We start from the raw sequence: 72,089 nt of genomic DNA on the forward strand, positions 1-72,089 counted from the left end.
GGGAACCCAATGGGTCTATAGATCATTAGCTTCAATGATCCCAAATGATTCGAGATTAACTGGCTAAACCCTTTTAGACTGAGCTAATCAACATTTATTAACTAATAGGTCATTCCATTAAAGTCTCGTAGTTGCACTCCCCCACTATAGATATATTTGTGTCCATTTAATATAACCATGATTAGTAAGTTAATCATTCGCAGGTTGTTCGTAACCTTAACTGAGTCAAAATACCTTTTTACCTCCGAGACTACATCTTACTTCTTAAGTCCCACTGATCCATTATTGAACAATTATTTTAAAGTTCAACCTATAAGCCAAATCCTTCTTGGGCAAATTTGGATTCCATCCTTAAGGGAACAACCTATCTACTAACTCTAAAGTAGGTAGGAGTGAGTTTCGTCTTGCACCCTATATCCTTAGCCATCCACCCGATCTTACCTCTGAAATGGGAGGCTTATTGGGCCAGCATTATTGAGTTACACTCATCTTTGCAAATCTTAGGGTAATTCCATTTGAACAAAAGTTAATAGTTAGCTCAAAATTAAGATTAAGTTACCTAAGTTATCAATAATCGAAATAATTAGCTTTATACAGGCAATAATGTTATAACTTAAAAGTGATTATTTCATTGTTCTAGTCTTATATAAACTTTTTACATAGGATGCCCCCCACTTCCATGTCTTCCTGTAAACGATTTAGGATTTGTACTAACTACGAAATGAGTTGTATCCATAGTGTCTCAAGAATAAGGCGCCCAACCTTATTCATAAATTATAGACAATTTAGGCTATATACTCGAATTTGATCTACATTTATGTCTCTACATAAAATTCAAGTTACACTAGGTAACCTCGAAACTTTAGTTAATTGGATTCAAGATTAAAGTATTCAATTTTATATTATTATATTATCATTTTTAAAAAAAAACCTAACATTTTCTCCTCATCCTTCGTACAGCTGCAACACCCCCCCCCCCTTTTCTTTTCTTCTTCTTCTTCTTCAGCCTGACAGCAGCTGCCCAACCTCCATCTCTTCTGTTCTTCCCCGTTCAAGCACGCCAACAACCACCATGCGCCACCCATCCTAGATCTACCCAACTGCCAATCGCCTCTGCCTTCAACCGAACGCCGCCAGCATCCTCCGTGTTGTGCGTCTAGATTTGAAGCGTCCACACAACTCTGATGTTGTCGCTCTCTGTCAGTCGAGCGACCACCTTCAATCTCGTTGTCGTTGCATCTCAGGTAACCGCCTAATTCCTTTCTTCTTCTCCAATCCATTGAATCACAGCTAACTCTATCCTCTCTTCGTGCGTCGCCGCGCTTGGTCAGTTGTGTTCGAAGTCCAGTCGTGTTCGTCGTCGAGTTCCGTTCGTGCGTCGCTGCTTCCTTTTTATGAATCACTGCAGGTGTTGGTAAGGGTAAATTTGTGAATTTTGGTAGTTGTTTTCATAGCCATTCTAAATGAAATTGGTTGGGTATTTAGTGTAAATGTTGGATCTAATTGGTTGATTATCTTTTTGTGCTACTAGAGGAGTAACGTTTGAATTCTTTGAATTTCCAACAAGTTTGGTTAGAGTTCGACTCTTCACTACTTGCGTGAGTTTGTAAATGTCGCTTCAGAGTGTTTTAGATAAAGGGAATTGTTTGTGAAAGTAATTGATCTTTTTCTATCTGATTATGTTTAGTTTGGATCGTTTGGATTTTTAACTATCTCGAGGTAAGGGTTCTTACTACTGGACTCAAATTTGAGATTTAAAGGTAGTAAATAATACGAAAGGTATGTTTTAGAGGCTACATTAGATTGATGGTTATGTGCTCATATAGAAGGTAGTAATGATATACTCTTGACTGGTTTTAGACGACATGTCTGTTAAGTGTAGTTTGTATACATTGATGGGTCGTGCTGTTGACTGAATATAGATGATGAGGATTTGACTGCTATATGTAACTTAGAAATGTTGTTGGTTTGCGCTGTTGATAGACTAAGGGTTCAGGATCGTCATGTGTAGGTTGTATATTTACTAATGGACTGTGCTGCAGACTAAATATAGACGTTATGCATAGTATAGGTCACTTTTAGTTTGTGCTATTGTTTGGGCTAAGACGATGTGATTGTCAGGTGTAATTACATAGTGATGATTTGATTTGTTGACTGAATTCAGGTAGTGTGGTTGTATTGTGTGGATTGGATATATGTATAATGACAGATGATACTGTTGACTGAACCTAGACTGTCTGACTGATTATACTTAGAGATTGGACTGTTAGTTTGAGCTATATTGTGATGTGACTGTTGTAGACTGTTTAGAATGAACTGAGGGGTAACAGTTAGATTTATTTATGGGGTAGTGTACCTTGCAAGCACAGTGTCCTACGCGATCATCACATGTTATGTATCCTTCGGGATCACTAGACTGATTGATGTGTGCGTCCTACGGGACCACTATACTGTTATGTTACAGGGTACCCCTTAGTAGGAAGCTAATTGTTAATACCCTAACGAGATCAGTAGTGGGCCTCTTACTGGATATATTTTATACTCACCCTTTTATATTTAACTTTTTCAAGTAAAGGTAAAGTACGAGGCAGACAGGCGAGGGGCAAGAAGGATGCGTGAAGGCCATATGGAAATGTCTAGTTTTAATGCTTCTGCTCAATGTCTTTATTGTTTTCGTTTTGAGGATTTTAATTTGAATTCTGGATAGAACATTTGTTCGTACTTTAGAAATTGATTTGAAATAGGGCCCAAAGATGATTTTATTACATCTTGAATTTTTAAACGAATTTTAAATAGGTTCTTTATTGAGTTTTTATGTTTGGATGTCGTGTCTTAGCAGTAAGTAATGATCCCAATTTAGATTGAAAAGTTGAGTTGTCACAGAGACCTTCGACTTAGTAGCGAGATTATGTAAGAGAAGATGAAAATGAAAATTATTGGCCTCATCATCATGAGAATCTTTAATTTATAAAATATGTAAAAGGGCAGGATGTTGGAAAAACATTTTAGGACAACTTTACCCTTTAATTTTTTTCAAAATTCCATCTATACCCTTATGAATGGAATGTAATTATTTCAATTTAATTAAAATTTCGTTTTACTTATTATCAATATAATTAATAATAGTTGTTACAAATGTATTTACTACCCAAAATTCAATGCAATAAATCAAATAATAGTGGTTACAAATTTACTTATGACTAAATAATATTAAAATGAAACTTACATATTCATCTTTTGAAATTCTATCGAAATATATATGTATATATATTTGAGGGTTTAGCATGCTTTCGAAGTGTACAAGCTCTTAAACTAACTGAGAAAATAGAAATACAAGTAGGTTTTCGTCATTTGAAGGGTTTTTATTTATATTTTTTATATATATAACTTGAAGATTGATTTTTCATAACAAAATGAACTTTGGTAGAACCCTCATCTCTTACCAAATGATGGATTTTGACAACTAATTAGGCAAAATCAATTATTGAAGTCTCAAAAGTCTAGCGTGTGAGTAACATTTCTCTCTATTTTGGAGCTGAATTAATATTATCTTTTTGTGGCTTGTGAATTATGTATTGATTAATTGTGAATCCTAGTTTGTTTCTTTTTATAATTTTGTGAGTTTTTTAATGAGAAATACTGAAAATGAGGGAGAGGTAATGTCATGAATATGTCAATATATGGTATGACAAAGAAGAGAGGTAAAAGTGAAAAGAATTTGGAGAATATCGTATGATCGAACTTTTCAAAACATATTAGTTTCATTTACATTGTCCTCAAATGTTAACTTTTGTCAAAATCACTGCATTGGAACTTCAATAACTAAATTTCTTTATATATATTTCGTAATTATTATAATATAATAAATAATTTTCTTTTAATTAAAATACTATTTTGGTGGTTGTAGTTTGGAGTTAGTTCAATTAAAATTATTTTATTGCGATTTAGCCAATGTTGATGAAAATTTCTTATTAAAGTTATTATTGCCATTAAATAATTTCATCCAACATTAACATTATGTGAGTATACACATATAAATACACATGTATACATACATAGACATATAAATACACACGTGTGCATACGTATACATATAAATACACACGTGTGCATACGTATACATATAAATACACACGTGTGCATACCTATACATATAAATACACACGTGTGCATACGTATACCTATAAATACACACGTGTGCATACGTATACATATAAATACACACGTGTGCATACCTATACATATAAATACACACGTGTGCATACGTATACCTATAAATACACACGTGTGCATACGTATACATATAAATACACATACATATACACATGTGTGCATACACACATACATATACACATGTGTGCATACACACATACATCTACACATGTGTGCATACACACATACATGTACACATGTGTACATATACACACATGTGTACACATGCGCGCACACACATGTGTACATACACATCTACACATGTCTACATCTACACATACATGTATATGTATGCATATGCCTACATATGTATATATATATATATATATATATATATATATATATATATATATATATATAGGGTCTTTTAAAAAATATAATAAAGTGGTAAAATATTTACACTATATAGAACAATTCTAAAAACGGAAAAAGCTCACAAGCCTACAATGGGAAATACCAAAAGTACCTCGTCAATCACGCTGTCAATAATGCGCAATATATTTGGTACGTGATCGTTTAGATTTGGCTATTGTTTGATACACGATCGTTGCCAAATCTAAACGGTTTATTTTTTCAATTCTATCGTTTAATTTGGTTATACGATCGTTTAGATTTGTGTAACCACCAAATCTAAACGATTTTTTTCTTCAAAATTTGGTACACGATCGTTTAGATTTGGGTAAATGAATTTTTTCAAGATTCTTTTATACACGATCATTTATATTTGTTTACACGATTGTTGATTTTTTCAAGATTTTTTGTATAAGATCGTTTAGATTTAGCTAAACAAAATTTTTTAATTTTTTTGAGACACGATCGTTTAGATTTGTCTACACCATCATTTATTTTTTTACACGATCGTTTAGATTGGTTACCCCAATATAAGTGATTTTATTCAAGATTTTTTATACACGATCTTTTAGATTTGTCTATTTTTTGTACACGATCGTTTAGATTTGGTTACCCAAACCTAAACAATGTAAAAAAAGAAAAGAAAAACAAGAAAGACGATAGAAAGAAATCGCCGAAAAAGAAGACAAAAAGAAGAAAATCAATAGAAAGAAATCGCAGCGAAGAGGAGAAGAAAGACAGAAGTGCAAACCTTGAAAATTAATTGTAAAAGGATAATTGATGACAACTTTTTTTTTTCAAAAACCAGTAATAACTTTCAATAAAAACAAATTTTAATATTTATTAAAATTAGATGAATAAAAACTAAAAAAATGGAAACCGCAACCTCACTTTTTATATGGAAAAAAATAGAAAAAGAAATATCAATCCAAAGTAATATTTTTTTTTTTTGCTTTTAACATGTTTTCACAATTTTTTTTATAAATAACAAAGAGACCAATTAAACCCTAAAACATTTTAAAACACTATTTAAAATTTGTGTATCTCTAAAAAAAATATCTAAAAAATATAATTTTATTTAAAAATAAATGTTAAACAATATAAGAAAGAAAAATTACTCTAAATGATAAAAATGTTAAAAAAATATTTACAAAATATAGCAAAGTTTCTATATTTTATATATACTTTGGTTCATTTTACTATTTTAGAAAATATTGAAATATGTAACTATTAAAATCATAGACAGAAAACAAATTCAAAATTTTTGACAAATCATTTGAATTAAATTTTAAAGTACCTTTGGCACTTTCCAACTATATTGTTTGAATATTCGTTATACAGTGTATATACACATTTTAATCCCTAAAAAAATGGCTAGAATTGAATTTAAAAAAAATAGAGAACTATGTTAATAAATAAGCATAATGTTTTAAAACACAACAGGAAAATTGAAATGTTTAGAATCATTTTATAAGAATTTTGGTGTAATACATTCACTAAAAACAAAGAAACAAAACAAAATATGTTAGATAGATAAATTGCATTCCTCTAAAGTAAAACTAAACTAAAGGGGAAAAACGTATAAATGTCAAACAATAATTGGAACTTATAAAATGAGTATTTTAGTTCAATTGTAACTAAAAATTGAAATATAAGTCAATATTTTATTGTGCAATATATATTTTAGTGTACTAACATTAACAAATTTACAAACTCCACGAAAATTTATTTCATTAACCAAAATTTTATAAGAAGGAAAAAGTTTGTATAAAAACATATAAAAAAACTCATCTCAGTCGGTAAAAATTATGAATCATCATCATACAACTATTATACTACATTATATTTAATTAAATTTAAAGAATAAAATTAAGTTTATTGGAAATAAATTATGTGATATAAAAATATTCAAATCAACTTAATAAAATAATAGTATAAGAAAATATTAAAATGTAGAGGATGCACGTACATTTTACGTGGTATTACACTAGTAACAAAAAGAATACAATTTCTAAACATAATAATGTTATATATCCACCTTCTTTTCATCGATTTTTTGGGGAAAGTATGAAATGTGAGTGTGAAGGAGGAACTAAACACTTGTAAAAATGTTATTGGGAGTTGTTATGAAACTTTTTCATCAAACCAATAGTCTTTCACATTATACATATAAATAATATAATATTATTTTTAGAATTGAGGGCATTTTCGTCACAACAAACAAATAATCTCAAGGTAGATTTTGCTATATTTACCTACACTTGGACGAATCTCGAGCTATCTGAACTATATAACAAATCTCAGGGATGAATTCAGCCGAGACGGATCTTCAAGTAACATTGTGACGACTTCTAAAACTATGTTTAATTTTTAAATGTGAAATCCAAAGCGCACCATTTCAAACAGTCTCTCATATCAATACAACAAATCAACACTCTGTTTCTGTCAACCAATTGCAATGATCATTCATCTCACCTTAGAGTTCCCCTGAGTACAACAATGGTGAGGGTAGTCCCAACGATAGCAAAAGAGGCAACGAAAGAGGAGAAGGTTGAGAAAAGAATTGGAGTGGCGATGTTTGTGAGTTTTAGCCGTCGTTGAAGTCTTTGCACCACTCTGCCTTTGCATGTTTGTTGGTGTGTCATCGTTGGTTCAAGCTTCACCTTACTGGTGTTTGAAGAAGTCGACCATTTGTTCGACTTAATTGGTTCAAGGAGAAGCTCGCGCTAGTTATGTGTTCAACATGATATAGAAATTAAGGGTTTTTTTTAGTAAGGACAAATTTGACATTTCACAAATTATTTATCTCAAAACTCTACATTTTAAAAAATGGTCCTAAAACTCTTAAAATCCTTCAAAATTATCTTATTTTTGCAATTTCCTATTTAGGAAAGTGATGAGAGTAGGGAAAATGGTGAGGGTAGAAAGTAATAAGGGGCCACTTGCATCATTAGCGAAAAAAAAATTTAACTAAACTACACGTTATGTCATTTAAATTTTTAAATTGTAAAAATGACAAATTCAATCGGTCCAATCCAAATTTACTAATGTAATGGACTTGAAGTAAAATATCGAAAATAGCCCTTATTTTTCAAATAATGTGATTGTTATTTGATTGTCACGTTACTTTCTATATTTTTTTTTATTATTAATTAGTCTTATGAGATTAGTCATTTGATTACCGTTTGATTGTCGTCTTACCTTCTATTGTTTTTATTTTCAATTTTAGTTATTACTATGAGATAGTCGTTTAATTACCTTTTAATTGTCATCTGATTAAGCTTCTATTTAGTCAGCATTTTGTGATAGTCATCTAATTACTTTTGAATTGTCATTTGATTACTATTTTTTGTCACAACAATTTTTTTATATTACTTGATTGTCTTTTGATTGACATTTGATTAGTTTATATTTTTTAGCATGTCTAATATTATTGGCTATTGATTGTTATCTGATTGCTATCTAATTTGTTGTTTAATTAATACTTTATATTGATAATTATTTGACTGTCAATAACCGTTGTCTAATTACTCTATAATATTATTATTCACGTTGTTATATAAGTATGTCATATGAAAGATAAGTTATGTCATAGAATTGAAGCCATAACATAATCAACGTAAAATTTTAAACAAAATCAATATAACAAAACATATTTGAATTCCAACAATCTCATAAGAATCCAATGGTCATAATAAGGATAGCAATAAGACAATAACCTCATAACACTCGGATGGTAATGAGATAGTAATCACAAGCTAAATAAATTACACGGTACTCAATCTCCAACTAAAATATGAACTAAGAAAAATCAAACAATCTTCTAGCATCCTCAATCCTCTACTTTTTTTATTGCTGCTTGATTACAATCTAATATTGATTGTCAATGATATAAATTGCTATATGATAATAATTGTGAAATTGTGATAATCATCGTCAACTAATTGTTATCTAATTACTTTCTAATAATTAAAATTTAAACAAATTGCTATTAAAAAAATACCATCCTAACCAAATCCAAAAATTATATCACTTTGGATAAAACAGAAAACATAGCTTTAGAAATCAAATACAGAAAGAAGTAAAAAATGAAGTACAATGTCATTAGTAATTTACTGAAATAGAATGTTATTTAAGTAAATTATTTAATAAAAAAAGAAGTGATTTATTAAGTTTAGTTTAAATGTTTTTTTTTTAAAACTCTCTAGTTAATTTGAAGTTCCACCCCCACATCTCTCTCTCTTTCATCAACCAACTCCATGAACTGGAGTATTTTTTTGTTTGTTTGAAAAACAAACTGTCGCTTGCTCCATTGCTTTAGCTTCCCGTCGACCACTATTGCACATCCACTCACTTCTCTCTCTATTCATATTTTCTCTCTATCACTTGTCGTCGCCCACACTCCTAAACGATTTGTTTCTCTCTAAGAATGTGAATGTGAGAGGGAGAGGACGGATGGGGTTTGGGCGTGAGGGGGTGTGCAAGGAGAAATTAAATTTGAAGGTAAAATGGGAATACAGAAAACATTAAAATGAAAACTAAATTTTTTTTCTATATTTACAAAAATTGAAAAAAATTCATGCTACATTTTTAATTTCCTTAAATAATTTTGCTACCCATTATAATTTTCCCAAGTAATTAAACAAATTTTCAATACTTACATTATCGCCTAAATTAACATAATTCCTGTATTTGGGTTATCTAACTCCCCTCTTGCACTGTTCAATTCCCCCTCTCTCTACCTTCAATCTTAGCCGAACTCGACCCTAAAATTGCCTGAGATTTGTAATGACCCAACTCTTTATACTAAGTTGAGATCATTACTACTTAAAGGAAAATAAAACTTCTTAAATCAAAATGAAAAATGAAACAAATGTTCATAATCAAAACCTTAAATACTCATTAAAATCATAAATAAACAAATGTAAGTAGAAATAAATATTAAAAATATAAAATCCTAGCTCGGGCCCTAACTAGTTTTAAAAGAGTAAAAAATGAAAATGCATAAATACTGAAATCAAAACTAATAACATAAAGGCGGAAGCAAAAATGTTTCCTTATGGCACGCCATAGTCACTTCTTATCATTTGCCAGCTTTCTTCTGCCCTTACCTCTACCTCTTGCTAAAAAAATTAAATATTAAAGAGCGAGTATAAAATATACACAATAAGGGACCTACTACTAGTCCCGCTAGGTGTCTGTTAACTTTCTATTAGAGTCTTGTAAAGTAGTATCTCTAAACTTGCATGTTCTCAAACAATCTATGACCTCGTAGGAACATCGCTAGTCTTCAGTGAACCCAAAGGAATACCTAGGACAAAATTGGTCTTCAGTGAACACAAGGAACACCTAGGACAAAATTGGTCTTTAGTGAACTCGAAAGAAACACCAAGACAATCAGGCTGTGAGTGACCCCGTTGAGTCACTTGTAAACATATCATTTCATACTGGACTGGTGATCCCGTCGGACTACATAGTCATAACAAGGTGGTGATCCCCAGGGACACCCATGTGGGTATGACTCTAATAGATAAAGCTAACAGTACTCTCTATCCATAGCATGTAGCATAACGTAACATCATAAGCATGACATGAATATTAATCATAAGATTCTTAATCATGAGATTAATATTTCATGCATAAACATCAACATCATCAATATCATCATCATAACTCAGTCATAACTATCGGTCATCATAAACATAGACTCTGTCATGACTATCAGTCATCATAAACATAAACTCTGTTAGTGTCATGACTAACAGTCATCATAAACATAAACTCATTATGCGTTTTAGCTACATTAACGCATAATGGAAAATTATATGCAAGCTCTTACTTCAGTTCGAAGGTCTAGTAGGAGAATCTCTTACCTAGAGATTAGCTTAACCAAGTTCTAACAGCAATAACCAAGGTTCCCAAGAAAAATCCTAAACAGTAAGAGTAAAATACTAAGATAATAAATTTAATGGTTGCTTAAAGATCCCAAATCCATTTAATTCAACTTACCCAAAGTTTAGGTCGAATCCAAATTACCATTGGTTGGGAAAATTCCACAATTCAAACTTCCAATTAAAATATAACCAAATTAATCCAAAGTTAAATTATTTAGGGTCCAAAAATTAATATTTGTTGCGGATTAACCAAACCCAAAGAGATACTCACAAAAACTTACCAAAATAGGTGGAAAAAGCAAAAAAACTAGGCTTGGCTAGAAGAGGAGATCGACTCGGGTTGGCTGAAGGCATGTGGCTGAAAGGATGGTTGACGACTCGGGTTAGCTTGCTAAAGCATGCACGAAATTGGTGATCGATGAAGCTTCGTCGATGGCTGCTAGACGGGACAATGTGCAGAAAGACAGACGACACGCAACAAAGAACCGATACAATCAATGGACGACGGAGGAGACGAAACGAAAATGGGGATGGGTGGTCGTGAGCGTCACGCGACAATTGGCTTGCGGCGATCGACGACGAAAAACGACGGCTGACGAGGAAATGGCGAAATGACACGACGATCAATGGACAAACATCGAACACGCGACCGACAGAGAAGGCACAATCAGGCGGTTTGGATGAAGACGAAAAAGGCAAAAACGGACGACGTGTGGCGGAGATGAGCGACGGTGGCAGCTAGGGTTTTGTTGGAGGTGAATTTAGGGTTTCTTGGATGGGGAAGATGAATAGTTCCCATGCACATCCCGAGGCCCTTTTTAAAGAAAAATAATAAAAATATAATTATTATTACTTTTTCTTTTAATTTTTCTTATTCTAACCCCAAATAAAATCTCGTACCCCTTCTCTTCATTTAAAACCCATAAAATCTCCTTTTTTAGATCTTCTCTCTCTTCAATAACTCCTCCCACCAAATCTTCTTTTTATTTTTCCAAAACAATATACATTCTTAAATAATTATACTATATTCATAATATAATTATTTTAACTTTAAATTCAATTAATTATATAATCACATATATAATTAATCATAATTTCTTCAAATACAATTCCCCCAGCCATAATTAACTTAAAACAACCAATCTTAATCAAAATTTTCGAATTTTAATTAGTTAGATATTTTTCCAAAATATCTAATAAATTCTAATTTCTACAAATCAAAGATTTCAACAATTAAATCAACAAACATCCAAAATAATTTTAACAATTGTCAAAATTAAACTTAAGATAATTAAGAATAAGATTACCTTAATTTGGGGCGTTACAAGATCCCTCAATACTTCCTATTTTTTTCTTCCAATCTCAATCAGACGAGGTCCCGAGATTGCTTGAGAATTCTTTAATATCCTTCTTTATTCCCAATCTCGCTCCGGAACTTCCCGAGTTTTCCTGATTGAGTTTAAAAAAAGATCAACAATTTTTTGGACCAACAGTGGTAATTCATTCGATCAAGTGGCTCAAGTTTGGACAAGTCAGGTAGAATTCTGTTGGAGGTCTTGATCGACATACTTGCTTTCAGATTGTTGGAGAAATTTGAGACTATCGCCCAAGATAATTGTTGTGCCATGATGAACCACTACTCTGAAAGCAAGTTCGGTTGATCATGGTGCTAATCATTATGTTGGTTGCTCCCCAAGGTTAACACAGCTTCCCAATATTAACGTGCACTCGTCGTAACAGGAAATAGAAACAAAAGTTTTATGTAAATGCTCATAACGTAGAGAGGAAAGAAAGATGAGAGGAGGAATTGGAAGAACTTATTTTTGGTGTGTTTAAAACCAAAGGAGTTCTGTCCAATTTATAGAGAGGTGATGAAGGCAGAGTGTGGAGGAGAGTAATTGTCGGCAAAGAGAGGACGTGAATGATGATCGTAAAATTATGGTAGAGAGCAGACGTCAAACGAACACGTTGCACGTTGAACGACGCACGACACGTTGAACAAAGAAGTCGGGCTGGCTTGACTGTGTAAATGAATGACACGTGTCCTTGTAGTTGCCAAAAAGTAAAAGGTATAGGAAATAAAAATATATCATTTTGTCCTCGCGCAAGCGCAGTTACCCAAGCCCGCCCGTCCGAGCAGATGGATGGTGGCGACGACGCGCGTGTGAGACAGGGTTATACTATCACAACTTGTTAGTTTGATATCCCCTTTGAATATTTGAGATTATATATCCTCTTCCCACTTTAAGGATTAGCAATGTGATACAAATTTCTTTTACTTTGCTATTTGGGCCAAAGCCCATAAGTCATTTCCAACAATTCCCTACAAATGACTGTAGCAGCAAAGTTACTGGGTAGGCGAAGAAGAATGAAATTTGTTCTGAGCATATAAGAGATATTAAGCTTAGACACCAATATCCAAAGATTTGAATTGATGTGTAGTGAAGTAAGGCAACAACCTTGTTAGAGGGAGTGAATTGTATCTTGAACTCCTTGTATCCTTACGACACACTCTATCTTTAGTTAAAGCTTCTGTTTCTGCAAAGTAGAATTGTGCCTTTATGGCCATGCATATAGACCGAACCTCGGGTCGACGTGAGAGCTTTAGAAATAGACCTTTAAACTCTTTCATAGAAGGCGACCCCACCTTCACTGTCACGTTATATGCTCCATCAAGTTTGCCAAATCAAACCACTCAAAAAGAGCTATGGAGACTTCAATATTGTCCCTACCAACTGTGGACCCAACAAAGGTTTTGTATCATCCATCTAGTCCATTTAAGGACTGTCCATACAATGGGCTATGGACCATCAAGTCTATCGCAACAAACCACCCAATAAAGGGCTATGGACCATCAAGTCTATCGCAATAGGCCACCCAATTATCAAGTGCTATGGATTTTCGAAGGGCTTTAGGCCCATGTTCACAGAGGATTCTAGAACCACTTTTCTTATTAGTCCTTTGGTTAAAGGATCAACCAAGTTCTTCTCAGATCGAACAAATTCCAAGGAAATGGTTCCTTCCTTTAGCAGTTGTTTTACAATTGCATGCCTAAGACGTATATGTCTACTTTTACCATTATAAACACTATTCTTGGTAGTACATATCACAGCTTGTGAATCACACTGTATGGACATAGGCACAGATGTCCCCCCCAATGGTACATCTCATAGTAGATTTTTGATCCACTCAGCCTTTTGTCCTGCCAACTCTAATGGTATAAACTCGGATTCCATCGTGGATCTAGCTATACAAGTTTGTTTTGCAGACTTCCAAGATATTGCTCCCTCTCCGAGCAAAAATACATATCCACTAGTAAAGTTAACCTCATCATTGTTTGTGACCCGATTTGCATCACAATATCCTTTTAATACGACATAAAATTTGTTGAAGTGCAAACAGTAATTTATCGTCCCTTTAAGATATCTCAATGGATGGCGTAAAACATCCCAATGGTATCTATCAGGATTATGTGTATATCTACTCAATCTACTGACAGCATATGCAAGACAATTTTTACGTCCATTTAGAAAGACAGTTTTTACGTCCATTTGGTGAATAAGAAGGCTGTATATGGCAGCTAATGCAATCAAGTCCCTAATTGTGGTTATCTTAGTTACAGGGGAATATGTGTCAAAGTAATCAATACCTTGTTTTTGGGTATACCCTACAACCACTAATCTAGCTATTATCTTTCTATTGACCCATTTGGTTTTGTTTTTCTTTTCAAGATCGATTTACACCTAATTGGCTTGCTTCGCATGGAAAGGTCCACTAAGTCTGATTCATAACCAGTGAATCCAATTCACTTTCAATGGCCTCTTTCCACATACTTGACTCTACAGAGTTCAGGGCTTCTTAGTAAGTTTTAGAATCTTCATCTATTAAAAATAAGTTTATGAAGTTACAGTCAATTTCATCGCGCCTTTCCACTATGAAGGTGTTTAGGAAATTTAGACAAAAACTTTTCTCAGTTATCTGTCTTTTACTTCTCCTAAGTTCTAATTCACATCCTAAGTTCGAAGTATTAGTAGTTTCATAAACAAGTGTTTTACTAACAATTGAGGGGTTTTTAGGATCCTGCATTCTTCCAGATAGGCTAGGAATAAACAGTGATTGCTTTAATGAAAGTACATGCTCAAAGAATTCTAGATCCCTAAATTCGTTTATAGTTTTATCATTTAAACACATAAACCTATATACGACACTATTTTGAGCATACCCAATAAATATACAGTCAAAGGTTTTAGATCCTACTGTAGATTTCTTCAATGCAGAAAATGGTACCTTAGCCAAGCATCCCCAGACCTTCAAATAGGAAAGATTTGGTGCATGTCCTTTCCAGAGTTCGTAGGGAGTTTTGTCTAGCCTTTTGTGGGGAACTCTGTTAAGAACAAAACATGCAGACAATACAGCTTCCCCCTATATATTATTAGATAGACCAGAGCTTAATAACATGACATTCATCATTTTTTTAAGAGTTCTATTTTTTCGTTCTGCTATGCCATTTTGCTGTGGTGAGTAAGAAGCGGTAAATTCATGGACAATACCGTTTGACTCACAAAAGTCCTTACGAGTTTTATCAGAATACTCACCACCTCTATATGATCTTAATATTTTTATCTTTTTCCCAAATTGATTTTCAGATTCTGCTTTAAATTTTAAAAACATACTACCAGTTTCATTTTTTGTTTTTATTAAGTATATCTTAGTAAATCTAGAGAAATCATCAACAAAGATACATAAAATTTTTTGCCACCTCTACTAGCAGTATTTTTAAAATTGGCTAGATCTAAGTGAATTAATTCTAACAGATCAGTACTCCTAGATTTAATTGGTTTGAAAGGTTTCTTATAGAACTTACTTTCTACATAAACAGGGCATTTACCAGTTTCATGCGACTCAGAAGTATTAATAAGTCTCAAGTCTTTACGCTTCCTAATTGGTGCAAAGTTCACATGTCCTAGTCTACCGTGCCATAAATTATCAGATTCAATCATGTAGGCAGAATTAAAAGCATTTGCATCCATGGAAACTGTGTTAAGTACAAACAGGCCATTAGACAGATACCCCTTACCGAAAAATTCTCCATTTTTGGTGAGGACAACTTTGTCACCTTCCAGTACAATTTTAAGTCCTGCTCGATTCAATAGACTCCCAAACATCAGGTTCCTACGTAGGGAAGAAACATACAGAACATTACTAAGAGATAAAGTTTTACCAAAAGTTAACTTTAAAATAACCTTCCCTTTCCCGATTACTCTCGCAGTGGCTGAGTTTTCCATGAATACACGTTCTCCATCTGCAGTATCTTCGTAGTCATAGAGAAGTTCTCGGTTGGTGTAGAAGTGTCTTAAGGCTTCAGTATTGAGAATCCAATTAGTCTTATTTTCTATCAGGTTAGCCTCTACTATGGTTGCTATGACCACATTGTCTTGTTCTGCTAGATTGGCTTGAGGTGTTGGTTTCTGGTTTGGTCTCCCTTTCCTTTGGTTACATTGGTATGATTTGTATCCTTCCTTTCTACACACATAAAAGACTAGCTTTTTCTTTTTAATTTGTCCCCTAGAAGCCTTGAACTGTCTTTTCTCTGAGTTTTTTCCCTTATGTCCTTTATCCTACTTGGTTCTGTCTCTATTGACAACAGAAGACTCAACTAAGTTAACATTAACTGAATTTAAAGTTTTAGAGGCTAACTTATCTTTCAGTTTGTTGGCTTCTTCCGTGCGCATGTGACTGATGAGTTCTTGAAGTTTCAGATCCTTCTTCTTGTGCTTAAGGTGATTATGGTAGTCATTCCATGATGGAGGAAACTTTTTGAACAGGACATTTACTTGAAGTATTTCAAACATCTTCATGCCTTCAGATAGAACATTCGCCACCAGGTTCTCGTACTCATGTATTTGTTCTACAATTGTCTTATCATCAGTCATTTGGAACTGCAGCCACTTTCCATCAACATATTTCTTTGTCCAGCAACATCTCCTCCATACTGAGATTCTAGGGTGCTTTAGATGTCCTTCGCAGATTTTTGAGCTACAAACAGATCGAACATCGGGTCTGACATGTGGTTCAATAGATGTCGACGAATAGTCTTGTTATCATTTACATACTTTTCAAGATCGATCACTTGGTCCTTCTTACTTGGTCAGCGGCAGTAGCAGAAGGTCCTGTGGATGATTCTGGATCAGAAGATGCTGGAGTGGTAGCTGGAGGATCAGAAGACAGCAAATCGGTGGTGAGGACATAGTCAACTTCTAGTTGTTCAAATAAGATCAACAACTTTTGGGACCAACGGTGGTAGTTCGTTTTGTTAAGTGGCTCAAGTTTGGACATGTCGGGTAGAATTTTGTTAGAGGTCTTGATCGACATACTTAATTTTAGATTGTTGGAGAAATTTGAAACTATTGACCAAGATAATTGTTGTGTCGTGACGAACCACTATCCTGAAAGCAAGTTTGGCTGATCGTGATGCTAATCGTTATGCCGGTTGCTCCCCAAGGTTAACATAGCTTCCCTATACTAACGTGCACTCGTCGGAACAGGGAATAGAAACAAAAGCTTTATGTAAATGCTCAGAACGTGGAGAGGAAAGAAAGATGAGAGGAGGAATTGGAAGAAGTTATTTTTTCTGTGTTTAAAACCAAAGGAGTTCTGTCCAATTTATAGAGAGGTGATGAAGGCAGAGTGTGGAGGAGAGTAATTGTCAGCAAGGAGAGGACGTGAGTGATGATCGTAAAATTACGGTAGAAAGCAACATTGGACGAACACATTGCACGTTAAACGTTGAATGAAGCAAACGTACGCCATGTTGAACAAAGAAGTCGGGCTGGCTTGACTGTGTAAATGAATGACATGTGTCCTTGTAGTTACCAAAAAGAAAAAGGTATAGATAATAAAAATATATCATTGTTTTTCTCGTGCAAGCGCGATTACCTGAGCTTGTCCAACAACGGTGACTCGCATGTGGGACATGGTTATACTATCACCACTTGCTTAGTTTGATATCCCCTTTAAATCTTTGAGATTATATATCCTCTTCCCACTTCAAGGATTAGCAATGTGGGACAATTTTCTTTTACTTTGCTATTTGAGCCAAAGCCTATAAGTCATTTCTAACACTTCTTAAATCTCGACCAATCATTATCTGGATAATATATTTACTAAAGTTTGGATACACTTAATTTTTAATTGAGATCGAGTGTCAAAAGAAAATATATATTTATATATAGTATTTATGTAAATTTAACTAATATATATATGGTGAAGACAAAAATAGTGAATATGTATTTATATATAGTTTTTTTGTCTTGCTCTCTTACTAACTATGTAGCCAAATTGTAGTCATGTATGCTTAAACTAATTTCAAACATAATAGTCTAAAGGTATGAGGAAATTGTTGGGCCTAAGATTTATAAGGAGTGGAGTTGGCTACAAATCGAAAATAACCCACTTCACGTTTGGGCCCTATATTCCCTAGCATGCAAAAAAAGAATAGTTAGAAATCAAGATTGAGGCTAACTTTATTAAAGAGCTTTCAATTAGAATAGCCTAAATTACTATAAGATTTTACATAATGGGCTTTTCTTTCTAATATATTTATTTCATCAAAGTCCTAAATAGGCTATAAATTTTCACAAAAGACTGGACCAATTTACCTTATTACCCAAATTTCATTAATGTAAACGAAAAAAAAAATTAAAATTGAAAAAGGAATATGCAGAGACGTTGAACGCGTGAAAAGGGGTGAGTATATGTACGTTTATGGAAACTTCACAATATCCGACGAAATAAACCTGTATTTTTCAAAAACGCTCCTAGTTGTTCACTGTCTTCAATTTCGAGCAAACATTAAGGTTTGCCTTCATTGTCTCCAGCAGGACCTTTGCTCTACGCTGGGTGTAAGAAAACCACTTGTTGTGAAGCCATTTTCCATTACGGTTAGTCTATTTTTAAACTTCGTATATCAAATATGGTATATTTGCTAGAGATCATATTTCTTTTCAGTCTAAAACCGTCTTCTTCAGACTATTTTATTTATAAAATGAGACTGAAGAAGCATTTAAGGTTTATTAACAATATTGATTTCTACTGTGAAACCAATAGATGTAAAGTGTTATTTTACTCTTAAAACCATAAATGAAGTAATGCATGTTGTATATATTTTTTTTATGAACTTTATAATCTTAAAATGCAACTTCGAAAAGAAAAAGGAAGTGTTTGGCTATGTTGTTTTTGAAGTTCGGCTCTGTTTCCACTTAAACATGGATGTTGTTTCTATAAAAATCATAATATCGTAAACGGTAGTTTATATTGTATATTAATCTCTATATGTAGTTGAAAAAAATGGTGCATAGAAGAGAGAGATGTCTAGGATCAAGGATGAAACATATTAAATTCAACAAGGATGATCCAATTATGATTGACGATACATAGATATATTTTAAAGTTTTTGAAGGTGTATTTGAAATGGTATAAATCGTTAAACAAGATATAATATGTATATATATCGTATGATGAAGAAAGATATGAAGAAGAAATTTAGTACGAAGCACTGCAAACTGTTTATCCAGACGACGATGAACAAGAATTAAGAGGACCTATTGTGCTATACCAAGATAAAAAATATGTGAAACCGGATGTTGTATTTGAAACACCGAAGGTAAAGATGCTAAACACATGACAAAGGGGAACAGTTAGAACCAGTGAGTATATTAGAAAATTACTGTAGTATATATTTTATCTGATATTTGCTGATGCTTGTATTATATTTATTTAAAGATGAATGAAAGAGAAAGATCATATGACGTACCACTTAACAAATCATCAGAGTTTGATGAGGTATACTTATGTTTAGTATGGATTGAAAATGGTTATACTAATGATGAATTCTTAAATTGTACGTTAATGATATTTTGTATTCTGTAAGACAATCTACCCATTGCAAAAATGAGATTGTTCAAAGATGTGTTGAAGGGGAAAAGGAAGGCAAGTGAAACTGAAAATGTACATGTGATATCAAATTAAGTTGTATTTCTTTTTAAGAAACAAAAGTTACATTAATATAACGTTTAAATTGTTTATATGAAATGTAGGTATCTAAGAAGAGAAAGAGAGTGAGAGTCGTTAAAGGAAGGAAAGAGAAGAAGGATCATACTAAGAAGGATAAAAAAAAGTGATAAGAAACCAGACATGGAAAAAGAAGGAACAAAAAATGTGAAGAAAGGAGGAAGAACGTTAAACAAAAAGATATATAAAATATATGTATATAATATTTCTAAACATTAAATTGCATTTATTTTTCATTGAAAAATGTTATTATTATTTTAAAACTATATTATTAATATGGTTTCAGAAATCTACTGAAGAGGAAAAAAGGGGAAAAAAGCGCTGATATAAAGGATGTTTATGAGATAGTGATTATGTTATTGAAATATACTTAGTGTCATATAATATAATAGTATATATTAAGTATACATAGAATGATATTCTCCTATAACTTATGTTTGCAGGGTGCACCATTGATCTTGCAAAGGAGTAAATGGGAAGAGGGTACTAAACTTAAACATTTATGCAAGAATAGAGGTCATTAGAAATATTAAAAGGAAACTAAATACTGCAAAAGCATTTAGAAAATTGTCATTTTGTAGTTTCCTAGACATTAAATTTTATAAATTCTAGAGCCAACTACTATACCATATTATAAGACATCAATGTACATTGATGAAGGAGGATGAACTGTGGTTTAACTAAGAAGGAACTATAGCCAAATTTGGTATTAAGGAATTCGAGGCAATAACTGGTATAAATTGCGGTCCCTTGCCCCTAGTAGATATTTCAAAGGTAAAGAGAAAATTTTTGTCTAAGTACTTCAAGAGTGAAGATCCTATCTCGAAGTCAAGTGTCTCATTTTTATTTAATGAGTCTAAAAAATTGAAGAAGGATGATAAAGTGAAAATGACAAAAATATACTTCATCGAGAATTTTCTATTGGGTAAACAGTTCACCACAAGTATGGATATGGACCACATCAAATTGGTGGATGATGAAAACCAATTTGATGTGTATCCATGGGGTAGGATAAGGTATAATGTTCTATTAGATTTTATCAAGAAGTCAATAAAAAACCCTTCTGCCCTAGCTGTTGGCATTTCTGGATTTGTCTTCTCTCTTTTAGTATCGGTGTATGAATGTATTCCACTGTTGATGGGATCTTCAATATTTTGTGTGTAAAGAATAGATGAGAAAAAGATCACTACTAGAAAAAGAGTCTTTCTTGACGGTTGCAATTTTAATTTCATGATGGTTTTTGAAAAGAACGTCAAGAAATGGGTGATCTAAAAGAAAAATCGTCAAGAATTTTATTGAAAAGGCAGAGGGTAGTCAATTTTCAGCTTTCTTGACGGTTTTGAAACGTCAAGTAATATGCATTTTTCTTGATGTTTTAAAACTATCAAGTATTATCTATTAAATTCTTGACGTTTTTAAAACGTCAAGAATATTTATAAATTTGACATTCTTGACGTTTTTTAAACGTCAATAATATGTGTTTTCCTCAACGTTTTAAAAACATCAAGAAATATCAATTAAATTCTTGACGTTTTAAAACGTCAAGAATTTTTAAAAAGGCGGAGGAAAGTCATTTTCCAAAATTCTTGACATTTAAAAAACGTTAAGTAATGCACTTTTCTACGTCAAGGATTATTAAAAAAAAAGTGTCTTTCCTTCTTCCGCAAAATCGTCAAACTTCAAGGTCGAAAAATCCCTAACTTTCCTCTTAATTCCCTTCGAAAATCAAGATCATTGTCCGCTTCCCTTCTTCCGCGCGTCTTCTTGTTCGCAAAATCGAAGCACCCAAAATCGTTCTTCCGTTCAAAAACCCAAGATCATCTGTGTTCAAAAAGTAGACGTCCCTTGCATTTTCGCTGTCCGTTGTCCACTATACAAGTCTAAACCATCGTTCGAAAAGAAGAAGACAGAAAACTTGAAGTTTCTTCACCGAAAATCTCAGTTCTTTGGCCGAGTAGAACAATGTATTTGTGATGTCAAACAAGAAGTCAAAGTATCCGGATCTTCAAGTAGATTTGAGGTTAGATTTTATCTTTCTCATTTTGAATTTGTTGCACTTAAAATTTTATGACAAAGTTGTTTAGATATGTTTCATCCTCCATTTATCCCATTCTTGCAAATTTATCTCAAACTTGGTAGTGGTTATTGTTTCTGCCGCAACTGGAGGAATTATCTTTTCTTATTTAGAGCAACCTGTTAGTACCGAAATATTTTTCTATTACTTCATTGCCTTTTGTCTACAACGCAATATAACAAACTTATTGGTATTCTTTTGCTCGTCTTGGAGATTTTGAATCTTGGGACATTTTTCTTCCTTCCTATAAATCAATTGAAGTTTATTTCTGGTTCAAAAAGTTTGCTGACCGAGAGTTTTCTTTTAACTTCTAGGGGTATGTATTTGTGTCGCACACTTAGCTACCGAGGAGCAGAATTTAACATTGTGGAAGCACCGTTGGAAGCTGAGATGATGGTATAGTGTATTGGTTCCTCTAATTTTAGTAAGGAGAAGTTGAACTCAATTTTTTCTGTTTAACACGCGCCTAAATATTTGTATTATGAAAATGAAATATAACTATTACATGAAGTTAACCTGACTGTCTTCTCTGTTAGATAGGAATCCAATGATTCCAACGCTTGCTATCTCTTTTTCTTTACAAATATGATTAATTATCATTCTTTTATGCAGTTTACTATGGTCTCTTGAAACTCTGTCGTTCTATATCCTACTTAGGAAATGTATGCATTAACTGCTGAATTTTGGGCAAAGCTGCAATTAGAATGGATGACAGCAAGTGCTTATGTTACTAGTTACAAGCCTAGCACCAATCAACTTTGGCGATTATTTTGGGCAAGTCATCAGGAATATATATTTGGGATTTTTCTTAAAAGTTGAGTTTCTCTTTAAGTTGGACTTTTAAATATTTCTTTATTTTAATTTAATTGAAGTGTGTTACAAAGGTTTATATGTTCTATACCATTTCTCTTACTTCAAAACTTCGTCCTTTTGTAGTGTCTCTTCAGGCATATCTGTATGTCTGCAAAGGTTCCTGCTAGTGTTAGACTAGCTAGCTAAGCAATCATTATTGGAAGATAAATGTGTATTATTGAGATTGAAAATCCTAACTTGGTCAAGCTAAAAACCTTGAAGCTAGAGATATTGATGTAAGCTAATATTCATCCTTACACACGGTTTTACAATTCGAACATTGATATACAGTTGATGTGTGTAATTTCGCTTCATGTTACAGATCGGGAAAACAACTGAACTTTCAAGGCGTGAATGGTTGTTATAAGTTCTATATTGTTTGTTTTAACAGATATTCAACATTTATTTAATTTCTATGATTATTGTTCTAGAAACAAATATGCCATTGTATAGATTTAGGGATGCTTTTCTTACAGTTTACAAACTTGTATTTATTCTTTTTACCAGGGAAGAGATAGAGAAACAAAAGGCTCACGAGCAATTCATGAGGCTCCAAAAACAAGGAAAAACTGAACAAGCTAGGAAAGATTTAGGTAATCCTTTTTCAATGATCAATTGTTTAAGTGTATCTTTTCTGTTTATGAGAATGCAATCTTTTTATGATTTTTCTGTCATCCAAGAATGAAATTCTTTTCAATTTTTCTCTAAAATTTTTTAGCCTATCTTTTGTTTAGGAAAGATAACGATTCTGTGCAAATGTTACTAAATTTTAGTAGTTGGCTCCAAAGTTGATGCAATTTGTATGAACTGTTGATCTAGATTAATAGTTTTATGGAGTGGAGATGAATATTTTGGTTTTCATAAATTGTAATCAAATATAGGTAGTTGCTTTTGACCTTTATATAAAGTTTCATAAAATTTCAAGAATGTCACTCCTCCAGAGAAGTTAAAGTTCGTCCAATGGCTTATTATTATTTAAGCGACCTCCCACAACGTTGTACATCTATTTTGTATGATTGATATAGGACATACGATGAACTATGATACCTTAGAGGAACTATGCATATAAAATTTTTTGTAGATATTTGAGCTTCAATAATTTAAAGGGAGAAATTCTAAGGGAGCTTGCTAGTCTTCTAGAGCTTCAATACCTACATCTACAACAAAATTGTTTCATTGGACGAATTCCTCCTGAATTGGGCACCCTGCAACATCTTCGCCACTTGTAAATTTCACTTACTTTCTTATATTGTTGACAAAACTCATATTTAGTTATATACCTAATATCAATTTGATAACTGTGATTGCTCAATACTTATGAATTGTTATATAGTATATTGCTCTTCTGTTATTACTCTTCGAATATATACCATTTAGAAAATTGTATATTGCCTTAATCTTGCTTCCTTTCATGTTGTACTGACATGTGCATGTTCGTGAGACCCCACTATATTATTGTGATTTTATCTACTTCTTGTAGATTGGCTCTACTGTTGATGATACTTATTTTAGCTCATGAATTGGAGATAGAGGATGCGTAATGCAAGTTTATTTGAAGCCAAGTTTCTGTTTCTTCTTCCTTTTGTAAATGCTTCTAAGCATTGTGCCACTGTTTGTCGCTCATGCATGTTTGAGTTGTGAATTATATTCTACTCATGTTAATTTTTTGTATGAGGTTATTTGTGATATGTTGGGTCTTTGTCTGAGAGCTTAGCTATCGCTTAAGCAGCAAAGACTAACCAATATTATTTTCCTTCACTCTGAATATGTGTAGATATTTTATATTATTCATGGTCGCCTGCGATGACTATAAGTTCTATCTGTATCATCATTCTCTCCATGCTATCGAGTTCCACAACAAAGGTACGATTCACTTCCTTCCATTTTGATTCTAAATGTATAGAGTTAATATATTGTTATGGAGGTGCTGGAAGTAGCAAAATTCTTACATTCTTTGAAATTGTTAAGATTCAAGTAACGTGTGTCCCTCTCTTGATGGCCGCTTGCTTTTCTGTTTGCTTTTCTGTGGTTGGAGCTTGTTTGGCTAATTGATTGATGGGCAGGTGTTCAAGTGCATCATACTAATCCCCGTATCATGTCATTTTAGTTTTGATTACCTTTTATTTTAATTCCACGCACAGAGGTTAGAGTTTGTTGAAAACAATTTTTCATGAAAATTTTCATTCTTACTACATTTAGATGTTCTTTTACTTGTTTTAGCTTGTACCCCTTTTTTGAACTCCTTGATGACTGCAAAAGCAATACAGTTGTAAACATAAGATACCCAAAAATCAACTCAGTTTCCTTTATTCGCTGCTCTCCCTCCTGTGTCTCTTTCAATTTGTTCTATGTTATAAATTGTGTGATTTAACTACCACTTTTGTTCTTTTAAATATTATTTACGAATTATGAACACTTTGATTTGAGTAATATGTCTTTTACATGGAATATATTTACATACACGTGTTAAAACACCATGGCACTCCGATACATATTAACACACATATTTAAGTGACACTAATCTCTGAGATAAGTTGACAATTATGTTAAGTGACCTTGTCGAAGTTCTATCATTATCCTCAAGTAGTACAAGGATTTATCCTTTTACAATTCTAAAGTATGTTGATTGGTTTGTTTGAATTGTGAGCTAATTCATTTATTTTGCATGTTTATAGGTTGATACACAAAGATCATACTCACAGGCCGAGTTAGACGAGATGCAGGTTGAGTTAGCTGACTTTCTGGGTTTGTACGTATGATTTCGACTTATTTGGGATTCTGAAGTAGGAAATTTTTTTTGTGGTTGTCATACTAAAACTTTATGTACATAGATAATATAGATGAATTGTTTGAATTATTCATATGGAGGTGGGTGGAGTTGATGGGTACAATTAAGAACACTACCATATTGTTTATTGGTGGGCTAAGTTAGTTCATTAGAGGATGTTGAGTTGAATTCTTGGCAATCTGATGGAATTATTTATTTTGGGCTTGTAAATGATCTACAATATTCATGTATAGTTTTTGAAATGATATGGTGAAAGGTTTTATTTATATATGTTTGAGATTTGAAACTATATTTAATGAATATTGTCATTTATATGTATTTATGGAACAATTGTTGCACTACTATATAGGACCAATGAGAGCATAATACAGGAACAAAAATATAATTGAATTATAATTTAAAAAAAAAATCGAAAAATGCTTGACGGTTTTAAAATGTCATAAACAAATGCATTCTTGATGGTTTTTCAATGTCATAAACAACCACTTTCTTGACGGTTTTTAAATGTCATGAAAACTCATACTCTTGACGGTTATCAAATGTCATAAATATTCTTATTCTTGACGATTTTTGTCATGGATACTCATATTCTTGACGGTTCTAAACTGTCATGAACATATGTACTATTGACGGTTTTAAACTATCATGAAAATTTATATACTTTACGGTTTAAAACTGTCAACATTTACTAACTTTGACAGTCTTGACACTGGCTTTAATGACGGTTTTAAAACCGTCAAGAATAATAATTCTTGATAGTTTAAAACTGTCAAGAGAGTCTATTTTTGTACTAGTGGATATGCATGCTTAATTGGGTAGTTGACAACCACCCAGAATGGAAGGACCTTGCAGAGAGGGTCTTTGACAATGAACAGGTTTATTGACATAACTGTATATTATATAATTACTGTGAATATTATATAAATCTACGTACATTTAGTAGAAACTGATTTTTCCATGTCATTTTTGCGACAGTTTCAATTCAAGGTCATGTTTCCTGACGAAGATTTCGTGGAACGAAGCACGTTCTATAAAAGGCAAAGTACAGAGGAAACTCAAAAAAGATTTGAGAAAGGAGAATGCTCATGACAAGCTGAGCATACAAATGTGGAAGTTCCTAAATACTTCCTAAAATTTCAAGAATTAATTATGGCTAGCAATGAAGCTTTGAACGTGAAAATGGACAAACTGCTTCTAGAGGTCAAAGGACTCAAAAAACTGTTGAAAGAGAAAGAAAGTGCAACAGTGGAACAAACTAAAAACATACAGAGGGATGACAATGATGTGATGGAGGTCACAGTCTGAGAAATAATAGTGAAGAAAGTGGAACAGGAGATAAAGATAGGAAAAAAGGATACTATGTATTTTACACATATACATATTTGTGATTATACTTCTATTCATGACTGTATATTTTACATACTCACTTTAATGATGATCATGATAGAAAAAATGCAAATGAAAATGAAGAACATTAGGTAGATTATCAATTGAAGTTTATGTGATAATACTTTGATAATTATGTATTGCTCTATATATTATACATATACATATCTGTGGTTATACTTCTATTCATAACTGTATATTTTACATACTCACTTTAATAATGATCGGGATGGAAAAAATGCAAATGAAAATGAAGGACAACAAGTAGATTATCAATTGAAGTATATGTGATAATACTTTTGATAATTCGGTATTGCTTTATATATTACATACTAACTATCATGATGATTAGGATGGCCAAAATGATTGTGTTAATGATGTAGTATATAACACAACTCTACTGAATGAAGTAGATAAGATTGAAAAGAAAGCAATCAAAATGAAGGTAAGTATGGTTGTAAATATAGTTATTATTTTTTGAATTTAAATGTAGTTTGAAACGATTATAAATTACGTTTAATGTGCTTTATGTAGAAGAAAAAATCGAAAAAGCACATGTTCAGAAAAATGTAGCTGTTAAGAGTGCTACAATGAGTGTATGCATATTTTATATGTTTTGAATATGTATGGCATAATATGAGAAATGTACAAATTTAATTCTTGTTTGGAATAGATATATTTGCTTATCAGCATGCTGTGAGGAGGAGCACGAGGAGAGACCTTTAAGGATAATGAGATCTCCGTTCACAACAAAATTTGGATCGGCGGAGCCAAAAAAGAAAAAAATTAGAGTTCCAAGTGAAGGATTTGACGGACCAACTTTTAAATTACTATTCCAAGGACTTTAGTATATTAATAGACAAAGTGACGAAGATTGAATGTAGAAACATGTGTTATTATGATTTTATTATGTTTTGGTTAGTTATGTTTGAATATGTCTTGGTTTGATAATTTCTTTCTAATTTGGTTAGTTTTATACAATGTTTATTTTGTTTTGTAACAGCTACACAAATGTACGTTGTTCAAATAATTTTATAAATTGAATGATTAATTTCTCTAAAGGAACATGACTGAGTGGCATAGTGGAAAATATAGTATATATGTAATGTATGTTTGGGATGTAGCAACATTTATCTGATTTTGGAAGATGAAAGGAATTTGATGAGAAGCTTGTTGAATGGGAAGAATACGCTACATTGGATTTACTATTGTATATATGTAATAATATTATGTATATGATGGATATTATACATTAGAACTGGATATATATTAAAATGGAAAAAAGATAATCTGGTTCAATAAAGTGAAAAAGCGATAAAGTATTTGTGTTAAATATATTTGCAATAATATTACGTATATAATAATGCAATGTAAATTTTTGGCTATAAAACTAAGGAAAATAATGTAAACATCATCGGTAAATATAGAAAATCCAGAAAATTTGAGCGTAATTGTAGAATTGAATTTGAAAGTCTAACAAATAAATATCGTATATATGTAATAATATTATGTATATAACAGATATTAAGCATTAGAATTGGATATATATTAAAATGGAAAAAAGATAATCTGGTTCAATAAATGGAAGATATTAAAGCGTGTATATGCAAAAGGATATTTTCAATAATATTATGTATATAACAATTGAATTCATATTTTTAAATAGAAAACTAAGAAAAATAATGTAAACATCATTGATAGATATGGAAACTTCAGGGAATTTGAGGATAATTTTAGAATTGAAATTTAAAGTTTAACAACATTACAACATAAAAATTTAAATTAAAAGTAAAAAACATAATAAATAAAGAATAATTAGTTTAATAAGAAAAGCTTGCATCTCTTACTATTATGACTAACACGACCACAACGGTCACATTTTGTTGGGTTTTATGACCTAAAACTCGTAGATAGTAAATATAATCAATTTACCATTATTAATAAAGTGTTGTATTATTATAATTTCGATAAGTGTTATTAATTATATTATTAATTTTGTCTTAATAACCTAAATCCAATAAACTAACATTCTAAGCTGTTTGATGAGTCTTAAACAGTATGTAGAGACATATGGGGATTAATGTTCAAGATCAGCTTAAACAGTCTATAGTATAGGGTTTAGGTTGGGTACTTTATCCTGTTAACACTATGGATACGACTCACTTTGTATTTGATACAAACACATTGATCTAATACGTTCATGTATGCGACATGCGAGTGAGGGTATCCTATGCAATGAGTTTGCATAAGACCGGACCACGAAATAGTAATCACCAGATGTAACTCCATTAACTAGTTGGGTTTTTATTTCATTAGGATAACCTAGGTAACTTAGTCTTAATCCTGAGTGTATTATGAACTCTTGTTTGTGAGGGATTGTCCTTTGATTTGTATGGGTGAGAGTGGCCAGATTGCCGACTCAATATGCTTATCATTTTTGGGACAAGACCGAGTGGGGAGCTGGGAACATAATGACACAAGATGAAATTCACTCATTCCCACCTTTAGGGTAAGTAGATTAGTGTTCCCTTAAATGGTGTCTCCAAGACTTGAACAAATGGCCCTACCCTCTCTATGGCACGAGAGGGGTTTCTGTTTAGTGGTTGGACCATAAACAGATTGTTCATTAGAGGAGCACTGGTATTTAAGGACTAGAAGTAACCTAGAGGTAAAACGGTAATTTGACCCAGCTGGTTTTACAAACACTTGTGAAGGACTGACTTACTGGTATTGGTCTATATCCGTGGACACAGAAATATATCTACAGTGAGAAGAGTTCAGTTGTGAGTCTTTAGTGGAGTGTACACACAGTTAACGAATATTGATTAATGAGGTTAATGAGTTTAGCCAATTAATCTCATATCGTTGTAGCTTCTGATTTATAGGTCCAATAGGTCCTCTTCTTAGCTCATAAAGAGTAATGAGATTTATTTATATTAGTTGTAATTTGAAATATTCAAATTTACTTTGGGAATTAACATAATGTATGTTGATACATTATAATATAAAGTTTATATTTTAATTAGACTTTATTATATAAATTTAATTTTGGATATGATTCAAAATTATATTATGAGAGAATAAAATATTTGAATGAGTTCAAATATTAATTTAATGTGAATTAGATTCATATTAAAACTACAGGTTAAAATTTAATTTGTATGTGATACATATTAAAACGAGAGAAATTTATATTTGAATATGATTCAAATTTTAGATTAAATTAAATATAAGATATTTAATTTAGAAATTAATTAATTGAAGAATTAATTAATAGTTTAGTTTAATTTGATTTAATTAAATTAATTAAATTAAAACTGTAGATTATGTGAGAGATATTCATTTAAATATGATTTAAATGAAAATATTAATTAAATATGATTTAATTAATTATTAAATTAATTAATTAGTTTAATATATATTAAGTTAATAGGGAACGTGGGTGGTTTTCCCACGTTCCTATTTATTCTCCCAACTTCCCACTTCTTCCGTCTGACTAAGAAAGAATTCTTTGCGTAACAAAACAGGAATTCTATGATTTTGTTTTTTATCATCGCATTCTCTCTAAAAAAACATTTCTCTGAAAAAATTCCCTCAATCCAATTTTGGTTCCCACAAACCATCTTAATTGAGAATAGGAAGGTTTCCAAGTGGTGGTGCCCAAATTGGTGTTTGGTAGATTTAGAGTCGTCAACAAGAGTAAGTTCTTCTTCTCTGTATTTTCTTTAGAGCATATTTAGTCATATAAATTATTTTTATAATTTTACCAATTTATTGGTATTTTTTAAGATTCCAATTAAAATTGAGTCTATGTAATCCTTTCACTGTAAAGGGCTTTTTATCCATTCACATTTAACGCGCCTCTTGAATTCCATTTTAGAAGGAATTCTAATCTTCTTGGGTCGACCAATTGCACGTTTTACATTCAGTGGGATGATGACAATCGACATAACATCATCAGGTATTTGCCATTGTTGATGATCGCCTAAGGGACTTATTAGTCCTCTATATATTGAACTCAAAGTGTTGTTCAAGTAAAGAGGTGACACATATGACTTAATTGACAAATGTTTCATGGTGAAAACAACACATGAATGCGCACAAGGTATTTCCAATATATCCCACATTCTGCAACTACAAACCTTCGAAAGTAAGTAAACCTCATATTGGGAGGTTCCATCGATGACCTGGCATGTCATATTGTTAATTGGATTAACCTAAAATGCAAATATACAAAACAATTATATAATGTATATATTCAATATGTTGATGTATGCAGAATATGTAAGTATATATAAATGGAGCATACATTCATTGATTGACTACGTTCAATATGTTCTCTTAATATACCTTCAATTCTTTTTGTAAAATCTATAACTTGATAATCAGTTTCATTTTTTCGTTCAAAAAACCATCTCTACAACATCATTCGCAAAACCTCAAGCATAGAACATATTGGTGGTCATGGCAAAATTCAAACTTAGCCTTGATCATGGCAGAATTCAAACTCTCAGATTTATTAGTGGTCATAACATTATATCTCCTACGTGGTGAGTACGTACGAGACCATTTAGAAAAACCAATGGATTTAAGCTCCTCACGTATATTAGGGGCAGAAGATTCCAACAATTGTGCATCTCATGTTCAAAGTCTACAACATTATAAGCCTTCCCACATGCATGAAATACGTTATCGACTATTCTTTTGTACTTCAACTTCAGGTTCCTAAGTAAATGAACAAAGCACATGCAATGTAGAACGTTGGGAAATACTACCTCTACGGCTTCGCATATACTTTATGTCTGTCATATACTATTACAACGTCATTCCGTCCACCTATAATTCTCTTCAATTGGTTGCAAAACTAGGTCCAAGAGGAATCATTCTCAGAATCGATCACACAAAAGGCTAGTGAAAATATTTGATCATTGGCATCAGGTGTTGGAGCAGATAAGTATCATCGTACTTATTCTTCAAACTTGTTTCATCGATAGAAATTACTGGACGATAATGTTGCCAACCAGAAATGGAAGTAGATAATGCCATGAAGAAGTATAGAAATCTACCATCGTCCTTGATAACCATAACGGTAGTCTGTCTATGATCTGTTAATAAAACATCTACTGAACATGTATGTCCAGAATCCTACTTAGTAAGAACCTATAATGTCCTATCCCCATGAAAACAAAAGAAGCACGCAAGGACCATTTGCAATCTTCAATTACACATTGCAAAATCAACACTTCCTTATTTGATTTCACTGTAACGTATTGAAAATTGTCTCTAATAGCAATGACTTGTACAAACTGTTTGAACAATGATTTGGTTGAAAACATATCGTGGATTTTCAATACAAAGTTGGAATCTACCGTAGAATATCTTTGTTTTCAAAAAAACGACCCCCCATTATCATGGATTTCAGTTTGAAAAGAACTTGACAACGATGAACCCAAATAAATTGATAAAGGGCTAACAAAATGAACAATAAGGGCAATATGTCGCTCAACATTTGATGTTATTATAAGGTAAACCCATTTAACATCGTTATCATATTCATTATAGTCAGATCCTTCTTAACACATTCTATAGGATATATGCAAAGATATATATCAATATTGTTCATATCAATAAAACTGCCTAACTTGGATCTAAGACTTGTGTACAATTCTTTATAGCATATGGTCATTAACTGTTATTTTGGACAGACTAAAACTAACATAATTGTTTGATTTATTGGAAAAACCATTGAAATAGACTGCAATTTTGGTCATCCTGCCATAAAATATTAGAAATATATGTCATAAATATTATATGTTCTAATTAAGAAGTGATATATATATTAAATCACAGAAGAAACATATAATATTTTTTTGTTACTGTATTCAAATAAGTATGTATTATTGTAACGACCCAACTCCTTATACTGAATCGAAGTCATTACTAAATATAGAACAAGTGGTTTAAGTCGAAAAATTTTATTGAAAAGCACACGGTTCAAGAAATTCATTTATAAAAACATAAACAAGGTAGTCATGCAAAAAAAGTGTAAAAGCGTTCTGAAGTCCTACTCGGGCCCTATCTACATAAAAGATAGTGAGAAATGAAAAGTACTCAAACTCAAATGCTAAAATCTGAAATAAGAATAAGCGGAAGCGGTAGTCCCTATGGCCCTCCACGGTCTCACTTCGGGTCGCTCGCCAGCTTGCCCTTGCCCTTGCCTCGTCCTCTACCTGAAAACATAAAATGGAGAGAATGAGTATAAAAATACTCAGTAAGGGACCCACTACTAGTCCCACTAGGTGCCTGTTAACTTCCTGTTAGAGTCCTGATAACTGGTACCCAATCTCTGGCACGTTCCCGAACACGTGCAATCATGCGCTCCCGTAGGAACGTAACTCTGGTCTTCGATGCCCCGGGGGACACCTAGGACAGTCGGGATGCGAGGACCCCGTCGAGTCACTCGAGTCATGTCTACATCCATGCTAGACTGGCGTCCCGTCGGACCACACAGTCCTCAATAGGTGGTGATCCCGAAGGACACCCATGCAGGTACGACTCTAACAGATTAAGCTAACAGGTACCCTAATTGCAGTATACATACACATGGCATCAGCATATAACATGTCACATAAATCACCTCTACACTCTCTCCGTCCCGACATTCGTCGTAGCCATAACAGCTCTTGCCACACATAACAGGCTATAGCATAACTATATCGTCATTTGCATCATACTAACATTTATTTCAGGCATCGTACTGTCTAATTCTCAATATGCAACATAGGGGCATACACAGTCTCATACTTCTAAACATGAAGCTAGTAGTAGAATCTCTTACCTGGAGATCTACTTGTCGAGTCCTAACCGCGAGGCAGTACGCTTTCCAAGCGACGAAGTCCTAACTGTTTAATAAGTCGAAATTCGTAAATAGGTCGCCAACGACTAACGGTTCAAGACTCAATTGAAATAACTTACCCTAGAAGGAGATTGCAGTGCTCGAGCTCCTACTGAAGAAATCCCGCGCTGCAGCAATTTCTTGGTCCAAGACGTCCCTTGAGGAAAATAATTTAATTTAGACCCAAATTAATTTAACTAACGTCCGAGCATGGAGTCTTACCGGAAAAACCACAATAATTAATTAGATTACCAAAATTTAGGTGGATGGAGCCAAATTAGTCCTGGCGGCTCGGCTGGAAGAAGACAGGACCGGCTCGGCTTGGGCAGACGCGGCTCGGCTCGGCACAGGGATTACGCGTGCGGCTCGGCTTGCAACAGGGGGAGACGCGGCTCGGCTACACAGAAGCGCGCGGCGCGGCTTCACACGCGGACGCGGCTCACGCACGGATGCACGCGGGCGCGGGTCGGGTTCCGGAAGGTGGCGCGCGTCGGTTCGGGTCGCGGGGCGGGTCTTCGGTCGGACCTTTGCGCGCGAGGCTTCGGCTTCCGGATTTCGGGTGGCGCGGCGGCTGCTGGTGGTCCGGCTACCGCGGCTTCGCTCGGCGACGGCTACAGACTGGCGTTTCGGCTGCGCTTGCGTCGGATCGAAGCGGCGCGACTCGGCTGGCTGACGGGTTGGCTGCGGACGCGCGAAGGTGGCTTCGACTCGGCTTCGGCGTGCGAGAGACGGCTGCGCTGCGTCGGATCTACGCGGCGCGGCGTGGCTGGCTGCAGATACGGCGCTCGGCTGCGCGGATGAGGAGCGGCTCCGGATTCGGCTTGCAGACGCGGTGCGGCTGAGATGGTGGTTCGGCTCTACTACGGCCGGCTCCGAGGGTTATTTTTGCAGCTGGCGGCGGTGGCGTGCGGCGGCGTGCGGCGGCGGCGGCTAGGGTTTTTTTTTTTTTCTTCTTTGGGGAGATGATGAGTCTCTTCAATTCCCAATGCCTCTTTCTTAAAAGAAATAAAAAAATAAAAAAAATAATAAAAGAAATCCCTAAAACCCTCTTTTCTCTCTCCTCAATTAAACTACCCTTGACCCTTTCCAAGGCCATTAATTATTTGCTAAGCCATTAATTGATTAATTCACCCCCAAATTTCAAAATTAAAAAAAACCAACCTTGGTTTAATAAAAATACTTAATAACACTAACCACACTTAATAATAATGCTAGTGGTCAAAATAACAAAGGAAAAAAATCGAAAGAATGTTGGGCGTTACAATTATTGTAAATAAGAATGGGTATATATATATATAAAATAAAAGAACAAACATATCATATTTTCCGATAAATGTATGTCAATTTATATGTATTATTGTATATATGAAAGGGTATATCTACAATAAATAACATAACCAATATATCATATTTTTTGGAAACTGTATGTCAACATATATTTATAAATTGTATATATCAAGTGATATATATCTAAATGCAATATTACGGAATAGAAGTTTAAAACGTTCTAGAAAATCTACGATGTAATGGAGTAAGGAAAAATATGAGGAATTGAGGAAAACAACTAACCAGAAGGATGAGGAGAACAAAAAAACGAAATAAACTAAGAATCGGTGAAAAACTAAATCAGAATCGGTAATGAAGGAAATATGATTATGTGAATAAGAAAACTAGATGTACTGGAATTGAAAGAATGTTGCGATTTTTCCGTGACGGAATCAAGATTACTTGAAGAAAACAGAATTGACTGAAGAAATTAATGGAATTAGAGAATAACAAGTTGCCGGCATCGGATGAAAATTTGGGATGAATTAGGCGGTGATGAAAATATTATGAAATATAATATTCATTACTGGAATTCATTATGATATTTTTTGAAAATTACTTCCATATTAGTTAATAATGAATAATATAATTAAGAAAATAATGTAACGTTTAATTCATTACAATGATAATGAAACATTAAGTACTATAGTATTTAAGAAAATTAGAACTTAGAAAATAATGAGCAATATAATGTAAATAAGGAAAAATATATATTTCAATTTCGAAAAACCTATATAATTAATGTTAATAATAATGTTAAAATTGTCTTAAAAATATAGAAAATCCTAATCGAGATAAAAAAAAATTTAATTTAGGACATTTGTGAAATATCATACTCAAATTAGATATTTTCTCTAAATTTTTCTTTATTAAATGAATATCTTACTTAAAAATATTTAATAAAATCAATTTAAGAGATATGTATACGTAGAAAAAAGTAGTGAGAAATCAAGATTGAAACTAAATTTATTAAATGAATATCATAATTAAAAAGATTTAATAAAATCGTTTTGTGAAAAATGTGTATTAGATTTATATATGTAGGAAAAAAAAGAGTAATGAATAATCAAGATTGAAGCTATCTTTATTAAATAAGTATCCTAATTTAAAATATTTAATTAAATCGATTTAAGAAAAAAATAGCAGTAAAAAACTCGGTTAGAATAGTCTCCGCTTTTAAGACAGTTTATAATAATACAATTTATAATAATGTTAATCCCAAACATAGAATATAATAGTCTACATCGTACACTAATTATCAAACTATTATAACTATCAAACTATTATAATTCAGTTGGCCCTTCAGATTTCAAAAGGAGTTTAAAATTAGAGGAAACCATAGAAATAGCAAAATCCTGGATAGAAAAAAAAATAACAAATCCCAAAATTACTTTGATTTATGACAAAACTACATGATGAATTTTTCCAATTTTTTTGGCCCAAATTTACCCCTTCACGAAGGGCAATTGCTCACATACAAATATGAAGGGCAATTGTTCACATACAAATACAATATATTTATTGAAATAAAAAAATCAAACAAAATATCACATATCACGAATACAATGTATTTATAAACAAATTCACTTTTGATAAGTCTTAACTAAATCAAAAAATATTTTGTTGTTGCAAAAGATTGAACTAACAATCCTTAAAGATATGACTTTAGTTTCAAAATCCCCTAATTATTAGGATACAAAATCAAGTAATTAACGAATTTATATATTTCATATTATTTATAAAAAAATATATTAAATAATACATATTACAAATTTTTAATAACAACTTCAATCTACATGATCCCTAAAATCATCGATTTGAATTCAAATTTCCTAAAATAACTTCAAAGATAAATTCAACTATTTCACATTTTTTATTTTTCAAATTATTTATGAAAAAATATACATAAACAATAAACAATACATATTTGATATTCTAACATTATTTTTAACATTATTTTCTACCCTATTTTAAATGTTAGTTTTAATTCAAATTTGTAACACTATTTTAAAATCTAAATTTTACACCTTAATTTTAGATTATTGCTTTGAATTTCTAAAATTATGCCAAAGATAATGGATAATCCCTTAATTTTAGCATTTTTTTATTTTTCAAATTATTTATGAAAAAACATACAAAAATTATGCCAAAGATAATGTTTATATATCCACTCTAATTTTACATGTTAAGCCACAATTTTCTCTAGTTTTAATTTAAAAATTTTAAATTATTTTTAAATTAAAATTTTATACCTTAATTTTAGATTGTTTGTTGGAATCCCTAAAATCATACCAAAGATAGTATTTGTTATATATCTCACCCTAAAATTACACTTTAATTTTAATTTAGTTTGAATTCCTAAGATTATGTCAAATAATTTTATATATTATTGAATTGCAGATATTTGATTTTCAGTTTTATCATAGCATATGACAAATGTATATAAAATTATTGTTTCATAAATTATACCCACACATTTTAAATAATGTTACCAATTTAAAAATATATTAGACAATAATTTAAGATACATCCGTCATATGTTATGATAAAGCTGAAAATCAAAGATTTGTAATTTAATAATATTTTAGCATATATACTTAATTATTTCCACACATTTTAAATAATTTTGCCAAATTAAATATACTTGAGTACTCAGTAAACATGTTTCCTTTGTAGACTGTAACAGACGATGTGTCGGATGAAAGAGATGCTATGATGCGAAGCCTAAAGATTGAAGGTGCGAATGGACGATTAAAGATTGGAGATGTGCCAGACGAATTTGATGATTGGAGATTAAAGTGGAACGAATGATTGAAGTTGTAAATAAGATTGAAGTTGAAGATTGAAGTGAAACGGACGAAGTTGAAGATTGGAGATGTATCGGATGAAGGAGATGTGAAGGACGATGTGAAACAGACGATGTGTGAGACGAAGGAGATGCAAAACGATACGAAGGATGAGATGCGGATGAAGTTCGAGTTTTTCAATTTGAAGCAGACAAAGTTAGAGTTTTCAGAGTAAGGGAAGGAAATGCTTGAAGATTCTTTGTTTCCAAATTCCAAATAATAGAAGATGTGAAACAGTGATCTATACAAATTAAATGAGATTTGATAACTTGTAGAGTTTTGAGAATGTGATTTGATGGTTTCTTTTATGTTTTGAGGGAAAAGTAAGAAAAGTAGATTATTCAATTGTGATTGTAGAATTTTATTTAATTATAGGATATTTGTTGAAGATTAGTTTAGAAATCACATTTGTCATGTGGTGGTATATTTCAGACATTGTCCCCCAATTTTTATTTTAAGATACTGTTTCCTAATTTTTATTTAAAATTCGTATGTTTTGCTATTTTGTTAATTTAAAAGTAAATTTGCCGTTTAAATAAACTAACCCTTTAATTTTGCTAATCTTTGTTGTCGGAGTTGAAACACTTTACCCTAACCCTCCAAATAAAAATCCGATCTTTCCAATTTTCTCATCTTCTTCCTTCCTCCTTCGCCATGCTGACCACGAGAAAATGGTTGGCGATGGCGAGCCTTCCATGATGGCGTCGTGCTGTCGCCGCGAGCGTTTATCTTCTTTGTCTTGGTCTCGCAGCGTTTCTATTATTTTTGACGAGTTTCAGCGGTAGTCCACTCTCGGATTGGTCCAAGTCACTTTACCCCCATCCATACCGTGCATTTCTGCAAGTTTGAACACTTTCGAACACCAACCATCTTAAATCAGAGTCCATTTGGGTAAGATTTGGCGAGCATTAATGCTCTTTTGCCATTTCCAATTAAATTAGTAGTCTTTAGAAGTATTCCTCTTGAACGCTCTATCGGTATGATGTTAATTGAACGCTCTATCGGGTGAATTTTGAAGTATTCGATTAATTGTAAGTTTTAGCATGCGTTGAATCATTTTGGACCTGATTAAAGTATGTTAGATTAATTTCTAGCCTCACGGAATCTTACTGTTGTAGTTTTGGACTAATTTGGAGTAATCCATTATACTTCATGGTAGATATTGGGTAAGAATATCCCTCTTGAACGCGCTATCGATATGATCGTTTATTGTTTAGGCTTTGATGATGTTTGTTCAAGGAAGTGAACTTTCGGTTGTCATTGAGGTAAATAGTTTTTGCATCTCTTTCAAAATATAATGTTGACTTTATATAGTGATTTGTTAAGAGTTTGAAAGCATTTTGAATGTTTGAATGTATGTTTTGTGTGATTTGAGTATTGGATATGTCAAATTTTGTTCTGGGGAATATGTGTTATGTTGTAGTTAGCCAATTTGTGTAATTGACAGTAAATGATATGACTGAAACTTTGTGAGGTTTTTTAAGGCCTCCATTTTCCATGTTTCAGGACAAAATTTGCAAGAAGCATTGCCGATTCCAAAGTCAGGGTTTCTGGTGTTGCTTGTGGAAACTGAATCTGATAAAAGTCCTTAATTTCCAATAGAGAAATGAATAGGTTTTTACATTAGAATCGGAGGTAGTATTGTTTGATCAAGGGACTTTCGAGCTTCCCCTAAAACTATTTGATATTTGTTGCAACAGAGTTTAGGAGTTTAAAATGAATGGAAAATCTATGTTCCTACGCCTAAATCGATACCCCAACTCTTACCCAAATTCTGAAACACATGTTTTTGATCATAAGAAGTCGGCTTTTCTATGGGTTTTGATGAGACACAAATCTAGCGGTGGAATGAGACCAAAGAGAAAAATATATTATAGAGTTGCTGAACTGGACAAAGTCATGGACTTGCAAAAAAAGCCATCCCTCATACTAAAGCTTATTAACATTATCCAATCTCAAAAGCACAAATTTATATTATTGAGGGACCTGGAGAAAGAAGTAGGATTTGTCCAAAAATGGAACTTCATGGCTGTTATTGAGAAGTACTCTTCGATCTTTTATGTCGGCTCTGGAAGTAGTAGAGTGCCCCCTTATGTTAGACTCTCCAATAAAGCTGAAATGATTGCTAGTGAAGAAGATAAGGTAAAGAGTGCAATGGAACCAATCTTGGTAAAGAATTTGAGGAAGCTGTTGATGCTGTCAGTTGATTGTCGAGTACCGCTTGAGAATATAGAATTCATTGCATCTGAATTGGGTTTGCCTTGTGACTTCAAAACTTCATTGATTCCTAAGTACCCTGAATTCTTTTCAGTGAAGGAAGCTGATGGGAAAGCTCATCTAAATTTGGAAAACTGGGATTCTTCACTTGCAGTCTGTGCTCGAGAAGATGGATTTGGTAAAGCTAGAGATTTATCTTCTTGTGGATCTGGAAAAAGAGTTAGAATCTCAAAAGATGGCAACTTTTGTGGTCCTTTTGCATTCAAGATGTGTTTTCCTCCTGGCTTTAGGCCAAACGCGAGTTACCTTGAACATCTTGAAAGGTGGCAGAAAATGGATTTTCCTTCCCCGTACTTGAATGCGAGGAGATTTGATGTAGCTGATCCGAAGACAAGAAAGAGAGTGGTCGCAGTTCTTCACGAGTTTCTAAGTTTGACAATGGAAAAAAGAATGACTTCAACACAATTGGATGCATTTCATAGGGAGTTTCTTCTACCATCTAAACTATTGCTTTGTTTAGTAAAGCATCAAGGAATCTTCTACATCACTAATAAAGGTGCAAGGAGTACAGTATTTCTGAAAGAAGGCTATGAAGGGTCAACTTTGGTCGATAAATGTCCTTTGCTGTTGCACTCTGATAGATTTCTTTCACTGTGTGGTAGGAGGGACGTGAGTTGCAATACACACCAAGTTAGTTTATAATCACATATTTATTGGAAAAAAATTGCATGAAAAGTGAAAGGAAGCTTAATGCTCGTTGGATTTCCCAAGATATGAAGTAATGAACTTCGTTGTTGTAGTTTGGTGTTTTCGTACACCAATTAAAAGAAGGATGTAAAGAGAAAATAGCAAGTATTCTTTTAAGTAATTTTACCGGGTAAATGTTAGGTTTGGTGTATACATTATAATATTTTTGGGAAAAATATGAGTTAGAGTTGGGATTTCCATCATCTAAAGATATCTAAAGATATTTGACATATTTAAATTTTACACAATCTTAAACATTCCCTTGATTCGTTAAAGTTAGTTAACAATGATAATTATCTTCGTCACTGTTACTGTATTCAATTCAAACCTTCCTTCATTGATACAATCAATATTATATATGGAAGAGTTGGACTCTTGAAAAGGTTGAGATCTTCCTTTGGTGCTTAGCTCATTGAAGTTGGAATGGATAGCCATGAGTGACTTAAAAAAAGTGTGTGAATTGGTTTAATTTTCTATTATGTTAGTCTGATGATGAAGAATCCTTGACCTCTTAAGGTTTGTTTGGTCCAAGAAGTAGAGTGGAGTGGACTATTGGAATTCCCTCCACATTTAAGCCACCTACTAAGTTAATTGGGGATTAAGGTTATTCAAACATCCTTCACTCCTCAATACTCCTCGTAATCTCCTTCTCTCTTCCTCGTAATTCCCCTCCCTCCTTCCCTCTCCCTTCTTCTTTTTCTCCTCTCTCTATTCTTTATTTTTTCTTTTATCTTTTGATCCTTTTTCTTTTCCAGTATTAAATTTGTTAATTGAAAACTCTAAAAATCTATAATAAAAAATCCAGAAGTCATCATCAAACACAACTTTTTTTCCTCCTCTTTCTTTTTCAATTAGATTAATCTATAATAAGAAAAAAGGAATAAATTATAATTACCATTTTAATATATTCTTCTTTTAGTTCAACTTCAACAATTGGGGATATGAAAAAAATCGATTGGGGATATGAAAAAAATCGTTTAAGAAATTTCGATGTTGAATTATGTTTAATTAAGTAGAGTCTTTTTTTGTTTATTAAATTATTTAATTGAGTTTAATATTTTTACTGAAATCATTTTAATTTAAACTTAAAATCTCCATGCCAACGTTTGATTTCCTATGAATCTTATCTAAATATTTTAATCTTAACTAATAAAGGTCTTGATTTCTATCTAAATTATAGAGAATTATCTTGGATTCTATTGTTTTTTATAAAAAGCTAGTACTACTATATTTTGTTTAAAATATATTTTTGACTTAGATTAATACTCATTAAACTTTTTTAAAAGTTAAAAATACTTATCGCTAGTATATGGTAAAAAAAAGGAAGAAATGCTTAGATGTAATGTAGGTTTTTGTAGTAATTTTTTGTGACAAAATTAAATACAATGATCCTTAGATAAATTTCAAGATGCATTTATCTTTATGTATCTCATTTTTTATTACACATGAAAAATGAATTAAGACTATGTTTATTTTGGAGGAAACGTAATCTATCAATGATAATTTGATAATTTTAAAAGTAGTATGGTCCATTTGATTATGTTTGTTGTTGTGTTCTATAGTTATAATGAAATACAAAACTACTAGCTTTATGTAAGAAAAATTGTACTTCATGTATAGTGAAAAACCCAGTTTGAAACTAAATTTATTAAATGAATATTTTAAATAACCAAATTTTTTAAAAAATCAATTGAAAAAAATGTGTATTTTATGTAGACAAAAAAAAATAGTGAAAACTCAAATTATAATAATTTACATCTCAAACACATCTCGTAATAATACAAACTATAATAATTTGCATCCCAAATGTAGACTATATGTAACGACCCAACTTTCCGGACTAAGCTGAGGCCACTACTCAGTGCTAAGACTCGACCACAAAACACAAAATTCATAACGGACCGGTTGCGATTCATTAAAACGTTAGAAATATTACAAAAACAGTTTCGGGCCCTATTTAAATCACAGTCACAAATGTTTCAAATAAAATACTCAGGTCATCAACTCAAAATCACAAAATCAAATATTCTAACAAAATACATCAGCGGAAGCATAAAGAAAACCAGACGCGTCCATATGGCCTTCACGCATCCTTCCTGCCTCTCGTCGGTCTGCCCCTCGCTGTGCCCTTACCTGAAAAGTTTAAGAAGAGAAAAGGGTGAGTATAAACATACCCAGTAAGGGACCCACTACTGGGCCCGTTAGGGAACAACAGTTAACTTCCTATTCAGGGGTACCCTACATAACAGTCTAATGGTTCCGTAGAATGCACATATCAGTCTCGTGATCCCGAAGGATCCACCTATCAGTCTAGTGATCCCGAGGGATGCACATATCAGTCTAGTGCTCCCGAAGGATGCACATATCAGTCTAGTGCTCCCGAAGGATGCACATATTAGTCTAGTGCTCCCGAAGGATGCACATATCCGTAAGGTACACTACCCCATAGATGAAGCTAACCGTTACCCCTCAGTCCATACTAAACCGTCTACAACAGTCATACCCCAACAACATTCATATTACAGTTCCGCCATAGGCTTTGCCAGTCAGATAGTATAGGTTTAAACAACTACACCCGCAGTTGCTATACGCGTTTCCAATTCGCACACCATTAATGACCCCTAGACCCAGTCAACTAATCAATCAAAATCGGACTCACCGTCCTTCCCCGACCAAACTCCGTGATCAATGTCCAGACCAATGACTACCACGTACCTAACCGTAAACTTCAGGGTCCATCGACATAAAATTCCAATCTACAACGTAGCCCATTAACATAACCACACTATACCGAACATCCAGCATCGGGGTCTATCCGCAAGCAACTCCTTACACCCGATAGCACACAAGCTACAACTAGCGGTCGCGTTACCTTTACATCAGACAAGAGTATAACAACAATACTTAAAAGTCAAACACACATACATTTATTCGGTACAGTTACTAACGTGTAATCCCCTGTGGATTACTACGTTTCCAGCCTCGATGCGAGGTCCAGTAGTAGGAAAACCCTTACCTGAAACTCGGTTATGCCCCTCGATCGAGTCCACGCTCAACGGATCCACCTAAACGAAAACACAAAGGTTTTAATCGATGATACTAGTAGAAGTCATTTTAAATGGTCCTAAGCAACATCCGTTGACTTACCCAAGGAAAGGAAACTATCTCCAAACAAGCCTGCCGCGGAACCCGAGAACTTATACGTCAACTCCTTAATACCTTCAAGGGATGAAAGGTAGGACCATATCTTATTCCAATATTCAAACTCGAATCGGATGTAGCAACATTAGGAAATTCATCGAAAACAATCCTTACCGAAGACTCACCGTGACCCGAAATGCAGGGAGGAAAATATGGCTTAGGTGGCTCGACTCAGCTTGGCTCACCCTCGGCTCGGCTCGGCTCGGCCTTGGCTCACGGCTCAGCTCACGGCTCGGCTCACGGCTCGGTTCAACTTGGCTTGCGGCTCGGCTAGCAGCTCGGCTCAAGTCAGCTTACGGCTCGGCTCGGCTCGGCTTGTGGCTCGCGGCTCGGCTCGGTCTTCGGCTTGACTCGGCTCGCAGCTCAGCTCAAGTCAGCTTACGGCTCGACTCGGATCTGCAGCTTGAATCGCGGGTCGGACTGGAAGCGGGTCTCGTGTCGGATCAGCTTGAAATCGGGGCGACCACGAACATCGATCTTCGGCGTTCGACAATGGAAACGCTCCGCGGCTTGGAGGAGTCCGACGACCGACTCCGCTTCAACGCGGCGGAGAGCGACAGGGCATCGGCGGACACGGTGGGATGAAGGACGCACGGCGGCGTCCGAGTGCGTGAGATTGAGAGGGAGTTCGGAAATGGATGGGCCGCGGCGGACAAAAGCTGGAGCGGTGAGATTCCGACGACGGAGACGGAAACGGTACCACCACAGAGAGAGGGAGACGGAGAGAATGGATGGCGACGGCGAATGCGGAAGAGAGAAAGCTGGGAGACGGCAGCGGCGGCCTGCGTGTGGAAGACGTTGAAGAAGAAGAAATGGAATGGGGGGCGGCGCGCTTTAGGGTTGATTTAAAAAAAATATTATTATATATATATATATATATATATATATATATTAAATAAAAACAATAATAATTTATAATAAAATATTAATATTAAATAATTATATGATATTAAATAATAATATTAATATTAATATTAAATAATAATAAAAGTATTAATATTAAGTTATAATGATAATAATGCCTAACAATAATAATATAATTAATATTATATTATTATTTTATCATTTTACAAAAATTTTAAATTTCCGAAAGATTACATAAAATGATAAAAAAAAATTTTACCTCGAAAATTCAGGGCGTTACATTCTTCCCTCCTTAGGGAACTTTCGTCCTCGAAAGTTTTATTCCTCGAACAGTTTGGGATAACGGGACCTCATGTCGTCTTCTCGCTCCCATGTAGCCTCTTCCACCCGGTGATTCCGCCATAAGACTTTAACCAAAGGAATTTCTCTATTTCTCAACATTTTCACCTCTCTAGCCAACACCTCAACGGGTTGTTCAGTATAGCTCAAGTTTTCATCAATCTCTAGTGGCTCGTAATCCACTACATGGGATGGATCTGGCACGTACTTCCTCAACATAGAAACATGAAACACATCATGAACTGTAGAGAGTGATGGTGGCAACGCCAAGCGATAAGCTACAGGGCCAATCCGCTCCAAAATCTCAAACGGCCCAACAAAATGGGGACTCAGCTTTCCCCTCCTTTCAAATCGTAAGACACCTCTCATAGGTGCTACCTTTAAGAACATTTTGTCCCCTACCTCAAACTCAAGATCCTTCCGTCTCACATCTGCATAACTCTTCTGCCTACTCTGAGCGGTATGCATGCGTGATCTAATCTTCTATATCGCTTCGTTAGTAGACTGAACTAACTTAGAACCCATCAATCTCTGCTCACCCACCTCACCCCAGTAAACCGGGGATCTACAACATTTGTCGTACAAGGCCTCAAATGGTGTCATGCCAATAGTAGCCTGATAACTGTTATTATAAGCAAATTCCATCAAATGCAAGTGGGAGTCCCAGCTACCTGGAAATTCCAATGCACACGCTCGCAACATATCCTCTAAAACTTGGTTCAGGCGCTCAGTCTGACCGTCAGTCTGTGGATGGAAAGCTGTACTAAAGTCTAACCTCGTGCCCATAGCAGTCTGCAAACCCTTCCAGAATTTGGAAGTGAAACGGGCATCTCTATCAGAAACAATCGACACTGGCACTCCGTGTAATCTCACTATCTCAGACATGTACAGCTGTGCCCACTTACTAGCAGTATAGGTGGATTTACCCGGAACGAAGTGCGCTGATTTGGTAAGTCTGTCCACCACAACCCAAATCACTGTAAAACCCCTCAGAGTTCTCGGCAGTCTTGTAATGAAATCCATGGACACGTTTTCCCACTTCCATTCCGGTACGCTCAAGGGTTGTAATAAACCCGCTGGTTTCTGCCTTGGTGCCTTAACTTGCTGACACACCAAGCATCTACTAACAAATTCTGCTACCTCCCTCTTCATGTTACGCCACCAATAAACCCGTTTCAGGTCCTGATACATCTTCGTACTACCTGGGTGCATGGAAAATGGGGAATTGTGAGCCTCAGATAATAATTCTGTCTTAACCGCACTATCTGACGGCACACAGAGGCGTCTCTCAAACAAAAGTCCACCATCAGAGGATATGGAGAACTCAACCGCTTGCCCTGCCTCTGCTAGGCCACGTTTCTCAACCAAATAAGGATCGTTACCCTAAGCATCAATGATCCTTTGCTTCAAAGTCGGCTGTACCGTCAACTGGGCTAATTGCATAGTGACTGCCCCCACTGACACTGCAATCTCAGCCCGCTCGAGATCCCGATGCAATGGGGCCTGTTGGGTAATAAGTGCTGCTGAATGTGATACCTTTCTACTAAGAGCATCAGCTACCACATTTGCCTTGCCTGGATGATACAGTATCTCACAATAGTAATCCTTCACTAACTCAAGCCATCTTCGCTGTCTCATATTCAATTCCTTCTGAGTAAAGAAGTATTTCAAGCTCTTATGATCCGTGAAGATCTGTATCTTTTCACCATATAAGTAATGCCTCCATATTTTCAAAGCAAAAACCACTGCTGCCAACTCTAAATTATGTGTAGGGTAGTTCTACTCATGACTCTTCAACTGACGAGAAGCATAAGCGACCACCTTACCCTGTTGCATCAAAACACAACCCAAACCCTTCTTGGAAGCATCACTATAAATCACAAAACTGCCAGAACCATCAGGTACAGTAAGAACCGGTGCGGTAACTAGTTTCTGTTTAAGGTTCTGGAAACTGTCCTCACATGCCTTGCTCCAAACAAAAGGAGCTCCCTTCCTGGTCAACTGAGTAAGAGGAGTAGCTATACGAGAAAAGTTCTCCACAAATCGTCGATAATAACCTGCTAAACCCAGAAAGCTACGAACCTCACTGACTGTGGAAAGTCGGGTCCAACCGGTGACTGCCTCTATCTTAGCTGGATCCACAGAGACTCCAGCCTTAGAAACCACGTGGCCCAGAAAGGACACCTGTTTCAGCTAAAACTCGCATTTCGAGAACTTTGCATACAACTTATTATCCCGAAGTGTTTGCAAAACTATACGTAAATGCTCCTCATGTTCGGCCTCCGTCTTGGAGTATATCAAGATATCATCAATAAACACGATCACAAAAGTATCTAGGAACTCCCTAAACACTCTGTTCATCAGGTCCATAAACACTGCCGGAGCATTCGTCAAACCAAAAGACATCACAATAAACTCGTAGTGTCCATATCTGGAACGAAATGCTGTCTTCGGTACATCACCATTCTTAATCCTCAGCTGATGATATCCCGACCGAAGATCAATCTTAGAGAACACTATGGCTCCCTGTAACTGGTCAAATAGATCGTCGATCCTGGGCAAGGGATATCTGTTCTTTACGGTTACCTTGTTCAACTCCCGATAGTCAATGCATAGACGCATCGATCCATCCTTCTTCTTAACAAATAAAACGGGCGCACCCCAAGGTGACACGCTCGGTCGAATGAATCCCTTATCAAGCAATTCTTGTAACTGCACCTTCAGTTCTTTCAGCTCTGCGGGGGCCATTCTGTAAGGGGCTCTGGATATAGGAACCGTGTCCGGCTCCAACTCTATGGCAAACTCAACCTCTCTGTGAGGAGGTAACCCTGGAAGTTCTTCAGGAAAGACATCCGGATAGTCCCTCACCACCGGTTCTGATGATAGGGATACATCGACCTCTCTAGTATCCACCACGCTCGCTAAGATACCCCAAGTACCCTGACTGAGCAGTTTACTGGCCCTGATGGCTGAGATTACCTGAGGCAACGACCTTGACCCTTCTCCCTTAAATTTAAAACTGGCCATCGAGGGAGGGTTAAACATTACCTCCTTACGGGAACAATCTATGCTGGCGTGGTTAGCGGCCAACCAATCCATACCCAGGATTACATCAAAGTCGAGCATATCCAGGACTAACAGCGTTACTTCAATCACATGGCCTGCTATCTCAATCTGGCATGCTTTCACCTTTTCCTTCGACAACATACACTCCCCGGAAGATGTATCAGTCAGGGTTCACTAAAAACCAACAACATCGTTCCTTTTGTAGGAAAATATTCATTTTCATGATCATTTAGGATCTTATTTAATAGAGAATCCGAAAACAAAAAAAAATTGAAAACAAGAAATTCAATAAAAATGAATTTTATTTTATGTTTTCATATATGTATTTGGTGACAAATCCAAAAATTAAATTCTAATTTAAAAAATGTTTTAAATATGTTTCATAATATATATGGATAAAATTTTAGTGGATAATAAGTTATTATTTTGTTTATGAATGTAATTTATTTTTAAAAATTTGATTAAATTACAATTTTAATTTTTATTATTTAGAGAAAGGTAAAACTTAACATTTGATAAAACCTCATATATATGGCATCCATAAATAGTCCTCACACATCAAATTACATTGTAATTTAACGTAAAATTTTTGTAATTACTATTTTATAATTTATAATAGGACATATGGCATTGTATTTCTAAATGTTTTACATATGTTTAATATAATTTTTTTCTTTAAAATTTAAAATTCAAATTCTAAATGCTTGAACAAACAGATAAAAAAATTGTTTTACACTATTTATCATAAATTCCAAAATTAGTTTTGAAAACAAAAACATAAAACAGAATCCAAATTTTCTACCAAAACTAGCCCTAGTTTTTAAAATTAAACTTATTTTTCCCTTTTTTTAAAGTGGTCTTTCCTTATCGCAGAGAACTCTTAGCCAAATTTCAAAAACAAAGATAAAATTTTCAAATCTTAAATTTTAAGAAAGTAAATCAAGAAGTAAGAAATTCCCCATATCCATGTAAATGGCATTAGTAGTGTCTACACACCTTTAGGAGCCATTATTTTTCTCTGTAATCACAACACAACAAATCATTTCTTCATGGAGCGAATAGTTAAGTAAGAATGTCACAACAGATAATTTCAACTATTACGAGAATTATTTATCTGCTGAATCAACTCTGAAAATATGAAATACACTAAGAAATCTTCATTCCAACCCACCCGGCCAAAAAAAGAAAAAAAGGAAAATAAAACAAATTGAATGGGCTTGTTCGCCGTGATCCACTCACATTATAACCATTATGCGTTAAGCATTTAAGCTAAAAAAGAAAAAGGTTATGCTTATGTTTGTAAAAGCTCGAAAGTTTAACATTGAGTTTGAACATTGTGCTTCGGAGCTTGAATTAGGCGATACATATTAGCTTTTTACAAAATAATGGAAACAGAGTATTCTTCTTCTTTTTTTTTTTTTTTTAGAAACGATAAAAAAAAAGTATTTACTCAAATATCATCATTGAAGAGAATGTGAAAATGAAATCCAATAAAACCAAGTCTTTGTCACAGAGCATGTCTCATCCTGTCACTGTCTCAGGGTCAATTTTCCATGAAAGTAAACAGAAATAAGGCCAAAAAACCATTTTCAAGGAGAAACGTCAATATTGACATAATGTATTCTTTAACCAAGATCCATATGCATCTTGATTTTTGGTTTATTTAGCAGAGGAAAGGAGAAAACTCACCTCCCAAGCTTCAGATGCTAATGATATGAAAATGACTTCATTGGTTAACTCAATCATGGACTTCTTCTGGCTTCTTTTTAGATTTGAGATACCATCCGAGAGCACCGAGAATAGTTACAGTTCCAGCTACAACAGCATAATTGCGTTGTTTGTCAGTCGATATTTTCTCCGATGATGCTCCTGATGCTGAGGCTGAGGCTGAGGATGAACCTGAGGCAGAGCTGCTTGGAACGGAATCAGCTACTGACTCTCCTATCTTTTCTTCTGGTTTAGGTCCCTAGAATTATAATGCATTTGTAGCCCAAAGAAGATTAGAATATTCAGCTCACACAAAGAAAAAGAAAACTATTTTACCATTTACCAATAGACCTAGATGCGTGATACAAGTCTGACTATCAAATTTATTAATCAACATATATCATGGTAAGTTTTGAGAGCATTCCATCTCTCTCAATTTCTCCTAAGAAAACTCAACAGAAAACACAGCCAATGATACCTCCAACTAATAATGCTCTCCCCTTAAATCACAAAAACTCTTCCCAACCAAATTCTACTAACAGGAAATAATGCAATATAAATGGACCTCACAATCCCTACATAAACCTCGTTACATTCTCGATTCTTTCTCAGACACCTATGCTAGTAAAACCTTAAAGATTTGGGGCCATCAATACTCAGCCCCGCAAAACAAAAACATGCAATTTAAGAGAACCGTAAAAGTTTACTATGTGAAATGCTAGATTATCCAAGATCCCATAATTTCAAACTCTAGATTCCCAAATGAAAGTTCAAAGAAACTATGAGCATACCTTGCGTGCAAGCTTCTCCAGTTTTTCTTGTTCAGTTTTCTGCAAAATTTCAACAAAATGAAATATGGATAGAAATAAGGTAAAAAAAGACCACATAAGCAAGCAGACGGTAATGGAGAAATGTTCACTCATATGAAGAGAAATAGCTAAACTCTTGGCATTGAAAAATCCCCAAGACTTAGCACTTTGATGCTTCAACTTAGAGACTTAGACAAATGTTCCACATGAAAAGAAGAATTTATTACTATTATGCTCTACCTGGAAAAGGCCTAGAAAAAGAAAGTGCAACTACCTGGAAAAGGCCTTTTATTATACTCTACTCCATAATGAAGAACTATAGAACTGCACTAAGAAGAATTGAAGAAGCCATTTTGATTACAAAGTCATGGATCTCTACGGCAATAGAAACCAATTCTCTACTTCAATAAGACCATCATACCCACTATAAAATGGGATGTTAGAGAAATATAAAGGATTCTAGACTTGTTAGTTTGGCTGTTTTATTTAATTGAAGATTAGCCAAAAACAGACTCTAAAGCTGTATATTTACAGGCATTTAAGAAAAAGCTGAAATAACCTAACTAACAAACTAACAGGAAACAAAATAAATAACTAACGCAAGACCTACACTAGCTGGTAAACAAAAAAGCTCACAAAGACATAATAGAAACAAAATAATCCAGATGGATTACAAGAAAGCCCCTTCCAGATAAAATAACAACTGGGTACATCAAATCCGTTCCCTTCATTTTTGATACTTGAAATAGTTTCACTTTATACCACTGCTTACTTAGCTTGTAGTAGGGGACTATTTGTCTCAACGACATCAATGTCTAATCAATAAATTTTGAAATGATTTTGTTTTTAGTACAACAATTGCGGGAGTGAGGATTGAACCTCCCACTTTTAGGATGGACCTCCTTGAACCATGTACTTTGATACCATATTAAATGATCGATTGACCTAAAAGTTTAGACTCATGGGTGAATGGAAATTTAATGATATATTGTCCAACACACTTAACATACAATGGATTTTGTAAGTACGTTTGCATGAAAAGTAGTTAAGGGTCTAAGTTTGAATGGAATAAACTACTTCGTACAGGCGTACCATTGGTTTTAGTCATCCTGACCATTTCTTGTTTGATCATTCTGATTTCGAACAAAAAAAAAAAGAAAAAAAAAAACTAACATAGAAAAGAATAGTAGACTCAACCCATCGAGAAACTTAACATCTCAAACAAGCAAGTTGTACCAGCAACAAGCAAATACACCATACTTTTTCTATTAATCTTTGATTATAATTATACTTTTTCAATGCTTTGTAATCATAATCTATGAAACAACAATCAGCATAATCCTAACATAATCAGAAAAGCCCCCCACATAAAAAAAAAAAAAACGTAAAAACCAGAGGTGGGTGTTTAGGGTCTAGATGGGGACCTTGATGTAGACATTCTCAGCAGCCTTTTCTTCCTCGCTGAGTATCTTCCCGCTGCTCGAAAACCTTCGGGAAAAGATTCTAGCGGCGGTCCTAGCTGCTGCCATTTCAATTGATCGCCTTTCCTAAAAAGATGAATACGATTGATTGAATGGAAACATTAGATTTGTGGGGAAACAAACAATGGAAGCTTGAAGAAGATTACTTACCGAAAGAAGAAGAAGAGAGAGTTAGTTTTGGGAAGAAAACGATGGTAGTTGCCGAGAGGAGCTGGGCAATCGAGTAGGGTTTTGTAGATGCAAAATTTCCGTAGGCGAAATACGTGGAGATTGTGCGAATAGAAGCCCTTCAATTTAAGAAATGAATCGATACTCGTTCCACGCTTGGAAACGTGCAGCTCTCATTTTGGGAGAAATGTATTTGTACACATTAACACAAGATGTACGATTTGGGCCCAAAATCATATTTATTTGGACCGACTGAAATAATAATAAAATTACTTTAATGATAATTTTATTTTTAAATTGATAAAATAGTAAAACAGAAAATTTTTAAATAATAAATGGGAGAACAATGTTTCCCTACTTAATTAACAAATGTAATTTCTAAATACATTTGTAATAGAATCCACAAATACCCTATAACCAATACAAACTATACACTTACCCTTGGGACATGACCGCTCGAGAACAAAGACTTCTTCAACGATGAGGAGAGCATGCCCTGGTGCGGTAGCGTGGTACGGAGAAGGATGGATGGTGCAACAAGCTCCACGAGAATGGGAAATTGTGACGGTGGCGGCTGCGTTCGTGGAGAGCGATGATGGCGGTCGGAGCTTTGCGAACAAAAATCGGTTGGAGCAAACACAGGCTTCAGATCCGGGCGTCGCGACGCAGAGGAGATGACTGATGGAAAGGGGAGTGGCTTGGGGTGTTCGGTTTGGGCTAACGATGAATAGGAACTTGACGGAGAACTAAGGTGACGATGGTGGTTTCGACGGATGGAGGGAGATTGTCGCCGGAGATCTCAATGGAGAGAAGAGAGACAGGGGCGAAGTGGTTGTGTGATTTCGAAGAAGAAGAAGATGAAAGTGGGAGGGGGGTTGCGGCTGAGATGAAGAAGATGATGATGAATTTAGGGTTTAAAAAAAAGGTATAATAATAATAATAATAATAATAATAATATTTATATTATATTATAGGGGTCATTTCAAAAATATAAAAAAACCGCAAAATATTTACACTCTATAAAACAATTCAAAAAACGGAAAAAGCCCAGAGGCCCACCGTGTAAAATACCAAAAATGTCCTGTCAGTTTACTTTTTTTTACACAATTGTTTACATTTGGCTACTCCAATCCAGATGATTTTTTTTCAAGATTCTTTATACACGATATTTTTTTTTACATGATCGTTTATTTTTTTTAAACAATGTTTACATTTGGCTACTCCAATCTAAATGATCTTTTTCAAGATTCTTTATACACAATTTTTTTTTACATGATCGTTTACTTTTTTTACATGATCGTTTACTTTTTTTACACAATCGCTTACATTTGGCTACTTCAATCTAAATGATTTTTTGTCAAGATTCTTTATACATGATCTTTTATTTTTTTACACGATAGTTTTGGCTACTCCAATCAAAATGACTTTTTTTTCAAGATTTTTATACACGATATTTTAGATTTTGCTATTTTTTGGACACGACGTAAAAAAAAAGAAAAAAGAAGAAAGACGATGGAAAGAAATTGCAGCGAAAAAAAGAAGAGGAAAAGTAGAAAGACGATGGAAAAACGAGAAAAAAAAAAGGAAAAGAAGAAAAGAAAGATTAAATGACGTAAATAAAGAATTGAAAAATAAAAAAGATGATGGAAAGAAATTGCATAAAAAAAATAGGAAAAAAGAAGACAAAATCGCAGGAGGAAAACAAATTGCAAAATGAAAGATGGAAGGGTAAACCAGGAATACTTAAAAAATTGCTAACTTTATGGACTTTATTATACGAGTCGTAAATAGTTTGGTGTTTTGTTACATTTATGTAAGTTTCCCTATATTATATTATATTATATTATATTATATTATAATATTATAAAATTTTTATTTTTTTTCTTTTCCTTTCCAAACTTAAATAACTTTTAATACCCAATAAAATAAAATCTTAATAACTTATGATAATAATGTTGAAATTTTTTACCTCAAAATTTTAACATTAGGAATTCAAATTAAGAATCTAAACTTGATGCATTATGTGTGTTTTTTTCGTAAATAATTTAAAAAATAAAAAATGCTGAAATTAATAGATTATCCATTATCTTTGACATGATTTTAGGAATTAATTGTCCATTATCTTTGGCATAATTTGAGGAATTCAATTTAAGAATATAAAATTAATATACTGTATTTTGTATCCTAATAATTAGGGGATGTTGAAACTAATGACGTATCTTTAGGGATTGTTGGAACAATATAATATTTTTTTGATTTAATTAAGAATTATTGTTTACAAATACACTTTATTCGTGATATATGATATTTTGTTTGATTTTTTTCATCTAAATAAATACACTTTATTTTTATATGGACAATTGTCATCTGTGGCGTATGAGAGATGTATATTAAATTATTGTTTCATATAAGATACAAACTAAATATAGGGACTCAAACATTATATTTGACATAATTTTAAAGATTCAAACTAAGTTAAAACCAATTTGTAATTTTATGGTGTGATATATAACAAATACTATTGTTGGCATAATTTTAGGGATTCAGAGCAATAATCTTAATAAATTAAGGTGTACAATTTGTATTTTACAAATTCAAACATTATATTTCTATTTTACTCCATAAAATTTGTATGGAGTAAAATTATGATGGGAATCATATCTTCTGTGACTTATGGTTGTTGTATACTCCATACTTTGATAATGGTTATCTATTTTTCTTTTTACTTATGTGTTTTCTGTAGCTCTCGAGTTTTAGTTTGATGTAGCGCTAGGATATTAAGAAGATATCCATTATTTTAGGAATAGTTTAAAAAATAGAAAATGGTGAAATTAATGGATATTGCATTATCTCTGGCATGATTTTAGGAAGGAATTAAAATTTGAATATAAAATTAATTAATTTATATATATTTTTCGTAAATAATTTAAAAAATAAAAAATGTCAATTTTGAATCTAAAATTACCTAATTTATGTATGGTTTTTTCGTAAATAATTTAAAAAATAAAAATGGTGAAATTAATGGATATTGCATTATCTTTGGGATGATTTTAAGAAGGAATTCAATTTTGAATCTAAAATGAATTAATTTATGTATATTGTTTCGTAAATAATTTAAAAAATACAAAATGTCAATTTTGAATCTAAATTTTTATTTATGTTTTTTCGTAAATAATTTAAAAAATAAAAAATGATGAAATTAATGGATATTGCATTATCTTTAGCATGATTTTAGGAAGGGATTCAATTTTGAATCTAAAATTAATTAATTTATGTATATTTTTCCATAAATAATTTAAAAAATACAAAAGGTCAATTTTGAATCTAAAATTACTTAATTTATGTATGTTTTTTCGTTAAATAATTTAAAAAATAAAAAATGATGAAATTAATGGATATTGCATTATCTTTGACATGATTTTAGGGAGGAATTCAATTTTGAATCTATAATTCGAAAAATAAAAAATTGAAATTTTGAAGTTATTTTTCATTAATTTCTTGATTTTTATCATGATAATTAGATGATGTTGAAACTAATGACATATCTTTAGGGATTGTTGAAACAATATAATAATTTTTTGATTTAGTTAATAATTATCATAAGTGAGTGTATTTACAAATACAATCAATGTATTCAAGATATGTGATATTTTGTTTGATTTTTTGATCTCAACAAATACACTGTATTTGTATATGGACAATTGTCATTCGTGGAGGGGTAATTTCGGCCCAAAAAATGGAAAAATTATTCTGGCAGTTAGTTTTGCCATAAATCAAAATAATTTAACAATTTGTTATTTTTCTTTTTTCTATCCATAAATTTGTTATTTCCACGGTTTTACCTATTTATTTCGAAGATACTCTCTTACAAAACAGATAGTTGCAAAACAACAATTCAATTCAAAATAATTAAGTATATAACAGTATTTTAAAAGATTTACAAATCTATTACAAATATAGTGAAATTTGTTAAAGTCTCTAAGTATATCACTAATAGACAATGTTGTAAATATTAGTCTATCAGCGATAAAAGTCTATCACTGATAGATTTTGCTTTATTTATAATTTTTTAAATGTTACTATATATTTAATTATTATTCCTAAAATTACCACAAATTATAATTAGGTAAAATTTTTATAAATATAACAAACTACGAAAATATTTACTGTCCGTGTACCAAAACCCATAAATTTAGTCAGCTTTTAAATTCCAGGTTTGCCCTTTTGTCTTTCTTCTCCATTTGCTGTGATTTTTTTCTATTGTCTTTCTTCCTTTCTTTTTTTTTTTTTCTGCTGTGATTTCTTTCCATCGTCTTTTTTCTTTTCCTTTTTTTTACATTATTTAGATTTGGGTAACCAAATTTGATTTCTTTCCATCGTCTTTCTTTCTTTTTCTCTTCTTTTTTTTTTCTCGATATGATTTCTTTCTATTGTCTTTCTTCTTTCCCTCATCTTTTTTTACGTTGTTTAGATTAGGGTAACCAAATCTAAAAGATCGTATATAAAAAATCTAGAAAAAAAATTATTTAGATTGATGTAGCTAAATCTAAACGATCGTGTAAAAAAAAATAAACGATCGTGTATCAAAAGAATTAAAAAAAATCATTTAGCCAAATCTATACGATTGTGCCCCAAAGAATCTTGAAAAAATAAACGATCATGTAAACAAATCTAAACGATCGTGTACTTAATCTTGAAAATTTTCGTTTAGCCAGAAAAATTTCGTTTAGCCAAATGCAAACGATCGTGTACCCAAATCTAAACGATCGTGTACCCAAATCTAAACGATCTTGTAACCAAATCTAAAGAATCGTGTAACCAAATAAAATGATCGTGTAACCAAATTAAACAATCGTGTAACCAAATTAAACAATTGTGTAATCAAATTAAACGATAGAGTTGAAAAAAAAATAAATCGTTTAGATTTCGCTAACCAAATCTAAATGATCGTGTACCAAATAATAGCCAAATCTAAATGATCGTGTACCAAATATATTATGCTCGTTGTTCACAGTGTGGTTGATGAGACATTTTTAGTATTTTCCATTGTGGGTCTGTAGGCTTTTTTCATTTTCGGAATTGTTCTATATGGTGTAAATATTTTGCCGTTTTGTTACATTTTTTAAAATACCCCTTATAATTACCCTTTAGAAAAACAACAAATTTAATTTGGATAAATGACAAAAACTAATTTTAATTGTTCATATCGAAAAAATAGAAAAAAAATATTATTGCATTGTCTTCATTGCCCCTACTCTAATAAAAAGACACTTTCCAAATACAATCATTCTCAAAACCCAAAATACCCCATATTTAAATGATGCTTCCCAGCCCAAACCATTTCAACTCTTCCCTACTAAAACACTCAAGCACCTAAAATCCCTCAAATCACTAATTTCCCTCCCAAACTCCTTCGTCTTCTTAATCTCCATTGAAGCCCATCTTGAAACCTCCATCTTAGTGACATAAAGCGTCAGACACCGGAATCCTCGCAAGACCAACAAAACGTCGTTCACAAAACATCTACCAACGTAATAGTATCTTACCAGAATTGCGCCAACATTATCTCACTTGAAAGGGGGCATCCACCTTCGGTTATGCAAAAACAATGTTTGTCTCCTTCTTTCTTCTTCTTTCATTCACAAATTGTTTATAGACTCATCATTGTCTACAATGTAATGCAGACTAGTTTAGTTAACAAAAATAAGGCAACCAACTACCTCGACGACATCTCTAATCATTGTCGATTGTGATATGCACAGGTGACAAAACAGTCTAACGATTCTCCATCTTAAGAACTTCTTCACAGGTTAGGAAAATACAAAATGTTGTGGAGTTTATACAATCTAAATTGTTATATAGAGGATACACTTTCAAATTAATTATTCATTTAATATAAATTAACAAATATTAAAAAATCTTCATTTACTTTTTAGGAACTACAAAGGACAACAAAAATTCCTTGAATATTTATAAACATTTATTTAACTAATAAATTGAAGCAAATTAAGGCTATGAAAAAAGAGAAGAGTAAAGGAAGAATAAGGGTAAGTGAAAGATTAAAGTTGCCAGAATAATTGGTTTGAAGAAACCAGCAAGAAAAGAACTAATAGCTCCGACGAGTGAGGAAAAGATATGCATCTAATTACTTTTTCAGTGTGACAAAATCACTAATGTAGTTGTATGCTAATATCCCTTTTAAAATAAAAAAGATAAATAGTTAGAACAAAATAGATATAGATTAGAAGACATCACTAATAGTGCAAAGGAATACTAAATATGCATAGAATCAAAAAAATATTCCCATAACAGAAATAATATAAAAAGACCTAAAAACTTGTTTGCTACAACCAAACAACTTCCCTATTAATGTTTTATATTAATATGCATATCATCATATCTACAACAGAAAACAGAAGACTTAATGGTTGGAGGATTTGAGATAAGCATGGCAGTCCTAAACTTCAAAAAAGAGATAACATAATGAACCTACAAAAGAAGAAAATGTGGTGCAGAGAAAAAAAAAAGAATCAAAAGCAAGGTAATTAGTCTTTGTTGCCTGAATTTTTTAAGCAATATAGCCTAATTGTAAACCACAATAAACATGTGTAGGCTATCAAAAGAAGATTTGTGAAACAAATGTAGGAAGAGCAAAAAGGAGGAAACCAAACGAGATGAGAAGGTATAACATCTACATTTTAGAACTTTAATTAATAAAGTATAATGTATTTGGTATAATAAGAATACAATATTAACCAATCAATGTTAATGGACAGGAGAGTAACAAATGTGAAGACGATAACAGAGAACAAGAAGACCAAAATGGCAATGAAGCCCATACATAAAAAACAAAAGAAGACATAACGGCGACATGGGAAGAATCTTCAAGTGACAATACAAGAACAAAAGAAATAGACAACGGGAAGAAAGTAACCATCCATAACTTGTAATACTTAGAAAGGTTTCATATAACATATCAATTAAATTATAGTACATGACAAATCATAGGTAAAAGATGACAAGAAAAAAAAAGGCAAAGAATTCAACAGGCACAGAGGGAGAGCCCTTATGACACTAGAAAACAAATGAGGTATGGTTGGTTAATTACGTTGTATTTTGGATTGAATTATTTGAATTACATTGTTTTTGCGCGTTTTTCTTACATATTGCTCAATTTTCACTCATACCTAGCATTGATCTATTTGTCTGCATGTCTGTTTAGGATACCGGTTCCCACATGTTTGACACCTTGAATTTAATTTCATCCCTATTGTGCCGACTTATAACATCACATGTTCTTTGGCTCTGGTATGCTTTGGTCGAAGTTAGGTTCCAACTTGCTTGATTTATGGCTACCAACCACGATTGTCTTTTAGTGTGTTCATCACTTGTTTGGTTCATCGAATGGTTCCATGGTTCATGGATTGGTCACTTAAATGTGTGTAAATTCTGGTTGCCTTTTTCTTTTTTTGCTTTTTAGGTTGTAACTTCAATGCCTTGTAGAATAAATATCACATCCTACTATGAGCACCTCCTTGCTAGACTCGAGATGTGGGCTGAAGTCAATCAATATCGCTCCATTCAAGAACGACACCAGTTGATCCTTAACTTAAACCTTTAAATAGTAAATAATAGCTTACCCTTAATGATGTTACTATCTTAACTTCAAACCTGAAGCAGCAATGCATCGGTGTAGATTGAAAATGCATTGGAGAAGGCTTTTTCGATGTACAAAGCGACATCAGAAAGAGTGTCGGGAGAAACCTGTCGACAGAACTATTCTTGACGTGCAACCAACACGATGTCGCAAATATACGTCTCCCGACATCTTTTTATAACATCTACATTTTAGTAAAAACTAATAAAGTATACTATATTTGGTATTTTAAGAATACATTTATATTAACCAATCAATGTTAAGGGATAAGAGAATACATTTATATTAACCAATCAATGTTAAGGGATAAGAGAGTAACAAATATGAAGACGATAACGGAGAACAAGAAGACCAAAATGAAGAAGCAAAGGATGAAACAAAGGGAAATGAAGGCCATATGTTAAAAACAAAAGAAAGTATAATTGCTACAGGGAAAGTGTTATCAAAATTATCAACACAACAAAACAAAAAATCATATATGTATTATAGATCTAAGTCCAACGAATTCACGTTCTCTTCTTAAGACAAATTTACTCACCCTAGTGCTTGAGTTTTGAGAGTAATCGTCTCCCAGGATAGAATAGATCAACTGTCTTTTAAGAGTACACATCGTCTAGAAGATCAATGAAAGAAACTTTGTGAATCTACCGACTGTCAAGATTATGAATAATGGAGAGACTTCTTTTTAAAGAAGACAAGGGATTATAGACTATGATTTCTCCTTCAACCAAATAGAAAATGACCTTATTTATAGACTTATTCGTGGCCATTTGAAAAGTCATGTCCTTTTCTATAATTTAGTTATTAATACCTTTCATGAAGTGATGCATCCATTCATGAAGCAACACAAACAATAACCATTTATTCCAACAATTCCCATCATAAATGGTAAGTTAAATGGAAAAATAAGCGTTCGATATTTTTCAATAGAGAACCTGCATTAGGATAAGTAGTATAAACTTTGAACTTTTCCTAGTGAACATCAATCGAGTTTACTTGCTTAATGAATGGACATGATGCCTTGAACTGTCAACTGTTCTAGAGTAAACTAAGACAATAGATCTCACACAACTTCTCATTATAACAAAGTTTGTTCTCATAATTGTATTCGTTTTGACTTTGAACACCACCTAGTCTCTTGAATGTTTTAGAGAATTTACCTTAAAATTCTAAAAAAAGCGACCCTTTCACACTCACATAGATGATTTCTATACAGAACATCATATATGCTCTTTTTATTAATAATTACCACTTACAGAAATCATTAAAAGCATCATGCTTACCCTTAAACCATACTAGCACTACCTCATCATTCGTAGAATGGGTGAAAAATTTTAATGCAGTGCTCATTATGTTATCTAGAGATCGATTTTTCCGTTGAACCTAAATTTTGGGATCTCTAGTCAACTAGGTTGGGTTGCCTCTTTGGGTAACTTCATATTATAGGTTTTAATCCCATTCTTTTTTATGAACTTTCAACCAACTCCCTAGTTAGGCTTTTAGTAAGTGGATCTACAATATTATCTTTTAACCTCACAAAGTCAATTGTGATAATTCCACTAGAGAATAGTTTCCTGATTGTATTATGTCTCAGTTGTATATGTCGAGACTTACCATTATACATAATATTCCGTGCCCTTCCAATAGCTGCCTAGCTATCATTATGTATACATATTGGAAGCATCGATTTAGACCAGTTGGGAATATCTTCCAAAAAATTTCAAAGTCATTATGCTTCTGCTTCAATATTATCTAGAGCTATAAATTCAGATTCCATTGTGGATCATGCTATACATGTTTGTTTGGAAGATTTTCAAGATACAATCCCACCTCCAAGGGTAAAAATGTAACCACTTGTGGATTTGAAGTCTTTAGTTCTCGATATCCAGTTGGCATCACTATAACCTTCAAGTACAACAGGATAACAAGTATATTGTCATCCATAACTTTTAGTATGGTTTAAGTATCCCAAACTTCTTAAGATAGCTTTCCAATGATCTTGACTTGGATTACCTGTATAGCAATTTAACTTGCTTACAACATACGCTATATCAGGACGTGTACAATTCATGATGTACATTAAACTACCCCATGATGTGAAAGTATTCTAATTGTACTATACTATCTCCATTATTTTTATCTAATTGGAGACTAGCATCAATTGGGGTCTTTGCAATCACAATGTCATGTTTTTTATATTTCTTTAGCATTGTATCAACATAATGTGAATGAGAGCACCAACCCTTGTGGGGTTTTAGAAATTTTATTACATAGAATAACATCTGCGACACCCATGTCTTTCTTCTCAAATTTAATGCTCAACATTTTTTGGTAGCCTTAATAATGTTGATATTGCTACCTATAATTAGCATATCATCAATATATAGGCATACAATGACATGGTCATTCTCATTACTTTTGATATATATACACATTTGTCACATTCATTGATTTTGAACCCATTGACCATCATTATACTGTCAAAATTTCATGCCATTGTTTTGGTGCTTGTTTTTGTCCATAAAGAGACCTAATTAATTTGTAAACTTTCTTTTCTTGATCGGAGAAAACAAATCCTTCAGGTTGTTGCATGTAGATCTCTTCGTCTAACTTGCCATTTAAAAATAACGATTTGACATCCATTTGATGTATCTCAAATCCATGCAAAGTTGATATTGCTATGAGCATGAGAATGGAAGTAGTTCTAGTAACTGGTGAGTATGTATCAAAATAATCAAGTCCTTTTTGTTGCTTGTAACCTTTAGTGACAAGTCTTGCCTTATATTTATCTATTGGCACATCGGTTTTCATTTTTCATTTGAAAATCTATTTTCAAATAAGTGGTTTACTTCCCAATAGAAGATCAGCTAGCTCCCAAAGTATGGTTATGCATAATGGACTCAATTAAACTATTCACAGCCTCTTTCCAATATAGAGCTTCTAGAGAGGACATGACCTCTTTAAATGTTTAAGGATCGTTTTCTAACAAATATGTTAAAAAATCAGGTCCAAATGATTTTGAGATCCTCATCCTTTTACTTCGTCTGAGTTCCTCATCCTTATTTAACTCAACATTTGATCTATTTTGAGATTCACTCGTTATAGCATCACAAGAACGTTTTTGTAACCTTGCTTCTCAAGACATTTTGTGTGGAGAAACATTCTAAAAAAATGTTGCATTCCTTGATTCCATGATCGTATTAACATGCATATTTGAGATATCTGATTTATGAACTAGAAATCGATATGCACAACTATTGCTAGCATAACCAATGAATATGCAACCAACAAATTTTGATCCTATTTTAACCATTTTAGGTTTAGGGATTGCAACCTTTGCTAGGCACCCCCACGCTTTTAAGAATTTCTATGAAGGTTTTCTTCCTTTCCATTTTTCATAAGGAATATTTTGTAACTTCTTATGAAGTATTCTGTTTAATAAGTAATTTGTTGTCAACAAAGCTTCTCCCCATAAATTTTGAGGTAAACTTGAACTTATAAGCATTACGTTCATCATATCCTTAAGTGTTTGGTTTTTTCGTTCAGCAATTTCATTGGATTGAGGTGAGTAAGGAGCAGTAGTTTGGTGAATAATGCCATGTGCTGAACAAAATTGTTCAAAAGGAGGACCATATTCACCACCTCGATCACTTCTTATTGCCTTAATTTTTGTACTAAGTTGATTTTCAACATCTTTTTTATAAATCTTAAACATTTCAATTGCCTCATCTTTGCTTTTCAGCAGGTAAACATAATAATAACTTGTGCAATCATCTATAATAGTAATAAAATACTTTTTTCCACCTCTAGTTTACATAAATTTCAAGTTACAAATATCACTGTGAATTAACTCTAAAGGTTTGGTAATTCTCTCAGATGAATGAAAAGGTGCTTTAGTCATTTTTGATTCCACACACCTCACATCTATGATTTGTGTCGAAAGTGAATTTGGAATCAAGTTCATATTAATTAGCATACGCAAAGAATTGAAATTGACATGTTCTAGTCTGACATGCCAAACAAATGACTCAACAACATAAGTAAAAGTATATACTTTATTATTAATAATACTTTTGGATACAATTGTGAGTACATTTAATTTAAACAGACTATCACTCAAATAACTCTTTCTAATATACATCTCATTCTTGGAAAGTACAAATTTATCAAATACAAAGACAAACTTAAAGCCATTCTTACTAAGCAATGAACCAGAAACTAAGTTCTTGTGAAGGTTAGGAACATGAAGCACATTGTTGAGAGTGAGTTCCTTGCTAAAGGTCATCTTGAGAATCACTTTTCCTTGTCGTTCAACCTTTGAAGTAGAGGAGTTACCCATAAATAATTATCCTCCACTAAAGACTGGCACATGTGATGTGAACATATTCTTGTTGGCACAAATATGACGACTAGCGTCAGTGTCTACCTACCATTCCTTGGAATTACTCACCATGTTGCACCTGAAATGACTACACAAAGGTCAATATCTGCTACACCATCTCATACTTCATCAACTTCTGTGATATGATTGTGAGCATGTTTTTCTGAAAGTTCTTTGGCTTGCGACAATCCTTAGATTAATGACCAATTTTGTTGCAGTTGAAGAACTTGCCATCGAACTTTTTGTGAATCGCGGTTTTTTATTTGAACCTTCACCAGAAAACCTCATTTTCTTTTACTTTATGGTCTATTTTCTACAATGTTGACCTTGTGATCTATTGTACTATCCATAATACACTTTTCTATCTTTCTATTATTCTCTTCAATCCTAAGCACAAGTTCCTCAAGTTTTATCACTTTGTGTTTATGCTTGAGATAATTTTTGAAGTCTTCCATGAGGGTGGCAATTTTTTAATTATTGATGCTACCTGAAAAGACTCACTCAAAGTCATAGTCTTAACTTGTATATCATGTAGACTTACTTGAATTTTCTAAACCTGAATGATTACAGTTTTGGAATTCACCATTTTGTAATCAGAAATTTTCCAACAACAAATTTTTTTGTACTTCTCTAATGAATTCCAGAGATTTTTTGCTGAATCAATACTACTATACACATTGTACAGTGTGTTGTCCAACCCATCCAAAATGTAATTCTTGCAAAGATATTCTGCATGTTTCCATGCATCAACTGCAAGTTGCTTTTTTTTTGGTCAGTTTCTTCCTCAGGTAAAATGGGAGCATCCTCTATGAGAAACTTTACCAAATTTAAAGTGGTGAGATAGTACAATATTTTTTGTTGCCAACATTTGAAATCAACACCACCAAATTTTTTAGTTTTCGCCCCATGGGCAACACTACTTACAGAAACTGAATTAATGTTTGTTGAAGTCATATCTTCAAAACAAGATAAAATGTAAACAAGTAATTAAAGAAAAACTCTCACTCACAACCTAATGTAAAAAAAAAATTAAACACTCAATGAATATGCCATTGTGATATTAAATAAAAGTAAATAAATATAAATAACATAAATATGAAACTAACGAAGACAGAGTAAATATATATACAAAAATCCAAACAAAATAAAAATAACATAGAAACAAAATATCATTGTGCTGCGTGAAACAAAAGTTTCTTTATATTCAAGTTTTAAATGGATCCCTAAAAAAAAGAAAAGAAAAGAAAATAGAAGCATACACACTTGCCTATGTGAAAGGTTGGAAAAATTAAAAAGAACCAAATATCAGAAGAATTCTTAATACAGAAATAAAATCCAAACAAAATATAGATAAACATATATAAATATATATATGTATAAACTTATGGAGACACAATCATGACTTTGAATAAAAATAGGAATGGAAAGAAAACAAAATTAACGTTAAACTAAATTAATATTGAACCACTGTGATCGCAAAAACAAATGATGAAGAAAGTCAATGTGATTAAACCATTGTCGACACATAAAACCACTGTAAAGAAAATCTAAAAAAACTATTTTGTTTTGTTTTGTTTGAAATTCGAACTAAAGAAGATGTACTAAATTTGTCTTAAGATTGTTATCAAAATTATCAACACAACAAAACAGAAAATCATATATGTATTATAGATCTGAGTCCAACGAATTCATGTTGTTTCCTTAAGAAAAATCTACTCACCTTAGTGCTTGCGTTTTGAGAATAATTGTCTCCTAGGATAGAATAGATCAATTATCTTCTAAGAGTAGCACCTCATCTAGAAGATCAACGAATGAAACTTTGTGAATCTTTCGAACGTCAAGACTGTGAATAATGAAGAGAATTCTTTTTGAAAAAGACAAAAGATTATAGATTATGAGGAAGAATCTTCAAACGACAATACAAGAACAAAATAAACAGAGAAGGGAAAGAAAGTAACCCTCCATAACTTGTAATACCTAGAAATGTTTCATATAAAATATTAATTAATTCACAATACATAACAAATCATAGGTAAAAGACGACAAGAAAAGAGAAAAGGGCAAAGAATCCAACAGGCGTAAAGAGAAAGCTCCTATGACACTAGAAAAAAAAGAGGTATAGTTGGTCAATTCCATTGTACTTCAAAATGAATTGTTTCATTGTATTTGCGCGTTTTGCTTGCATATTGCTCAACTTTGGCTCATACCTAGCATTGATCTACTTGTGCATGTCTGTTTGGGATACTAGTTTCCATAAGTTTGACACCTTGAATTTAATTCCATCCTTGCCGTGCAAACTTATAACATCACAGGTTCTTTGATTTTGGTATGCTTTGGTCGAAGTCAACATCCAACTTGCTTGATTTGACGACTACCAACCACAATTGTCTTTTAGTGTGTTCATCACTTGTTTGGTTCATCGAGTGGTTCCATGGTTCATGGATTAGTCACTTAAATGTGTGTAAATTATGATCGCTGCCTTCTTGTTTTGCTTTCTAGGTTGTAACTTCAATGCCTTATAGAATAAATGTAAAGACACGACATCCTAACTCGATTCAAGAACGTTACTTCATGCATGCATGGGCTAAAACCAATCTTTTTCTTACAACCTTAAATGAAAACAATAAATTATCTTTAATAGTTAAACTTTAAAAGAATGAAATTAATAAAACGCACGTTTGGAGTACCCTCTAATCAAATCTAAATAAATTCCGTTAAAAACAAAATAAATTCTTCAAGAACCTAAATGTTCATCATATGAATCAAAATATGAAAACTTGAAAACAGGTATTAAAGTAATAACCAGTCCCTTGGCATACCTACGAATCATTCTTACCATTCGCAGTCTTGTTCTTATTCTTACCTGCAAAACATAACATAAGAGGTTAAGCATAAAAATACTCAGCAAGTAACCCTCATTACATGGGGTTAAGCTAAGCATTTATTTCCTATAGATGCATTTAAATTGGTAAATCATGTATGGACAGTGAAGAAAGTAATTAAGTAGCTTGCCCTATTATAGATAAGATGTACCACTGAAACAGGTGGATCCTAAAAGGAAACACAAACCTCTAGTCAATTCTCAAAGGAACACTAACCACTGATGAATTTTGAAGGAGACAAAATCGTTGGTAAATTCTGATGGAAACAAAATCACTGGTAAATCTGAAGAAGACACAATCTCGGGTGAATCCAAAGAAGACACAATCTCTGATGAATCCCAATGGAGAAATAATCCTCTAGTGGGCACATCGTTATAGATAGGAGGATAGTTATCACTATTCTATAATATACACATTAAGACCATAACATAAACATACTAATCATCATCACAAATCCATCTTATATTCAAATCAATCACATAAACATATGAGTTGCATAACCATAATCAAATCAATTATTGTTTTCAATATTAACAAACATGTCTCATTATCATTCTACCTAGGTTACCTGATTCAAGGGCTATTTCAATAGTAAGAATTACTTACCTTTAAAGTTAAACAAAAAATTACCAGACTACAGCTCCAGCAAAAAGTCTTTGATCAAGACCTAAACACAAATTCAAACTTGTATTAAGTATCTAGAGCCTAATCCACTCGTAGAACTAACCAAAAACATCAATACATTCTTACCCAAAGAACTCTTGACCCCGCTGGACAACACCTAAAATATTTAGAAAACTCAATTTAAGACCCACCCAATATGGGTAAAGAAAGAAGTTCACAACTTTTATGAGTATTCAACCCTTAAACCAAAATTCCATAAAGCTAACTTGTAGTTGTCACCGTCACTTACCAAAAGTTTCTAAAATTAGTCTCGACAGGAAATACAACTTCATTCCTACTGGGAACTCTATATTACGCATGTATTGTTGACAGAGTATTTTTAGTATTTTGTGGGGTTTTTTCATTTTCGGAATTGTTCTATATAGTGTAAATATTTTGTCGCTTTGTTCTATTGGTAAAAAAAATCCTATAATAAAATACCAAAATATTTACGACTCATGTAACAAAAATAAAAAAGTCCACGAAGTTGACCATTTTTTTAAAATATTTCAGGTCTTTCTTTCCATTTTTTTCTTTTTGCAATTTTTTTTTCCTTTCCATCTTCTTTATTCTTTTATTCTTTTCTTCTTCTACATTTTTTTTATATTCTTTTTAAATCATGATCTTTGTTTTCATTCGATCATAAATCTCGTATTTTTTTCAAAATGTTATTTGATTCAAGATCGTGTACCAAGATCGATCTTGGTAAACGATCTTGAACAAAGATCATTAGGATTTTGGTACAAGATCACTTAGATTTGGTTACACGATTGTGTACCAAATCTAAACGATATTGGTACAAGATCGTGTATCAAATATAAAAGATCTTGAAAACCAATCATTAGCCAAATCTAAACAATTGTGTACCAAATATAGAAGAATCTATAAGATCGTGTACGAAATATAAATATTTTATATTTGGTATATTTCGTACATGATCTTGAAAAAAAATCGTTGGAATATTGGTATTCGATCGTTTAGATTTGAGTGAACGATTGTGTATCAAATATATTATGCGCGCGACTGACTAATTAATCGCGTGTTGACGGAGACATTTTTTATATTTTCTATTGTGGGACTTTTTCTATACGACGTAAATATTTTGTTAGTTTGTTATATTTTTTGAAAAACCACCGAAATATAAAATAATAAAAGGAAAAAGTGGACAATATACATTTTCAACTGATTTTGATAATTGAGAATGAGAAGAGAATAGAATTCTTTTATCTGTAGTTGTAGAATAGAAAAAGAATATGTTCTATAATTTTGATATTTCATAATTAAATGATAAAATTTTGCTTCTTCATATTTCAATCTATTTATTACATTAAATAATTCAAACAAAGCGAAAGTTCGAAAGATTTTTGGATGTGTACATACAACACCAAATAATATAACTTATGAAATTGTGGTCTTATATTAAATAACGGAATGAAAAGTTAAACGAAACTTTCACCACATTGAATATTCAAAGATTTGATTTCAATAACAGAAATCAACAATAACTAATTGTATCGAAAATATTTCGATATTAAAAAATGATAAAATCTCATGAATGAAAAAGTAAAGTTAATAGAAACATTTATATTCGAATATAATAAAATAAACTAAAATATTTTGATGTTAATAGATTATGATGGTTTTTAAATATTTAAAGTAATTTTGTCTGAAACAATTTTAGATTTTAAAATTATACAAATTTGAATAAATTTCTTTATTTTCATATAGGTTGGAAGGCCAAAGGAAGTTATGTTTTTGTAGGTGAGTGGAGATCAATAAACAAAATTGCGAAATGGAAAGGTAGGAATTGATCATTGCATAATACGCGTTGAAAGAAAGAAAAGATTGTGAATGATTAAGGGACAAAGTAGAATTTAATCCCCAACATAGTGTATATATTTAAGTTTAGTCGTTGACATCGAACTTCGACCAACTCCAATATTATTTTGACTTTTTATCTTTTCTTTCTTTTTTCCTTTCCATTTTCCAAATTCAACTTTCTAGAAAAGGAATAGTTCCATTTATTTTTCTTTTCTTTCTTTGTTGGATTTTGGCAGTGGGAAACAACCATTCACACCTATAATCTATGATCTTATTTTTCATCTTTTCTAAACAATAAAAAGTCACCGATTTTGACTTTATTTTACACAATTTCTCTATCATAGCTTCTTGAGAAATTTTGGTGGGGTTTTTCCTTTTAAAAAATATTTTTGTTTTTGAAACAATTTATAAGATTTTTTTGTATCAATTTTCATATATAACAAAAACACTGTAATATTGATGGCCGTGTTATAACAAAATCAAAAAGTCAATGATATTTTCATAAATTTCGAGTTTTCTCTTGAATAATGTAGACACTTTTTCACTTCTTTTTCTTTTTCTTCTTTGCAATTTATTTATCTCCTCTTCATGTTATTACATCTTCTTCAAACAATATTATGATTATTTATGTAAATATTTACCAACTTCTTCATTTCCTCTTCCAAAATTTCTTTCTTCTTCTTCATTTTTCATCTTCTTTTTTTCTTCTTGATACAAGATTTAATTGATATTGGTACATGATCCAAATGATCGTGTACCAATATCTAAATGGTCAGTTGTCTATTCCAAACAAACAGAGATAGACCATTATCACTAATAGAGTTGGTACAAGATCGTTTAGGTTGAGCACATGATCGTTTAGACTTGGTATAAGGGTACAAGATCGTGTATACTCGCTATGAGATCGTTTAGACTTGCTACAATTGTATAAGATCATTTAGACTCGCTATGAGATCATTTAGATTGGGTACAAGATCGTTTAGACTAGATACAAGGTTATTTAGACTTGCTATGAGATCGTTTAGACTTGCTAAGAGATCGTTTATATTAGGTACAAAACTATTTTTTCATGGGTGCGACAGATTAATTGCAAGGGTATTTTTGTTATTTTACGTTGTAATCCTGTGGGTTCTTTCTTTTTTTTTTTAAATTGTTCTATACGGTGTAAATATTTTCGTGCTTTATTCTATTTTTTTTTTAAAAAAAAACCTTTTTCTTTTCATTTATTTCTTTATAATAAATAATTCATTATAAAAAATACTTACATTTTATTTACGTATCTTTAGAAATGTTTTTTCTCCTAAATAAAGTCAATTTATTTAAAATTTCTTGATAACCACGCTTAAAAATGATCATTTTCAAATATTGCATATTGAACTCAAATATTTATAAGGGGTCTTTTCAAAAATATAACAAAGTGGCAAATATTTATACTGTATAAAACAATTCCGAAAACCGGAAAAGTCCATAGGCCCACAATGGAAAATACCAAAAATGACCCATCAACCGCACCGTCAACAACGCATATAATATATTTAGTATATGATCATTTAGACTTGGTTATTGTTTGGTATACGATCGTTTAGATTTGGATAACCAAACCTAAACGATTTATTTTTTCAATTCTATCGTTTAATTTGGTTACACGATCGTTTAGATTTAGTTAGACATTCAATAGAATAAGTAAATTAACACAATTTCAGTCAAATCCTCACATAAGCCTATCGATGCATTTTAAATTTTGTGCATAACCGTCAGTCAATCCATACGTTGCAACTTTAATCTTAAATCGAAGGTTTGTTAGTAAAAATATCTCATCTCAAAATAGAATTAAACTCCTTTGCAAAATTTCTTATTGCAAATTGAACCACAAATTAACCTACACATAAGGAAAATAATTAATAATTTTACTTAATAAAATTATCGATCATGCCAAAATAGTAATCCAAGATAGGCATGCCTTATCATCATACTTTTCACAATAAGCATTTCCAAGTAACCACAGGTTACGCAAATCATTGTCCTTTACACATTCCACACTAGCCTTAGACCAAATCAATGGCTACCACCCTTCATAAATTATCAATAACTCATAACTACGCTAATAGTTATCCATCCCAATTATTACAGTAACCCATAGGCTATGCAAATAAGTCCCCATAATAGTTATCACAATAACTTATAAGTTAAGCAAACAATTTATCTGTAATGGACTTGCAGTAAACCATCATAGTGCAATTCACAACATCCTATATCAGTAATCCATAATAGGCATGTAAATAATCATATATCATATTTTACAGCAAGCATAAGCAATTCCCACAATAAGCATATGCAAATAATTATTCTTTACACCTTAGCCTAATCCAATGACTACCCTTCACAATTTAACA

The 72,089-nt window shown here is 32.8% G+C and overlaps 3 protein-coding genes across 18 annotated transcripts; 2 read left to right on the forward strand and 1 right to left on the reverse strand.

Moving 5' to 3' along the window:
- The first annotated feature begins 21,172 nt into the window (after positions 1 to 21,172).
- LOC103499968 (uncharacterized) lies at positions 21,173 to 26,730 on the forward strand. Of its 13 annotated transcripts, XR_007815816.1 has the most exons (9): positions 21,174 to 21,546; positions 21,915 to 21,996; positions 22,213 to 22,688; positions 22,775 to 22,809; positions 22,960 to 23,045; positions 23,534 to 23,677; positions 24,227 to 24,315; positions 25,982 to 26,115; positions 26,216 to 26,730. XR_007815816.1 is itself a non-coding variant. In XM_051079917.1 (6 exons), the coding sequence occupies exons 1-6, from the start codon at positions 21,500 to 21,502 to the stop codon at positions 25,209 to 25,211; spliced, it is 546 nt and encodes a 181-aa protein (XP_050935874.1). In that variant the 5' UTR covers positions 21,179 to 21,499; the 3' UTR covers positions 25,212 to 25,506. The 13 variants fall into 13 exon arrangements, 2 of the variants coding, with proteins under 2 accessions (XP_050935874.1, XP_050935875.1); XR_007815813.1 differs by lacking the exons at positions 22,775 to 22,809; positions 25,982 to 26,115; positions 26,216 to 26,730 and adding an exon at positions 25,128 to 25,506 and having other exon boundaries at positions 21,175 to 21,546; positions 22,213 to 22,414; positions 22,537 to 22,688; XR_007815812.1 differs by lacking the exons at positions 25,982 to 26,115; positions 26,216 to 26,730 and adding an exon at positions 25,128 to 25,506 and having other exon boundaries at positions 21,176 to 21,546; positions 22,258 to 22,688.
- Positions 26,731 to 38,256: 11,526 nt separating this feature from the next.
- Positions 38,257 to 40,860, forward strand: LOC103499943 (protein WHAT'S THIS FACTOR 1 homolog, chloroplastic). Of its 4 annotated transcripts, none has more exons than XM_008463109.3 (3): positions 38,257 to 38,584; positions 38,853 to 38,958; positions 39,200 to 40,860. In XM_008463109.3, the coding sequence occupies exon 3, from the start codon at positions 39,410 to 39,412 to the stop codon at positions 40,610 to 40,612; it is 1,203 nt and encodes a 400-aa protein (XP_008461331.2). In that variant the 5' UTR covers positions 38,257 to 38,584; positions 38,853 to 38,958; positions 39,200 to 39,409; the 3' UTR covers positions 40,613 to 40,860. The 4 variants fall into 4 exon arrangements, with proteins under 4 accessions (XP_008461331.2, XP_008461348.2, XP_008461341.2 ...); XM_008463126.3 differs by having other exon boundaries at positions 38,911 to 38,958; XM_008463119.3 differs by lacking the exon at positions 38,853 to 38,958 and having other exon boundaries at positions 39,178 to 40,860.
- An 8,730-nt stretch (positions 40,861 to 49,590) lies between these two features.
- Positions 49,591 to 52,506, reverse strand: LOC103499925 (uncharacterized protein At2g27730, mitochondrial). The gene is made up of 4 exons (XM_008463076.3): positions 52,275 to 52,506; positions 52,068 to 52,190; positions 50,626 to 50,664; positions 49,591 to 50,093 (listed from the first exon to the last, which is right to left on the reverse strand). Exons 2-4 carry the CDS (start codon positions 52,170 to 52,172, stop codon positions 49,866 to 49,868), a joined length of 372 nt encoding a protein of 123 aa, XP_008461298.2. The 5' UTR covers positions 52,173 to 52,190; positions 52,275 to 52,506; the 3' UTR covers positions 49,591 to 49,865.
- Positions 52,507 to 72,089: the final 19,583 nt, after the last annotated feature.

Source organism: Cucumis melo, chromosome 12 (genome assembly GCF_025177605.1).
Source record: "Cucumis melo cultivar AY chromosome 12, USDA_Cmelo_AY_1.0, whole genome shotgun sequence".
NCBI classification, from domain to species: Eukaryota; Viridiplantae; Streptophyta; class Magnoliopsida; order Cucurbitales; family Cucurbitaceae; genus Cucumis; species Cucumis melo.

Excerpts from the sequence above, each read along its gene's own strand:
- LOC103499968 (XM_051079917.1), top strand. The coding sequence starts at position 21,500 with ATGTCAAACAAGAAGTCAAAGTATCCGGATCTTCAAGTAGATTTGAG. Across the intron at positions 22,414-22,957 it reads TATTTGGGATTTTTCTTAAA|AGGGAAGAGATAGAGAAACA; the intron begins AGTTGAGTTTCT and ends ATTCTTTTTACC. Across the intron at positions 24,316-25,127 it reads TATCGAGTTCCACAACAAAG|GTTGATACACAAAGATCATA; the intron begins GTACGATTCACT and ends GCATGTTTATAG.
- LOC103499943 (XM_008463109.3), top strand. The coding sequence starts at position 39,410 with ATGAATGGAAAATCTATGTTCCTACGCCTAAATCGATACCCCAACTCT.
- LOC103499925 (XM_008463076.3), bottom strand. The coding sequence starts at position 52,172 with ATGGCAGCAGCTAGGACCGCCGCTAGAATCTTTTCCCGAAGGTTTTCG. Across the intron at positions 50,665-52,067 it reads CTGAGAATGTCTACATCAAG|AAAACTGAACAAGAAAAACT; the intron begins GTCCCCATCTAG and ends GAAATTTTGCAG. Across the intron at positions 50,094-50,625 it reads TGGAGAAGCTTGCACGCAAG|GGACCTAAACCAGAAGAAAA; the intron begins GTATGCTCATAG and ends TTATAATTCTAG.